The following is a 72,089-nucleotide window of genomic DNA, read 5'->3' as shown; positions in this document are numbered from 1 at the left end:
TAAATGCAGTATTAATATCATTATGCTGTCAAATATAATCATATAAACCCTTTTCTACAAGAAATGTCAAAGTTACAGTTTGTTTATAAACAGATTAGGTCTTTGCTTTGGTTGCTTTTTCAAATTTTATGCCTTTCCTCATCATCTGGAAAATACAACTGCACTTGTTACTACTCCAGGGGAATAAGATGATTGTCACTGGGTGTATCTCTGGGCCTTTGGACTTTAGAGCCAACTGTTCTGTCTTCAGTAGAAAGAAGTGGAGCCCAGTGTCAGGATTCGTTAGTAGTTACTTTGGCTTTTGGTTCATAGTTTGTATAATGTACTAGCAGTAACAGAGAGTGTGGTGGAGTCTAGGTACCATGTTAGTCAGCCCTTGGAACAGCTTGGACCTCTGCAGTTCTCAAGTAAACAAATGGATGCATGGGGGAAAGATTTGTCACCTGTTTGATTCTTAAATGTTCGCATTCATTGGAAAATTAGAATTCGCATCCTGGAAAATTACTTCCTACATGCTAAAGCTTGACCTTAGCAGCTGCTGCTCTGGATTCTTTCAAGATCATCAGCTAATGATCAGGAGCTGATATGCTGGGATTGAGCAGAGATGAGGGACAATATCAGAATTCCATTAGACATCCCAAATCCTCGAAAAGATCCATTAAGTTCTACCTAGGCCTTCCTTAGTAGGCCCTTCTACACCAGAATTCTGCTTACTTTCTTAAGAAAGCTTTCTTTTGAGACATCCTCAGTATTTCTCATTTGCAATAAAGGCTGTGGAGCTCTTATCATGCAAACTTATCCAAATAAAAGAACATTAAAGACTCTTTTCCATATAGTGAAGCTTCATATTACACTAATCAAAGGCATCTGCTGTCATTATCTAGGTTCCAAAGTGAATGGTTTAACCCCAGTGGAAAACACCCAAAGAAACCGAAACACTTTGAAGTTAACATTTGTGTTCAATAATTCATACCTTAATTCTTCCTTACATTCAATCATTTCTTGAAGGATATCTTATATACCTACCATACTATGAACACCAGACATTTCTCTATAGATTTTAATTTCTCCAGAAAATTCTAACAAGGAAGGGTTAAGAGGAGCTGAGCCAGGTTAGAGTTATGACCATAAGGTTGGCTCAAAAGCACAGGCAGAATGTTCTGTCTGTTATGTACAACAGAGTCCTTTCTTTTATGGGAGGATGGGAAGAAAAATTTGTCGGACTATACCAGAATATTCTACCAATGAGAAAGTCTATATTGTCACTAACATGGTAAGAAAAAGAGTAATTACCTCCTTGACATTGGATTTAATGAGAAAGACTGCATAGCAAATCTACTTTGGTTCTGACTTTGCTCAAAAGCTGTACAGAAATAGACATTCTGGAAAATCCTTTTCGCCTCATTGTTGAGATTCAGGCAAGTCCTTTTCCCCTCATTGTTGAGAAAAGAAAAGATCTTATAGAAAGATCACATGAGGAGACAAAATAAGGTAATTCACACACTAGAGTATACATAAAAAGCATCTAAAGAACATATTGAAAATGCAGACCCCAGACTAGTGACTCTGTTGGAGTCACCCAGGTGTCCGTCTGTTTAGCAAGCCCCCTATAAGATGCTGATGGTGTGTTCTTCCTACCAGTGATATGGAGCCTGCTAACAAACAGAACCATCTTGTTTTCCTGTAGTGTATAAATAAAAGCTCCTCCTTGACTGTGATACAAACTCAAAGGCCCTCTGGTCATTTCTTGAGTAAAAAAAAAAAAGAAAGAAAGAAAAAGAAAAACATTTAAGAAAAATGTAAGTTTCAAGGCAGAGTCACAGCAGAGTCACCCTAGATCAGTGGCTCTAAGCCTGTGCACCACAACCCCTTTGTGGGTCAAATGACCCCTTCACAGGGGCCGAATATTAGATATTCTGCATATCAGATATTTATCTTACAATTCACAACAGCAGCAATACAGTTATGAAGCAACAACAAAAGTAATTTTATGGTTGGGGTCACCACAACATGAGGAATTATATTAAAGCGTCGAAGCATGTAGGAGGTTGAGCATGAGTGTTCTAGATGAAGGGAGAAGTAATTGGGATAAAAAAGCTCAGGTGGCAACTTGGGGGTCTCACAATAGGGAAGCATCCAAGCCAGAAGGACAAATTTGAGTTGGAGTACAGAAAAACACCTGCTGTCTACATGAGTGCATTCTTTGTTATGAACATGCTGGAGAAGAAGGCTTTGTCCAAATGCTCTCTTGGAAGTCTGATGTGATAATCCTCCTCTTCTCCAATGTAAGCCCTTCAAGTCAGGAAAATACACTACCATTGCTCTTGTGGGTGAATGGTTATTTCCACATCTTCAATTTTCACATCTTTATCAGAAATGGAATGCTTTTCAAGTTTAGGAAATGCAAGGTGTTGGAAGCTCACTTAGAACCACGCAGTTGTGCCTCTGTGAAGCTGAGTTTGGGTGTATCAGAGCTAGTGCTCTGACTAGACAGAAAGTAGACTTGATTTTTAGTATGCATTTTCCCTATTTGTATCAGCACATGGTAACAGAATTCAATGTCATAAGTCATTGGATAGTGCTTTCTTATTTATTCATCTTATTCTTTCACTCTAGAAGTATTGGATTTACTGCATTTTTATTTATATTCCTTAAAAGAAGAGCCTAAGTCAAATAATTTTGTAGAATTAATGTCAATGGAATGCCATCACAAAGAGAAGCAAAGGCATGGAAAAAGAAAAGAAGTAAAATGAGTTTATATAAAAGCCTGCTTCTAGGAGGATATCTCCTTAAACACGGGAGGGGCTTACTCCTCATGGAACTCTTATAGAGTTCATCAACCTGTCCCCTGCAGTCAGCTCTCTAAATGGTGGAAGGAAAGGGCAAGCTCTGAGAACTCCTCTGAGCCTTGCAGAAAGAAAGCCTTGTTAACTCCTGTTTCTAACCAGCCCACCCCATTCCCCGACATGCATTCAGGTTAAGGAAACTACCCCTGCATCCTACCCCAAACCTGATTCCCCCCACAGCTCACCCCCTCCCCAAATCCGGTCTCTGAAACAATGCTCTTTCCAGAGATTTAATTTACACAAGGAACTTGGGGTAGAAAGCAAGGGAAAATAAGCTGAAGTTAGTTTAAACCTGCACCCTATGGAAGGTTTAAGAGGGGTGGAACAAAAAATGTTAGTTATGACATGATGACATGTATATGTCTACCATTCATTCGGCTTCTGCTGAGCTACAAAAATGAATAAATCATGTTCTTTGGGGCTGTCTACAAGTTGCGTTTTTAGGGTAGGAAACACAACAGAGATAGCACCAGTGTGAAATCTGCCACAGAAACAAGACAGAGGAGAGGAAAACTTTAGTGGGAAGACTGATTTGGAGAAATGAAAGGAATCCTGGAGAAAGGGGAATTGAAACAGATTTACACAAATGTAAGCTGAACCTTGGAAGAAGACTCTTAGACACTAGCAAGGGAAAAATAAATGTGTGTTCCTTCAGAAGTAAGGTACATTCTAGAAGTGATATTGAGATAGCTTTATGAGCCTCACATTTTATGTAAAAGAAGTAGATGGAATGAAGCTGCAAAGCTTCGTTCTGAAAGCAGGACAGGTTTGAGCAAGGGAGTAATTCAAGGGAGTTATTTCTACTCTCAGCATACCTTTAGACAAGATCACAAAACAAATTCTCAGAGATTTGTTCAACCAACAAACATTTACAAAGAACACATTGTGTACAGGGACTAAGCCAGGTGCCGAGCACATGCTGGTGAGGTGGTCCTTGTCACTGAGGTCGGTGTTCGGTAGGAGAGACGGCCTGGTAGTACAGGACAGCTGGTGCTTCTCTACCTCTGCGCGCAGGTGTGCACAGCGAGGCCCCTTATCCATCTTTCTGGGCTCCTTGAAGGCTTCCTGGGTACTTGGAAGTGTTCCTATTCATGTTACTTGCTAAAATAATAAAATAATAAACAAAATAGCAAAGACTTGTGGCCCAGCAGGCCAGGTTCCAGGGGCTGTGATCTGGATGGCTGTCTCAATTGTTTCACATTTGTCCATGGAAAGAAAGATCCATCTGCCTAGGGATTGCACCTATTTTCAAGAAGCAAATCATAGTTTTAGCAGTCCATATAGCAAACCCTCTGCATCTATTCACTCAGTCAATACACTTTGTTCTAAGCAGCTTTACAATTTGCCTTCTCCTCTTTAATGGTGCCTTTGGCTTTCCAGGGTGCAGCCTCCAAGAGAAGAGTTCACTGGTATATTGATCAGCACACCACCACCAAGGCATGGTCCTTACCTGAACTGAAATGGTCTGGTACTGGGCATCAATTTAATGCTTTTTGCCATCATTTGGCTGTTACAGCTAGGGACAGCGTCAAACCGTTTTCAAATTTGTTTCTTTATTTTTAAGCAGAGCCAGGCTGCACTCTTGCTTTCTTCACCTCAAGCTGACATTTTATTTTGTACTTACATAATGGAGTTATTAAAGATTTTCCAAACTTCAGAAAAACTTCAGTACCAATTCTCCTTTGAAGTGAAAGTTGGTCAATAGCTATGACAGGAGTACATTATATTTCCAACTTTTCCATCTGAAGAGCTAACAAAAATCCTCTCTTCTTTACAATAATAACCACAATGACTAAAGCCTATTGAACCAGTGTCACATGCCAGGCACTGCTAAGCCCTTTTTGCTTATTATTTTGTTGTTTAAGCGAGAAGAATGAAGCTTAAAGATGTCAAATTCTTTATTCACCATCACAGCAAGTAGCTGTTCTGGAGTGTATGCCTTCACCAGTAAGGACAGTATACAAGAACCTCCTTCTACCATTTAATAATTAAATTACTTCAGTGACATGGAGTCTCAGGTGAAGAAAAATACCATTGTCTCTTTATCAAGAAAGAACAGCAAGCAGGTTTTTGTTGTTGTTGTTGTTTTGTTTTGCATTTACAGATTTCTGGCATGAGAGCCTAAATCTTTGGTATCACATCCTCTTATTTTATTGACATTTTTGATGAGTATTGGTCATCTGCTTTCTAAATGTTTCAATCAGTGGTGGTGAGGCATACCAACCACAATCTTTTTAAATTTTGCAGTCATGTTTTATCCTAAACCTAGATTGAAACTGAAGAACTAGTGGAAGGGCAGCATGTGGGAGAGCCTCAGACTTAGGGATTGAGGACCACTTTTTTTACTTTTAGTTCACTTTTGAGACCCCTTGTACTAATTTTTTGTTCAGAACTACTTCTTATAAATACTAAGGGAATACATTTTTCATATCTACTGATAATAATAATAATCAGTTTAAACAAAAATATATTAAGAAACACTTCAAGTACAAACCAAAATCTTTGTTAAAGACTATTAAGCCAGCCTCAGTGACAAACACACAATTTCCTCAGTCAATCATTCAAACAAGCTCATGAACAAACCTAACAGAAATCTCTGATCAAACAGATTCTTCAGAACGTAGTTATAGAAATCATGCCCTTTCACTAAGAAAATAACTATAGGCAAAATTTATAACGATAACCCATTCAATTTCTTTCATTGAAACATTGGGAGGATTTATAATAAGTCAATATTATACTGAAAATATTAAACAGACTAATAAGAAAAAAAACAAGGGAATTGGAGGAATAAAGTAAAAACTAAAGCTAAAAGAGACATTATGAGCAGAAATCATCCATACAGAAACTTGAAGATCAACTGTCAATCATCATAACTAGTACAGGTTTGCAACACTGTTAGGCATGTGTCCTGGTATGCAATGGTAACAGTCTCAATACCTACCAGCAATGATTAAGAAATGTAATGGAAAATGTATAACCGCAAATCTATAATGCACTTAATAATATCTAGGGCTATGTGCATACCTAAAGAACAAGGCTGGAGTTTAGTGCCTAGCACTACCAAAAATAAATCAAGGACCACATTCAAAAACCAGTAGACCTTTAAAAAACTTTTTGTATTTTTTAATTGTTGAAGAATTTCATACTTTTATACAATATCTTTTAATCAAATCCAACTCCCATTCCCTCCTCTTTCAACTCCTCTTTCTAACTTTGCCTGTCAGTTTCATGTGTTCTCTATTTTTTTATTTTAATTTTTATTAATTACACTTTATTCACTTTGTATCCCCCCCCATAAACTCCTCCTTCCTTCTAATCCTAGTCTATCAGATCTCATCAGGAGTGGCTGCATTGTCTTCCTCTGTGTCCTGGTAAGGCTGCTTCCCCCCTCAGGGGGAGGTGATCAAAGAGCAGGCCAATCAGTTCATGTCAGTTCATGGAATCTTAAGAAAGAAGTGGGAAATAGTAAGATCTGGAGGGGACAGGAGCTCCACAAGGAGAGCAACAGAACCAAAAAAGGGTCTTTCCTGAGACTCATACTCCAAACAAGTACCAGGCATGGAGATAACCATGCCTGCACAGATGTAGCCCATGGCAGTTCAGTGTCCAAGTGGGTTCCATAGTAACGGGAACAGGGACTGCCTCTGACATGAACTGATTGTGCTCTCTACTTTTTTAAAGCCACTGAATCCACTTAGTATTACCAGTGTTTGTGTTAAGTGTAGGGCCATTTACTAGAGTGGGCTGATTCCTGTTTAAAGAAACCCGACTTTCCCCAGCATCTATCAGTTGCTAAGAGCTCCTCCGCTAGGGTTGAGACTTTAGGACCACCTTCCTTCTCCATGCTGGGATTTTTTTTTCTTTTTTTCTTTTTCTTTCTCTTTCTTTTGTTCTTTCTTTTCTTCCTCCCTCCTCTCCTTCCTCCTCCTTTTCTTTTTGCTTAAGCTTGAGCAAGTTTGTGCATTCTGTCACAACTGTTGTGACTTCATGTATTTCTAACAAGCAACGTTTTCATGCTCTTAGAATCTTTTTGCCCTTTATTATGCAATGGTTCTTGACACTTTGGGGGAAGGAACATGATACAGATATTCATTTAGGGCTGAGCACCGCACAGTTTCTTATTCTCTTTACATTGATCAATTATTGGTCTCTGTGTTAATTGTCATCCATTGCGAAAACATAAACTGTTCTGGTGAGAACTGAGGAATGCATATATTTTATATGATGTATAAGATAAGTACTTAGGGGAAAATGTCTACTATGAAAATTTGGCAGAATAATAGGGGGTAGGTTCTCCCTTAGGGCTAATGACCTATCCAAAATTGGGTTATTGGCCCGCTTCACAGTACTAGGCATGAGTTCTAGTTTGTGTGGTTACTGTATCCCACAAAGGTCACAGCTTGGTAAGAAGGTTGATTGCTTTCCAACCCCTGAAGTGTGCGCAGCAACTTCTAGGACTGGGAAAGCTTAAAGAGAAACGATATCTAGTCAGTGGTTGATTCTGCTTTTAGGCACACTGAAAAAAAAAAAAAAAAAACTTTATACATCTAGTCTTAAAATGTACAAAGTGTTAACTACAATATTGATTATTATAAAAGAAAAAGTTTAAAACTGATAATTAACCTCTGTCCTTAAGTACAGTGGTAATTTGTAGTTTAAAAACTATAGTACTGTGAAGCATTTAGAATGGAACAACTATAATAAAATATAGTCTCACTGAATGCTCAAAACAATTGTGAAAAACAAAGCTAATGTGATAGCTAATAAAGTATAAACACTCCTATATGCCATACATACGTGCATGTAAGCATTATTTATAGCTAAATAGTAACAACCATAGACCGGAAGATAACCAAAATCAGAACAGTAATTACAGGAAAATATATATCAAATTATATGTGTGTGTGTATAATAGAAAAACATACATAATAAACATAGACTTGTAGAATACTTATCAAATTCAAGGTAGGAGTGGAGAAATTAGGACCACAAGGAATAAAAAAAAAAAAAAACAGTAGATATTTTAACAGTATTTCTTAGTACTCAGGAGACTTTAGCAGGAGAATCAGCAGTTCAGTGCCATTCTGGAGTAATAGCAAGATACTGTCTCAACAAATAAATTTAATTTAGAAGTAAAAGAATATATCTGAGACAAAAATAAGAAAAAAAAGTTGATATTTGCTAGTTTTGGTAGTAGAATCATGTGAACTGGTTAAGCTAGGTTCCAATTTTTTTGACATGCTTTAAGCCTTTGAAAAAGTTCTAAACATTCTGCCTTTTAAAATATAGTGATTCATTATATATTAAAAACTAAAAGGCTACACAATTAAATGTCTGTGTGTTTTATGTCCCTTTCTCCCATGGCTGAGTACAACAACTCTTTTAGGACAGCCTGAAGTCATGCTGCCTCTGGAGACTTACAAATGTATTTCCATGTATTTTGTCATCTCTTGATTCTCCCCTGAAAAAGAAAATCTAGCTTGTGATGTGGGCAAGCCACCCGTGGGCCACTGCCTCACAAACCATTACTTCCAAGACCCGTTACTAACTCTAGCTTGTTTTTCACTAAGCCTGGGTCTTACAGTGCAGTGCAAATGTACTTGCTAATTTTAGAAATCCTGGAGCATCTCATATTTTTAAGCTCGTACTTAGTTCATGAGCATAAAAATATCAGCGTCTCTGACACCCTGCAAAGCAACTATCTCCAAGGAGCCCTATTCTCTTAGCGTTTTCTCCCTGATTTCATTTTTAGAGGATTCTTTTTAGAAAAGTCAATGTGAGGTTGATGAAATTGGGAGATACATTTTCTCACTAAGAGTAACAGTGCTTGGGTCCAAGAAGAACTTCATTAACATCTTGATAAACACCGTCAAATCTTGGATCTTATACTTCATTTATTTGTCAAATTACTTTTGTCTCCTTTAACCTGGAATATTTCTAAATATGTTTCTGTTTATGACCTTAATCTCATCATAAAATTTGAGAAGAATATAGAAGAATTATTTGGTAAAATGTTGAATGTGTCTTCTATTTCCTTGTGATACATCGACATTGTATATCTCTGATAGGTAGGAACCTCAGTGTCTTGCCCTGAGTTTCCCACTGATTATTTCTTCTGTTTTCCTTCTTTGTTCCTCTTTCGAGTATTTAGGGTCACTTTGGTTTGGATATGTACATTTTATCAAGTATATACTTCCAACTTGCTCTCTCCTCTCAACTGAACATAATTTTTCTTGTAATAAATGACTAAGTAGCCACACATACTAACATGGCAGAAGTTGGATATCAGCTGACATTTTATGTTACGAATGCTTGCTATCACATTATGTGGGTGTTCTATTAGCACTTGCTAATAGACTTGCTCATTTTCAAGTGCAATCACAGATGTTTTCTTTTCTTTTTCTTCTTTTTCTTATCATCTTGGTATTTCAGGGATAGCTAGGCTACATATGAAATTAATGGGTTGTTACAATCTTACCTTGACTTCTGAAACTGCTGCCTCCCTGCTGCTTTTGGGGGTCACCCTTCTGTTGGTGGACACTTGGAAGTTTTCTGATTTTTGAAATGAAAAAGCTTAAACTGAGATAAACCTCAGACTTAGTTATTCTGTGTCAACTTTCCAAAGTGGCTGTGGGTTTCCAATATATAGAGGCAACTTATCTTTCACTTCTGTGAGATTGCCAAAAATTATTTCAAATATTTGTTCTCTTTCATTGTTTTCTGTTTCTCCTTTGGAAACCAGCAATTCAAATGTTGGCTCTTTGCCTCTTCTCCATTTCAAGCACTTTCTTCTGATACTTTTTTACAATTTCTTTTTTTACTGCATTTCTCTTCTTTTGGCTGTTTCTCTGCTCTTCTTTGACCTATTTAAGCTTTTAGTTTCATCTTCCTTTAGTCATTTATAGTTTAGTCTCCTATATTTCTTTCCTTAATGGAATAAGCAAATACATATTTCATTTCTTCCCTTTATTTTTTTAATTAAAAATGGATTCTTTTTTTCATAGAATATAGTCTGAAATATAGTTTCCTTTCTCTCACTCCTCCAAATTCCTTCTCACATTCCTTCCCCTCCAGATCCACTCCCTTTCTGTGTCTCATTAGAAAAGAACAGGTTTCTGAGAATAACTAAAAATGACGAAACAAAACACAGTAAGATGAAGCAACAAAAACCTTTCATATCAAGGTTGAACATTACAACCCAACAAGAGTAAGATTCCCAAGAACAGGAAACAGAGGCAGAGACCCACTTGTTCTCATAATCGGGAGTCCCATAAAAATACTAAGATAGAAGCTATAATCTGTACTCAGAGGACCTGGTGGAGACCCATGTAGGCCTGTGCATGCTGCTTCAGTCTCACCTCTTGTGCACCTTGATTTGCTGATTCAGAGGGCCTTGTTATCCTGGTGTCCTCCATGACCTCTGGCTCTTATACTCTTTCTGTCTCATCTTCTATAGGATCCCCTGAGCTCTAAAAAGAGGGATTTGACGGAGACCTACAATTTAGATTCTCAGTTCACGCAATGTCTGGCTGTGGACCTCTGCGTCTGTTCCTACCTGCTGTCAGAGGAAGCCTCTCTGATGATGACTGGATGAGGCTCTGATCTACGAGCAGAGCAGAATATCACTAGAAATCATTTTGTTGATTCTTTTTAGACCCATCGTGTTTAGTTTTACCCTAGGTTTCTGGGCTGTCTTGTCTCTGGTTCTTGGTTGTCCAAGTCAAAACATTGGTTGGCTGGTCCCACAAGTCCTGTGCCACCGTTGCCCTAGCATATTTTTCGGGCAGAACTGATTGTGGGTCAGAGCTTTTGTGGCTGGGTTGGGGGATCCACATTTAGATTTCTCTTCCGGGAGCTTTTAGAGTACCTTTCTACACAAAAGAGGCTGTAACAATACGCTCTTCCCTTTACTGATACACACTACTATCACCAAAGTTACTCATATTATCTTTTTCTTGTTGTGAAATATTTATTTGAATAGCTCCAATTTACTTTGTAGACTTACACGGTTTCAGTTGTGTTGGAAATAATTTTTATCGTGTGTAATGTTTCCATAAAATTCTCTTTCTTTTTAGTATAAATGATGTCTGCTTCCACATTTGCATTTAGTACTGAAGGATTGCAGTGTCCTCCCTCATTGTCCTCTTTCAATCAAAGATGAATGGCTTTTTAGTATTGGGACAAATAGGGAAAGTTTTTTTTTTTTTTTTTTTGAGATAGGTTTCTCTGTGTAGCCTTGGCTCTCCTATAACTTGCTTTGTAGACCAGGCCCACCTCCAACTAGGGGATCCACCTGCATCTGCCTTCTGAGTGCTGGGATTAAAGGTGTGCACCACCACACACAGTGGGAATGATTTTTGTTTATTACTACTATTATTTTGTTTATTACCACTACTATTTTGTTTATTACTACTATTATTATGTACCTTAGGTTATTCCAAAATTTGCTTTCATTTTACTCTCACCTCTCCATCAATGTGCCCCTGAAATTCTTTCTCTTCTCTTTTCTGCAATTTTTGTACTTTGTTCCCTAGAAAGGATGAGTTAAAAAAAAAAACCAATTCCACTTAAAATTTATATTTATTGTTCTGCTTACAGAATTTTGAATTATAGGCTGTATTTTCGCTGCAGTTGTGCAAAGTATAGTATTTGTATGGTTTGAACTAGGATTTTTGTTGATTAGTTTAGCTTTTAAAAGATGTATTAGGGCCTTAAGACTTAAATGGATCCTATTCATTGGTTATCTCTTTATAGTCATGATTCCTTTAAATCTTTACATGGGCAAGAAAAATAAGGTTTTAAAATACAACTCTGGCAAATGTTTTTAATTATTTATATCATATTTTGTAGGATTTTAATATTATACTGTTAACTCCAATTCAGGTCCACAAAATCTAAGCTGGTAATAATATCCCAGTTTTTTGTTTGTTTGTTTGTTTTTGTTTGGTTGGTTGCTTTTTTTCTTTTTTATGAGGGCATCTCTGAGATATACAATGATCGCTCCTCACTCCCAGTAGATATCCTTGTGGGCTCCATCAATGGCCGGTCTTGACTGTTAACCTAATGGACTGAGGAGGCCTCAGGATATCAGTAAAGAATATTCTAGGAATGCCTATGAGGAATAGTAGAGGAAAAGCAGATGAAGGGGAAAGACATCTCTGAATGTGAGTTGACCACCTCTGTCCCCTCAATGAGGGTCAAAATGGAATAAATGTGGAAAAGAGAAAGCCTGAAAAGGCAGGATTTTTTTTCTGCTTCCCACCATCACTATCTCCACTTTCCTGGGCACACAAGGTGAGCAATTCTGTCTTCCATACCCTCCTTACTGTGATGGGCAGGAAAAAACCTATCTCAATCATGAGCCAAAATATGTCTTTCCTTCTGAAGTTGTTTAAAAAAATTATTCACACCTAAAACTTTGTCTCAAAATCTGCTTTAGGAGCAACCTAACCCTAACACAAACTTCCATGAATCCATAAAAGTTTATTCCACAATTCCTCTCTTGTGGTACAGTGAGTCATTTTACCATCTAAAAAATCAGGTTTTGTGAGGAAGATCCCTATTTATGCTGTATATATCTGATAATTTAGCTCTAAGGACTTAAATGATTAAATCTTTGAAGCCATAAAGATAGTGTTGAAATAAACCTGATTCTTGAAGCTGAGTTAAACCTCTAGGCCTTAGTGAGCTAATGTAGACCATGAATAAGGTACTCAGGAAATTCTCTTCTGAACTCTGATGGACAATGGGTGGCCTTTGAAGAGCTGTTTCACCTCTCTAAGTTCAGTTTCCCCAATTAGCAAAATGAGAAGTAGAAATAGATGCTCTCGAAACAGCTCTCCATCTGTAAGGCTACTTGGTTCTATGGTTGTAAAGCAGGTCTATGGGATCTGTAATGCACCCCATATTTCTTCCATAGGTCTTTCTTGGAAGTTAAACTCACAAGCACTGGTCTTATCTAGCCCTGTATATAAATTCAGTTAGTTCTGATTCATTTAGGCATGCCTGTTTTTTTTTTTTTCCTGCATGACTTCACTCTTCTAATCACTAAGCAGAGATTTTAAGTACTCTTTTCACCTAGCCACCCAGAAACATTGTGCATTTATTACATTACTAGAATCAGACACTTGGATTACTCTAAGCATATAATGCTGAGCCCTCCTATGTTATATATAAATTCTCACATAGGAGACATTTTCAATGACAATTAAACTTCTCTGGTACAAACTGAAAAAGTGTGTTTTGAAACAAATTTCTCTTGGGTAGAACATATTGATGCAATGATGCAAGGAAGAATCTGACATAGAACTAAGGCAAAGAAATCAAAGCAAGCCAGAATAAATAAAATAAATTATGTTTTTGAATTTAGCAGAATATAAGCACATTAGATTTAGAGGAAAAAGAGAAGTAAATAGGAGTAGAAAAGGGGATACTGTGGAATGGTTAGCTGTCTTTTAATTACAGAATCTAGAAGAACCAACAACATGATGGAAATTAGGTTTAAAAAAGTTGAGATCTAGCATTAAATATTACCATATTTGTTTTGCTCACAATTTCCCACTAATTGGACCTTCATCTATAGACATGTATCAAAAACCAGAAAAGTCACATTGAAAGAAACTGGAAAGTCCTGTTGAGCTATTTCTACAGGAAGTCCTGAGGAAGAGCTTAGGGAGCCATTTGCAAAGTAAACCAAGAACAGTGAAATACAAGGAAATATGCACGAAAGCTAACTTGACTCTCCAATTCTGAAAACGGAGATATTAGAACCTTCTATTGCTTCTTTTGCTGGCCAGGTGAGTTTTAAGTAGAAAACAATATTTATGTTTTTTAAACTGTTTTACTTGATCTGTTAGTCAGTTTACTTTTTGCAAAAACAAACAAAAGTCCCAAGAAATATCAGCAGTATAAGGCAGATGTCCTGCTGACTTCCATGTAGCTGGCTTTAGATGAGAGAAGCTATTGGCTGGAAATTGATCCAAGGAGACAGTAAGTACAGGAGAGGGCTGCTCACTGTTGGAGAATGATATGAAAGTGCTTACATGGTGATACAAACCAAGACACAAACTAGAGCTTTTTGTTCATGTAGAAGACGAAACTATAGCTGAAGATGCCCTATACAACCTACTCTAACATAAGCTTCCTAGCAAGACAATCCATGCAGAAGCCAACCAGGAAGTTGCAGGTGAGTCACAGAAATACTACCTACACCAACACGCAACTTTGGACCACAACTACGAGGCATAGTGTAGTCACTGAATGTGAAATAATGAAAAACATTCCTTTGTATTTGGAGAGGACAGAGGATATAACGCATGTCACTGGAGGGTCTTAACCAGAATTTCAAGGTTGCATTGACTGAAACTCCTGCCTGCAATGGCATTGTGTGCAAGAATACATTTTTTGCAACGTCTCCTCTCTAGAATGTTGGCCTTATGAGTTCAGCCTCTCAGTAACCCTAGAACTTAGTCTACATTGGTTAGTTCAGATGTTCTTTCTGCCTCACACCTTCCCGCTTTCCTGTTCTTTGTGTCCTTCAACATGGCTGGATTTTTCCAGTCTGGCACTGTAGGGGGAAAAGAAAATGATGGAGAAAAGAGGGAAGGAGGAAGAAACAGAGGGAGGAAAAAAAGGAAGGAAGGAAGGAAGGAAGGAAGGAAGGAAGGAAGGAAGGAAGGAAGGAGGGAAGGAAGGAAGGAAGGAAGGAGGGAAGGAAGGAAGGAAGGAAGGAGGGAAGGAAGGAAGGAAGGAGAAACAACAGAATTCAGTAACTGTAGAAAAGAAAACATGAATGTCAGATGCCCTTTTAGAAGCTCACGCTTCCTCTTGAATGTACACTACTATCCTTAAACTCCCCTTTGAATGTTTCAGCCTTTCATCTTAAATACACATCAGTACCTTTCCTTCGGGCTAGAGAGATGGCTCAGTGGCTCACATCCATATGTAAATCCAGTTCCAAGGGATCTGATACCCTCTGTTAGCCACCATGGTGCACCGAGCTCGAATGCTGTACATTTACAAACAGACAAACAATCCTAAAAATAAAGTATTTTCAAAAATACCCCTTTTCTTAGTAAGCCTCAAATTTGTTTCAAAAAAAGAAAAAAGAAAGAAAGAAAGAAACAGAAGGAAAAGCAAAACAAAGAAAAGAAAATTAGAAGGAAACAAAGGTGATACTCACTCTTCATGTGGAAAGCACCAATGGTTTTAGCCCACTGCCCAGGTTGCTATTCGCGTCCTTGCTTCCTCCTAGAGCTGGATCAACCAATTCAACACAGTGAGTTAACAATTGCTGTTACTGTTTGAAAAGCATAAATTGAGTATAACTGTTCTTCATATTAAGAATTTGACATTAAAAGTAACACTAAGACGAGAGGGGGGTCCAACAGTGACAGTGAGCAGATCTCAGCTTGCAATGACTGTCCATCAATACAGTCCATGACTCTCAGAGCTGCTGGGCTACAGAGAGCCAGTGCAGCAGACACGACTGCCTCAGTGATGCTTACAACTTAATGCAGTGTCTTGCTGGTTAATTAGACCAGCTATGTGCAAAGACACGACCAACATCTGCACATGCAGAAAAAGAAAAGGAAAACTAATATGAGTATTCAGGACTTAGGTGAAAAATAGTGTTCCAATTTGTCAGAAAATGTGCTCGGTTTCATTTCATTTGTTTATATAAAACATGGCTGACACAGTATCAACAAATTTATTGCTAAGAAGACTCATCCTGGTCTAGTAGATGAATAAGTTTTAAAACAAATCAAATATATCTAGCTTCTAAATTGGGCTCAATCACTTAGTTGTGTGAAGCTTAGACAAATGATTTAAGCTACCTGATCCTCAATTTCCTTTCCATGTAAAAAGAAGTAAAAATACCATATTTGCAAATTTAAATGTAGGGATAACTTTGGTGTGGGGAGCTCAGTGTGTAAAGTTCTGGCTGGGCAAGCAAGAGGATCTAAGGTTAGTCTCTAGAACTCACATAAAGTCCTGATCTCAGGCAGAGGCACCCCGAACTCTCTGAGTTCAAGGCCAACCTGGTCTACAGAGTGAGTTCCAGAACAGCTAGTGTTGTTACACAGAAACACCGTGTCTTGAAAAACAAAACGAAACAAAAAACCAAAAAGCTAACAAACAAAAAAAGCTAGACTTGGGGGCATACTATAGTAATCTCAGTGCTGGGGATGAGCAGACCAGGGGACACCAGCGGATCACTGACCAGATGGCCTTGTTGAATCAGAAAGACACACACACACACACACACAAACATGGCTTCTGATATATATATATGTGTGTGTGTGTGTATTAATGATATTGATATTTAGTAGCATAATATTAATAAATGTGTAATATTTATAATCATTTTGAGTTCTCTCATTATGAGGATGCCATTAGTCATTGCGTAGGCTGGAAGGGTGTCCTAATGTTTTCATTTGATTTCTTTCCTGGCTCTACTTTAGCAAGGAGAGGAAAAGAATGAAAGTATATGAGATCAAGTATTGCATGAATTTTCTAGAACCGTTATCTAGTTGACTTAGTTTCCAGGTTCTTATTTTAACCACCCAAGACTATTTATTAACTCATATTTAGTCTTCATCGTAAAAAGGATGAAAGGCAGTAAGAAAGTATTTTGATGTTTACTAACGATCCCAATGGAATGTATGAGCTGAGGTAAGAAACACAGTGTGGTTTGACCTTAATAAACCCAACTCCAGATCCTAACTACTGTGAAGTGACATTAGGGAACAACATCAAGTTCTTCTTATGCTAGTGCTGGCTTCCAGAGTAAAGTAAACATGGCATCAGGTAGCTGGTGCTTTCTAAAAGGGAAGCTACTCTAAGCATTGTAGGTTTAAGAAAAGACTGCCCAGCAGGGTATTGAAGCAGATGCTGAGACTCATAGCCAAACTTTGGGCAGAGTGCACGGGATCTTATGAAAGAAAGGGTAGAGGAAAGACCTGGAAGGTACAGGAGCTCCACAAAGAAGGCAATAGAATCAAAAAACCTGGGCCCAGTGGTCTTTTCTGAGACTGATACTCCAACCAAGGATCTAGAACCCCTGGACAGATGTAGCCTATGACAGCTCAGTGTCCAAGTGGGTACCCTAGTAAGGGGAACAGGAGCTGTCTGACATGAAATCAGTGGCTGGCTCTTTGATCCCCTCCCCCTGGGGGGGGGGGGAAGAGGAAGACAATGCAGATAGTCCTGATGAGACCTGATAGGCTGGGGTCAGATGGAAGGAGAGGAGGACCTCCCCTATCAGAGGACTTGAAGAGGGGCATGGAAAGAGATGAGGGAGGGGGGTGGAATTGGGAGGGGATGAGAAAGAGGGCTACATCTGGGGTACAAAGTGAATAAATTGTAATTAATATTCTTCTGGACAAAGTAAGGCTGCAGTCTGATGGGAGGGGAGAGCTTATATTGGAGCCAAATACTGTAAAAACATGATGAAAGTTTTTTTAATCAAAGTTCCAAGGTGTACCAAAGTAGAACTGAAAATAAAATAAAAACACTGATGCAAAACATAAATATAGCCAAACTTTGGACAGAGTACAGGGAATCTTATGAAAGAAGGGAAAGATAGTAACACCTGGAGAGGACAGGAGCTCCACAAGGACAGCAACAGATCCAAAAAGTCTGGGAACAGAGGTCTTTTCTGAGACTGTTAGTCCAGCCAAGGACCCCTCATGGAGATGGCCTGGAACCCCATGCACAGAAGTAGCCTACGGCAGTTCAATATCCAAGTGGGTTCCATAGTAATGGGGACAGGGACTGTCTCTGACAGGAACTGATTGGCCTGCTCTTTAATCACCTCCCCCTGAGTGGGGAGCAGCCTTACCAGGCCACAGAAGATGACAATGCAGCCACTTCTGAGGAGACCTGATAGACTACAATCAGAGGGAAGGGGAGGAGAACCTCTCTTATCATTGGACTGGGAGAGGGACACAGATGGGGAAGAGGGAGGGTGGGATTGAGAGGGGAGGAGAGAGGGAGGTACAGGGGGGATAAAAAGTGAATAAACTATAATTAATAAAAATAAAAATAATTAAATAAAATTAATTATTTAATTATTTAAAAATAAATAAAAAGCACTTAGATAAGCAAAAAAGAATCTACTGTCATAATACTTGTCATTCACATATAACTAGGCTTAAAGCAGAGGAAAACATAGTTTCTTTAAAAAATCACTTTAAAGTATAATTACTTAAATTAAAAAAAAAAAAACAAGAATGGGCAGAATATGTGCAGCAATAGCAGTTGACAATAGGATGAAATTTTAAAAAGGGATTGTGTTATATCAAGTCCCTTCTCAGGAAAACAGAAAATAAATGAAGAGTTCTAAATGGGATGGGTGAGTCATGGTGACCCTCTCACTGGCAATGGGAACAAAAGGAGCATCCTGTGAGGGTCAGACTGCCCAAGGGAATGTGTCTCACAGTAAAAGGAGAACAGGAACCAGCCCAGGGTTTAGGACCGGAAACAAATGCAATGAACCTGGCAAGCAAGTCTTGTGCTTGGAGAGAGCTCCGTGATGAACTGGAAAACTGGAGCCAGCCGTGTGATGTGTGGCTGGACCAGAATCAATTCCAGGACATACGGGAGTGTTGCCCAGAGAGCTGTGAAAGGAGTGTGGGAGCAGGAAAACCACAGTGCACAAAGGTGCCTTGTTCCTTATTCCAAAAGAAAGGAGGACCGACTGCACAGCGAGCTCAGGACGCAACATAGACGGATGAGATGAGGCTAGGCCAGGACAGTCTCAGGCTGAGCTAAGAATGGCCTACTTGTGCATCCAGGAACATCTTAGACTTTTAGGTCCCATTGTTCTGTAATGGTGAGGACAAAGAAACATTTCACTTCACCGGGTAATCACATACTGAAACTCAAAACATTAGGCCGCATAGTTTATGTTAACTTGTGCATCTCTTTGGATGCAATTCAGCTATTCAGAATGGAAAAGAACATTTCAAACCCACAAAGCGTAATGAAGCATGACTTGATGCCTTCTAAACACTGAACAAGAAAACCATCATAACACCAGCCAATGCTGCCTAAGTGATGCTTCCAACACACTGCAGTGCATGCCCTTACCAGCGTTGAGTCAGTAGAAAGCAATTTGGAAGTTCAAACTGGAAAGAAATTTCTTCTTAATTAAAAAAAGAAAAATACAAAGTGAATAATAAAATTAAATTAATTAAAAAAAAACACAATACTTCAGCTCTACTTTCAAGTAAAAAGCGAACTTTAATTTGCATGGTTGAATTTTTGAAAAACATGTAAGATTTTTTTTTAATTTAAATGATTTTTTTATCATCTCAAAAGCAGTAAGTTTGGGACATGATGTGCTAATCAACAGTTCTTCCTAGATTTTCGATCATGTCTTCTCCATTCGGAAGCCTTCTCTGAGAACCCATGTCATCTACAACCTGGGGAAGTACAGCCCTGTTCGCTGTGTGGTCTTTCATTGGTCACTTGCTCTAAAGACCTTAAATGAAAAAAATCTGCTGGGAATTAAATTAAGAACAAATCTATACATACACTTCATTTCAGTCTGCTTACCGGGAAACCCAGAGTGTGGCATGGAAGTGAGAAGTATTTTTTTAACTGATTGTAATTGATAAGATGTATTAATGTTGACAACAACAACAACAAATACAAAACAAAAACAAAACTAGGCATTTAAACGGTGGATTTTATTTAGAGTTTCACCAATAATTCCACAACTGGGTGTTGTTGAATATTAATATTTACTATTGATTTATCTTTTAGTTAAGCAGCGGTTAGTCCTAAACCAGCTGTATGCCCAAATCACCACACAGAGACTAGGATTTATTTACTTAACTTAGAGCACAGTGCTGGGCAATAGTTATTCCATCCTAAACCTCCAAGCTCGCATAGTTTCCTACCATTCAGATTTCACACATACTTTCTTTTAGTCCTATCTTGGGTCTGGTTCATCTTTCCTCCCAGTTCCAAGTCCTGTCCTGCTGCTCTCTGCTCTCCTCTTCCTCCCACTCTCTTCCTTCTCCTCCCCTCTGGACCAGCATGCCCCACCCTATTCTCTCCATTGCACAGCAATGGCTGGTCCTGGTTGTTTAATTGAAAATACAGGGAACAAATGGTGGCATGTTTACACAAACTTGAGACAGGTGATGCTTATAATAAACATCACAATGCAAAGTCTGGCTTGAAACCAGATAGTGGGGGAGAGAAATCAGCATTTGAATGAACAAGGGTAAATTGTATACATTCCAAAAGAATATTATGCCAACAGCTGTACTAATTTTCCTATGATTGAACAATTAGATAGCAAAGAATAGTTTAATTTTAAAGAAAAATATATTTATTAAAACTTTTATATCTTAAAAATCATATAAAATTTGCAATATATTAGTGCATTCTTATTTACTATAAAATTACATAATATTTTAACTTTACTAATTTAAACTTATTAACTTTAGTCCAATATCTTCAAGTAAGGTGAAAGCAATCAAGTCCACAGAAAAATTTTTCCCGTGCTTTTGTATTAAATATTGCCACAAGTACCACCCAGAAAAGGTGCTTGTGGAGGAAATGTGGGTGAGGGAGATGTAGGAAGAAAGCAGAAAATGAAATGAGGATTGTGAACCAGGCTATCCAGTTAAATTACAGCTCCATCTTGTAAGACTGGCCACAGAGCCACCATAGCCTGCTGTGTTCTATAGGTGAGCTGTTAACTCAAAGTTCAAGGGAAAGAATGTCACCTGTGCTTTGTTACAAGTGTCTGTTAGCCAGAGGCAGAAGAAAATGGACAAGGTGCCATTGATTTCAGTGAGATCTTGCATTAACAATCAAAAGCTCAAAGCTCACTGTCTGTATCAAGCCACATCAAAGTGGCCTCACTCTTCTATTCATTCCAAGGAGACTATGGGACTAAAAGAAACTGAGATAAGACCCGCAGTGCACAAAGGGGAAGGTCATGTTAAGAGAAAAGAAAAGCAAAAGCAATACCTCTTCTGTGCCTGCATTTTGTATCAGAGGATGCTGCAGAGAAACTGACAAATCCCTAGAACTGTTCCTCGAATTATGTCATTTTAGATATTATCTGCCCATCAAGAAAAATCTCATTTGATAAGGTAATTGAATAATAGTTTAAGTAGCATTTCTGCTTGCTAGTGCTAATCTCTTCTGTAATGCTTTTGAGAATATTGGAGCTCCCAGCATTTCCCTCATAGCCCTTAAGCTGGACTCAGAGTACAAATACCTCAATACAACTTACAATGGTAAAACAGTGGAAATGATGGTAGCATACTTTGAAAAAGCAAAGAGGTAAGTAAAAAATTCAAGACTCCTAGGGATCCTATAAACCATAACTAATTGATTTTTTTTCACAGTATGAATTCTCATGTGTAACTTTATACTTCATGTGAATACTAATAAATTTGGGTTATTTTCATTGATCAGGCTATCATGTTTGACAGAAAATGTTAGTTGCGGAGACCTACTTGACAGCTGTATGACACTTGGCTGGATTTATCACCAACGAGTCTGTCAGGCAGAGAAAGAAAAGACTCCCTCTGAAGTCACAGCTCTACTTATCATTTTCCCGGCCTCATTGGAATGTCTATGAAGGATATATTAATTTATAAACCTCACACCAAAGGAATCATTATTATTATTATTATTATTATTATTAACAATCCAACACTTCTAATATGCTGTTTCTGACTACATGACTACATACTTGCAGACTTTATAACTACAACGCTAAATGTTACACTTGTGTGTGAGGAGAGCAGGCTTTTCACCTGTTTGGTTTTCAATTAAAAAGCAGAAGAAAAGACCCATCTAGTTATTCAAGAGGTTTTTAAAAGTACCCTTGCAGACACCATAAAAATAAAAAGCTTCTGTACAGAAACGAAAACAATCAATTGTATGAAGAAGCCCACAGAGTCAGAGTCAGGTAGAATCTTTGCCAGGTACAGATCTGATAAAGACTCAATATCCAGAATATATAAAGAACTTAAAGAACAAAGAGTCTAGGGAACAAACGATTATACAAAAAACAGTTAACATGGGGGAAGGGGGACGGGGAGGCTATGGACCTGGAGAGTTCTCAAACGAAGAAATAAAATTGGCTAAGAAATATCTCAAAAAGTGCTCAACATTCTTAGCAACTTGGGAATTGAAAATTAAAACTCCTTTGAGATTTCAACTTACCACATGAGAATTGCTAAGATCAAGAAAACAATGGACAACAAATTCTGGAAGCTATCTGGGGAAAGAAGACCCCTCGTTACTCCTTTTGGGATTGCAAATTAGCTACTCTTTAAATAAAGAATTCTCAAACATCTAAAAAGCCAAAATAAAGCTACTGCGTGACCCAGTTATGCCCCTCCGTGGCGTATACCCACAGGACTCAACACCCTACTCCACAGATACTCGCTCAGCCTGTTTATTGCTGAAGCCAGTCTAAATGTCTCTCAACCGACAAACAGATACTGAAAGTATAACACAAATACACAACAGAATTCTATTCATCTGTAAGGAAAAAAACAAAATCATGCAATTTTCATTTTATACAGAGAGGTAACCCAGGCCTGGAAAGATGAATGGCGCATGTTGTCTCTTATCTGAGTTTCTAGCTACTGGTTTTTAAATGTGAGTGTATAACTTGCAGTAACCACAGAAATCAGGCAAGTTCAAAAGGGCTGCGGCAGGAAGGGGCACACAGGTATTTTCAAGGAAGAAATGGGAAAAGAAAAAGAAAGAAATGGAAAAAAAATAGAAGGAGAATTCGACTGGGGTGGGAGGGGCAAGTCCGGTACATACAGGGCAAGAAGTAAGAGGGATAAATAAAAATAAATAAAATTTACTAAAAAATAAATGTTTCTTTGCCAAAGCAACCAAATGTAATCAGTGATCCTAGATTGAGTGTGGCATATTTAATATACTATAGTTTTATGGGTGTTTAAGAAAATTTGTATAATGACTGTGTGTTAGAAATGACTATACACATTCTAAACTCCTGGAGTATGAAAATGCTATGATAGAAATACAGGAAAATATTCTCATGTAACATACCCTTCGTTGTTGAGAGTTCATTACATGGTAATGTCATATACAGTTTACAGTCAAACAGTTCAGCTTATGATTTATTTTGAAATATAGGTATCTCTCAACAATTGATCCTTTAAAAGAAATTGAAGTCTAAGGCCAATAGTAACAGAACATGAGCCCAGAAATTTGAGCAAAATGTGTTAACTAAACTTTAAAGAACAGGAGCCTCTCTGATAATAGTTTGGGCTTTCTGACAGAGTTATCCAGGTGAAGGCGAAGAGATCCACGGGGAGTTGTAACAGAGTCTGTAAGATGATTTAGCTTTGTCCTGAACTTTGATCATGAATAATCTAATTGACACACCTGGGCAAGAAGAAGGGGCAAAGTTTAGCGACCTTTATGTTTCATGGAAAATGAGGAGACATTAAAGGTTCCTAAGAACTTATGGAGAATGACAAGAAAGTGTGCTCAAGTGAAGGCTTAGGAAGTATAGCAAATTTTTGCCAACTGGAGAGAGAGAGGAGGAGGGAAACAAGGGGGGGAGATTATATATATCTATACATACACATATATGTGTGTGTCTTCATACATACATATGTATATTTATACATATATAGAGAGACCCACATGTATATGTGTCTATATACATATATATACATATATATACATATATATATATATATATATAGAGAGAGAGAGAGAGAGAGTTCCTGCCTTCCTGCCTTTCTTCTTATTACAATGAACTCTGGCTCTAAATACCTGAGGTTCTTTCATTCATAAACATGAAATTTTACCTTCAGGTTTTACCAGCATATCCCAGGAGAAATATAACTACTTTCAGACACACTGAAGTGTGTTACATTCCACCTCAGACTTGCCTGCCAAGTGCTCAGAGCCTCTCTTAGAAAAGCCTCTAGGAAGTAGAAGGGGCTCTGGTCTCAATCCCGGCAGCTGATATTTTGTCCTTGGAGGACACAGAACGCTAGGAGAGCTGATGTCTTAGTAAGGATGCCCTTTTCCAGGCTTGTTTGCCCTCATCTGCTTCTATTAATCATCTCCACATAATCATATCTGGTATGCTTTTCTGCTCTTCCAACAAAGGAGAGTTAATCGATGCTAATTATAATTCTCTAATTAGTTTCTTAATGATATTTTAATAGAACTACATCAGACCCTGGGCATACTTTCCAATAGTTAGAAGTATTTTTTCCAAATAAATTAAAAATGCCTTGCTTGGCCTCATCTGCCCCTGCAGGAGATTTCTGCTATTAATTGAGTCATCAAATCAAATTAATTCACATTTTCATTCTTTTTAAATTTCATTCATGTGTTGACTTTTTTGAGCATTCATTTCTTCGGCACACCCATGTGCCTGACTAGGTTCAAACACTTATCTTTGAATAGTTAACGCAATCTCTGTCACTGCAGCATTTTTTTTTTTATTAGTATTACTGACCTACCCATGCATGGCCACTGGGTTGATCAGTTCATGGTCAGATTCCTGGAGTTAATTGCGTTAGGTATGTCTGGGAGATTCTCAGTCCCTACAGTTTCCTTTGGAAGAGAGCCTCATCAGTGGTACCAGCTGATGTAGGACCCTTTCCTTGTTTGTATCTGCTTGGAACAGAGGCAGGGTATTGATTTCACAAGCAATCAGTTGGGCAGGTGAAGATCAAGGGAAGATCTGACAGTGACTGTGGTCAAGAGTCCAGTGTCCAGCAAGTCTGATGGTAGTAAATGCTATTTACCAACCAGTAGGAGAGAACTGGCCAAGGCAAGGCAACCTTTCATAGCACCAGCCACTTGTCAGGGAAGAATGGCAGATAAAGCTCCATGGGGAGAAGGAAAGGGCTAATAGATCTCAAAGCATGCATGGAAATTAGTGTTTCTCTTTCTGTTTGAAGGCATGCTCCCAGCTGTGCTTCCAAGCAGCTGGCTTCCTTTATCCATCCTGAGAAGGAGTTTGGTTCTCATGGCATTTCCAGTATCTAACCCCCCTGTCTTGTTCCCAATTACCTTATATTATGATCAACATGCTGCTTGCTGAGATTTCCCATCAAGGGCAACACTGATGCTGTGTTTGATTTCTAGCTCCTAGGATGGAGCTCCACCCTCCTGCCCAGACATTCTATCAGCAGACAGAAGAAAGGATGGCATAAGCAACTAAGATAAATGCCCTGTATCCGGTTCCTTTTCTTGTTGTTGTGACAAATTACTTGACAAAAGCTACTTAAAAAAGGAAGGGTTAATTTTGGCTCTGAGTATGTGAGTTCAATCCATCATGGCCAGGAGTATAAAGCAGCTGACTATGTCGCACCCCCAATTGGTAAATAAAGAAATAAGCAGTGGTGTTCCACTAGCTTTCACATCTTTTTTTCAGGTTAAGCCTAGCTTGTGGAACAGTGCCATCCATATTCAGGGCGGTTCTCTCCTCTTCAGTTTACTCTCACTGGAAATGCCCCCATAGACATGGCCAGGGGTCTGCCCCCTGCGGGATTCTAATTCCCACCAAATTGACAATGGAAGTTAACCAGTCCATGATAATCACTATGGAACTGTAAGTTTGGGGCTGCGGAGAAGTCAACTTCTATGATGTGTGTGTGTGTGTGTGTGTGTGTGTGTGTGTGTGTGTGTGTGTGACAGTAATGCAAAAAGAAAGAGTCATACACTCACTGTATCACCTCCAATCGTACATCAGATGGCAGAAATTTGAGAGGAAACAGTAGGAGTTAGAGAACTCTCTTGGTGTATAGATATAGATTTAATAAGCAGGATTTGGAAGCATAAGTCCATTGCACTGCTTTGCTCTGTGAGAGACCAAGGAGCCAGACCTGTTTCTGTCAATGTTCTTCATGCTAAAGTATATCCTGTTCCCCAGCTACAAAACTCTGCAGGTTTCAGCACCAATGCTTAGTTTTCCCAGAGGTGATTTTGACTACCTCTTAGGGTTTTATTGCAATTTTACCCAGCTAGGTTGCGGTCAGTTATTTATGGCACATTCATATCTATGTAAGTTGCCCTAATCATCTAGTCAGTTAAAGCAATTTGTACCTCAGACTTTTCATGGTTTGTCTTTTTTTTATTATTATTAACATCAAGTTTTCGCATGAAATGATGCCTGCAGTGTCTGGCTCCAGCTCACACTCATCAATTTCCTGTATTGTATTCAATCGTTCAGACTATATTGTGTCCACAGAAAGAGGCTTCATTCAGTGTTTGGCAAAAAGAAAAGATGTATCTAGATGATCCCTCTGCTCTGCTCTCTCTTTCACCCTCTCTCTCTCTCTCACACACACACACACACACACCCCATCACTGCCACCACCATCATCACTTCAGAAACATCCAGTGTTTTCACTGTGCTTCCTCGCTGTGTTGGTGTCCCAGCTGCACTGAGTAGTACTGGTCCCCAATGTTTCTGAGTGATGGTTTAAGCTTGTCTTATGGTAATCATGAAATTCACTCCAGTTTGAACCCTTCATTTGTGTTTACTGTGAAAGTCTGACCCACAATAGTACCCAGGCTGTTCCACAGCCACCACACACAAGTCAGGACAAGTGACTTCTCACCTGTCCATCCCACCTTTTCTGTTTGCATTTGTTTTCCTTATTATTTAAGTTTATTTAACTGGTAAACAAAACAATATAAATCATACCTAAATTGGGGTACCAAATGATGTTGGCGTATAAATACATTATATAATGTTTGAATTAGGTCCATCACATATGTCTTTCTTAACGCTTATGGTAAAAAAGATGAAAACATTAAAAAACCTTTCTTCTAGGTTTTTGAAATTCACAGTGTATTATCATTACCCCTGATCTCACCCACTATAGGGCAACAACACACCAGAACCTTTTCCTCCTGCCTGACTATAACTTAGTAACAACTGAGCAATATTTCTCCATCACTCTACCCTGCCACCCACTATTGCGCCAGCCTCTCCTAACACTTCCGTGAAATAACACCTGTAGATTCCACATACACATGAAATAATGCAGTACTTGGTCTTCATGTATCTGGTTTACTTTATTTAGCATGAAGATCTCTAGTGAAGATGACACATTGTCATTTGATGCTTTTGTATGGTTGAGTAATGTTCTACATATTACCAAAATGTGGTAGAATTATGATTACTGTGTTTCCTTCAACCATGCATAAGTTAACAGCTTCTTCTCATTTCATGACTACAGTAAATAGTGCTGAGCATGGGAGTGTAGTTGTCTCTTTGATACATGGATTTTATTTCCTTTAGACCCTTCAAGGCAATTTAGAGCAATCTGACTCAGCTCTCCCATCTTCAGAGGGGAGTTTTGCAGCTACTGAACTCCAAAGGCAGTTTCAGTTGCCTCAGACAACATGACCTCACAGCATCCTCACTTTATGAGATGGAAGAATTAAGCTTCCATATCACAAAGCTTATTGTAACTGAAAGACCAAATTAATTCCAATTAGTTCAGATGTAAACAGGATCTCAAATATAAAAGACTGCCTCAAGCACTAGAGAAAAGGGTTCTAAAATGAAAATACACTGAGTTACAAACAGGATTTTAATGTGTTACCACTACAATCTTATTTAACAACTTCATTAGGGGGTTATCAACAAGAATAAAACCTAAATTATGAAACTTGTAGAAAATAAGGTAAATGTTAAGTTACTGTTTGTTTTTTTTTAAAGTAAGCATACTGAGAGAAATTCCAGGAAGGAAAGATGGAAAAGCTAGATATAAAGCTAGATTGAACAGGGTATTATATAAACAACTGACTGGATAGAATGCAAACTCTCACTCTAATCATAATCAGAATCAAAGATAATTTTGCAAAACAAAACAACAACAACAAAAAATGCAGAGTAGGTCTTTCATCCACTAATCTTCAGAGTCCTGAAGAGGAAGGGGTTCATTCTTTACAATTTTAGTAAAAGAGCTATTTGTGAGAATGTGAGACCTCCATCCTTTCTGGATGTATCTATACTTTCCTCTCTTTTTATGTGTGGTAAGCCAGCTAGCGTCAGCCACCATTCTCAGATTTGGAGAACAAGTCCCCAAGGATTAGCTTACCCAACCTCAGGAGAAGTCAGGAGCATCTCTGACTATGAACTTGGAATGTATGAGTTTAGGCTCTTGTGCTTTCTTTGTGCCTGGCCCTATGGATATGTTTTACTTGCTTTGAGTATCCTGTTATTATGACTGAAATTTTGAAAAAAGTTGGAGGAAAATTTTGACAATGTTTCTCAGTGTTAAAGGGAATGTTTGACACGTAAGAGGTCCTTGGCCCACTCTTCAACAATGGAGATAGAGTGGAAGTGGAGAAGATAGGAGGAAGAAGAGGATGAAGAGGAGAAGGAGAAGGAGAAAGAGAAGGATATAATAATTGAGACTACAGTGTTTCATTCCAAAGAAAAACAGTTTAAATAGTGGAATTTCAGATGTTGTGATAGATTCATAGGAATAGTAATTAACGTGGGAAAATAAGAGTAATTGTTTCTGCTAGAAATTTCCCAAAAGCAATTACTTGCTTTGCCTGCATGTGCTCAACTTGAAGTAACTCACAGTTGAAAGATAAAGGTTTGAGTCTTAAGATTCACAGCCAAACTTTGGGCAGGGAGTCATAGGAAAGAGTGGGGGGATAGAAGGACCCAGAGCAGACAGGAGCTCCATAATAAGACCAACAGAAAACAAATCTTGGCCCATGGGATCCTATAGAGACTGATGCATCAACCAAGGACCATGCATGAAGGGGACTTAGACCATTTGAGTTCCCTAGTAAGGGGAGCAGGAACTGTCTCTCACATGGACTCTGTTGCTCACTCTTTGATCATTCCCCCTTGGTGGGGTAGGGGCTTTACCAGGCTACAGAGGAAGAGGATGCAGGCAGGCCTAATGAGACTTGATAGGCTGAGGTCAGATGCTAGGAAAGGAGGCCTCCCCATTTCTGAGGACTAGGGGAGGCGAATAGGGGTGAGGAAGGAAAGAGGGTGGCACCAGGAGGAGACAAGAAGAGAGGGGCCTACAATCAGAATGTAGAGTGAATAAATTATTAAAAAAATTTAAATTTAAAAAAAGTAAGATAAAGCTTTGTTCCATTAGTCTCTGTTGGCTTCTTAGTATTTAGACAACAGTAGTGATGACTGCCCATATTCCATGCAGAGCTTGGAGTCCAAATATAATGGAAGTTTTGTTTGTATTATATGGATATCTTTTGTTATAGTCCCATGTATGAGATGTGAGAATATTTTGTCCATAGCTGATAATAGCCTCGTAAAAGGTGCATGATCCTTATTCACTGATAGCAACCTTGTGAGAGGGCTCGTGATCCTTGTCAACAGGAAACTGTCTTCGGTTGGGGGGTTGGGGGCAAGACTTTGGAGAGCTGAAAAACAACCTTGTGTGTACTTCAAGACGGTATAAATAACCCACAGAGAGAGATCACTTTGCATCACTCCCAGAGAAAAGCTCCAGAGAACTCTTCATGCTGCTTCTGTTGAATAGTACCATTTCTGCTGATTCCTGTTTCTGCTTTTACTGTTGCTGGATTGTTGCTTTACTGTTTGACTGGACTGCTGGTATTCTGATGATGAAGAGTGGAATTAATCACCCAAGGAGCTACTTCTAAAATGGTCCACATCCCCGGTCCCTTCTAACCTGTTTTCTCTCCTACCTCATTTTGGGGATTTGGAAGGGATTGGGGTGGAGAAGGAGAAAGAGACATAAGGAACTCCGAATAAAATAGGTTTAAAAGAAGGCAAAGCCTACATCTAAAATTATCACCTGACCCTGTATGCAACTGGCCACTAGCTTTTCAATGAGAATAATGAAGGTCTACAATATGAAAAAAGGATGCGACATAAAATGTTTGAACCAGAGCCCTGTTCTTTCAAAGGGACTTCACTGGGGAACTGGGGAACTCTGGAGGCATCAAAAAGAAAGCCTTTCTCCAGAGTAACCACCTCCAGGAGGACAGGGATGTAGTAAAAGGAGTTAAGAAGCTGCTGTTGGTGCAATCTCCCCTAGAGCTCTGTGTTTGGGAACTACCACCCTAGAACACTAATGTTGCCCTGGCTTAACACGGGCCAACCTTGTCTTCTATTTATTCTCAATTGCAGAATATACACATATAAAGAGCTAAGGAAGTTTATTTCATATGGCACATATGTCTAGGCTACCTAAGTTGACCACATTATCTGAAAATGCCTTTCTTAGTCACTATTCTGTTCTATAACACCAAACAATCTAATTGTAACTTCTTAAAAATGTCCTCACCCTCCTCCAAGTATATACATACTACCCAGCGACCTCCCATTTCTTGACTAGCTTTAATGATGCTTATTTTCAACGCATTCCTCTTTACCTCAAAGGAAAATTAATTCCAAGGTTGTGTAGATTTAGCACATTAATAGTAAACTCCAAGTCGCCAATAATTCATCTGTTACATTAAAGAAAGAATCCAGACACTCTCCCATAGTGTCATTTACCCAAGAGCAAACCCAGATTTTAACTCTTTACTTCACACTTTCTGTGTCTTCTATCCTCTGTCGGTTGTATGAGTCTGTGCCAGCCTAGAGGCAAAATTGTGAATCTATCCCTGAGTCTGTGTTTCTCTGTGTGTCTGGCCCTAACAAAGAGCTATGCTCTCTCTTTTATTGAACAACACAGAAATCATCGCTTTGGAAAGGAACAAGTAATACTTTACAGCAATCTTTAACAGCATTTTAAGTCACTGGTTCGACTGAATCAGAGAATAAACAGTACTGCAAACTTTTGTTTATCATGCAGCATTAAAATATTGTGTTCAGCATTTCTAGTGGATATTCACAATATACTACTGCCTTCAGCTGCTATTTTTGTTGTTTCCAACAAATATCAGAATACACATGCGTTGCTCAGGGTGAGGGCGATGGATGAACGCATAACTTACAAGCACAGCTATGCTTTAGCTTAGGTTATAAAAGTTGTTGTTGCATGGGACATCCAAGGCAAGTAAGATTGGTTGTTTCATTGCTCAATTAAAGGCAAGTTAAACAAAAGGGCTGAATACACAGTAGGATGACAGTCTTGACTCAGTGGTGTGTGATTAACTCAGCTGTGAGGCTCAGCAAACGTTCCAGTCTCCTAGAGATTGAGAGAAAACACGCATCACCACACCTGATCACTTAGGTGAACTGAATGTCACCCTACAGTGGTTCGCCTGTGTCCTTTTTGTGGCAGACATGAGCAGTCTATGAGATCTACCGAGGCTGGAGATAAACACAACACCTGCCTTCTATTTGGAATTTCTATTTCACCTTCCTGTTCATTACTCTGCTTCTGGTAGTAATCCAACTCTTCTTCGTCTCTGGCTTACTCTACCAACTGGTCATCTGTTAACCGTCAACAAGAAACACAGCCTCGTGATTGCCAACATCTTTCTAATCTCCTTATTGAGTCCCTGAACAGAGACTAGGATGTAGTTCTGTTGGTAGAGTGCTTGCCTGGTATGAATTTTCCTAGGAAGATGTTAACAAATTATCTATCCAGCCCAGAAAGGACACTGTGACAGAGAAAAGAAACAATTCCATCCAATTCCATCTTGATGAACCAATGGGTTTATTGGGGTTACATACAGAAATAGGAATGAGGCATTACATATAGGAGCCTGAGTAATTCAAATACGCCTACATCAGAAACAGAAGTACCACCCTAGTAAGCAAAGATAATGACTCTCAAAGGCTCTACCAGTTAATTTCCACCCTAGTGTACCATAGCACCCTCAAGGTCTTTTGTAGCTTTGGGAAAGAATCTGGCAAAAAGAAGGAAATAGCTGAAATCTGAGGTAAGATTAATTACCCTCTCTACTTTCATTTTTATAGGGGATGCTAACAGTCTGGTATCATCACCGTAGACCTAACTATTGCTGTATTCTCTTGTTACTCATCTATTTATTTTTACTTTTTTTGGCTTTTTTTTCATGAAATATTTTTATTATTTCTTGACACTTTCACAATTTAAATAGTGAATTTTAGCCACTTTTATTCCTAACTCCCTCTCTCATCCCCTTCCATATATCACACCAAAAACCTTTCACCCCTCCCCCCCCAAAGTTCACATCGTAATTTTACTTGTTTCATTGCCACGGCTACAGGACTAAGGCATTCTGTGGGTCACAACAGCAACTGGCTCCAATGGTGCTGATGGTCACTGTATTAGTTGTTGTTTTTATTTTTTATTTTTATTTTTTGTCACTATGATAAAACACCATGACTAAAAATGGCTTGTAAAAGGAAGAGTGTATTTTGTCTTTTGATTTCAGCGGGAGAGTCTATGATGAAATAAGAGCATGGGGGTAGGGCAGGATGCTGAGAAATCACTTCTTCATTCACATCTAGGAAGCAGAGAAAGCAGACAAGAGAGTGTTAATGCCATAAACTGTCAAAGCCTGCTCCTAGTATCATAGTTTCTTCAGCAAGGCTGTACCTGTTAAAAGTTCTACAATTTTCCAAACAGCACCACCAACTTGGGACCCAGTGCTCAAACACGTGACTTATATGGGAAATTCCACATTCAATTCACCACAGTCATGTTATGACTAAAGTAAATAATTTCACTACAACATTTCACCCCTTTCCCTAGATCTTAAGTTTTGTTTGCCTTTTCTTCTGCACTATGTTTCCTTCTCCTTAAAGGAGGTGATATATGAATAATTCTTATCTGAAAATTTAGCCACAATAATAGTCACTTATTTTTGATAGATTTACCAGTGATCAATGTCCACACCCTAAAAATAGAAGTTTCTGTGCACAAAGGAAGACAATAGTGTAACATGCAGACATGAACACAGTTGTTTAGGATGCATAGCCCATCTACTTAATAAAACAATTGAAGTAGGTTCCCCCAGGGTCTATCACTTCCTAGCCAAGTTTTCTGCCATAGATTTCAGTGTGAATATGACTTCCGTACTCTGTAGTGAGTCTTTAATACAGTTGGAAATTAGTTGGCTTGACCCAAAGTTTGGCTGTGAATCTTAAGACTCAAACCTTTGTCTTTCAACTGTGAGTTACTCAAGTTGAGCACAGGCAGGCAAAGCAAGTAATAGTTTTTGGGAAATTTCTAGGGGAAACAATTACTCTTACTTTGCCACGTTAACCACTATTCCTATGAACCTATCACAACATTCATGCCACTGTTACATGATTGAAGTCCCAAGAGCATAGCAATGGCCTCACAAAAGCTTAAACTCTGTTGTCCATCATTCTATTTGCTATATTCTCTAGCACATCCCAAAAATCACATGCAGTTGTGGTTGGAATCTCAGGTAATGGTCTAGTGACCCTTCTCTGTTTGCTTCTATGAGAGAATATTAATAGTGCTCTTAGCATTACCATCAACCTAGGTATTCTAGTGTGATTTCACTTATTCCATTGCCATGATTATTAGAACAAGGTATTTTATAGGTCACCATGGCAATCTCTGCAGTCATGTTAGGGCTATAGGAAATAATTTCATTATTGCACCCGTTCAAAGTGTCAGACACTATATGCTGTGCTAGAAGATCCAGAAATGTATAAACATAATATCTAATTTAAAATTACTTGTTTTTGGGGGGACAAGATGGTAGCACCAGGAGAACACTGTGTCTGAGGAGCAGGACAACATTTTTCATACAGCGACCAAGAGACTGAACTCTGGGCCAAAAAACAACAGCGATCATGTTTCCCAGGTGAGAGGAAACACCCACAGCATGGGAATCAGTCGGATCCATGCTCAGGTCACCCAGTCAGAACCCAGGAAGAGATCCTGGGTCCCGCAGGCACTAGGTCACCAGACCAGCGCCACACGCCTGCGTGTCCGCTCACCTTCCCAGGCTGATTGGTGGGCACAAAAAACACCAGAGACTGGGAGTCCCAGTCTCGAGAAAACCCTACAGGGAAGGAAGGAAACGGTACTGACTTGGGTGACCCAGTCTTTCCCTGGAAAAAGTCTTGCAGACTGATGGGTATGAGCCGCCATCACTGAACTGGGCTCCAGCTGCAAGCACAGAAAGTTGCTGTGTGCCCAACTCTCTGGCACAGACAGAGCTGTGCGCCCCAGGACACCAGAGACTGGGAGTCACTGGAGAAATCCTCACAGGGAACAAAGCAAAGGGGACTGACTTAGTCCACCCAGTATATCTCTGGAAAGGGTCCTGCAGACCAGTCCAACCCAGGGACCTGCTGTGCGCCAGATAGCCTGCTGCTACCAGGAGAGCGGTACCCATCCGCCACAGATTACCACTTGGGTTCTGGGGCACAGAGCCACAACCTCAGACCTACGGAAGCACGGAATCCCTGAGATCAACCCCCAGATACTGCTCCAGGGGGGACCAGTTATCCCTAACAAAACTGACCAAACCAAGGGACACACAGGTTATAGCAGCAGATCACTAAATTAACAGCAAGAAACTCAGAGGCAGGACAGCTGTCTTCAGGACTTTTCTGGGTGAGAGGAGAGCCCTCTCAACTAACATGGACCACAGTTACCGCTCAGGTTTCTATGCCTGAGGTGAGCAGTGGCAACTCCTGAAAAACACCGGCCATCCAGTGACTATACCCAAGCAGCTGAGAAGGCTTCCTTCAGGAAAAACCTTCTTCCTGCCAAGGAGATTCTCTCCACCACAGGATTCCAGGAACCACCAGAAACCAACCCCAAACACCTAAGATAGCCCAATGAGTAGAGGCCAGCATAAAAGATCAACCAACAAAAGACAGAGCAATATGGCATCTCCAGAATCCAGTTATCCAGGGGCAAGTAGCCCTGGACACCCCAGCATAATTGAAATTCAAGAAGATGACCTAACATCTATGCTCTTGAAGAGGATAACAGAAGAAACAAATAAAATTTGTAAAGACCTGGAGGAAGATAAACTCAAATAGATTATGGCCATCTATAAAGAAATACAGGAAGTTGCAGCCAAACAGTTTGTGGCCTTTAGAGAGGAAATGCTTAAATCACTGAAAGAAATAAAAGAAACAGAGGATTGTTCAAACTAACAGCTGAAGGAATTGAGGGAAAAGCATGAAAATACAGTCAGACAGGTGATGGAAACCAACAAATCAGCTCAAGATCTGAGGGTAGAATTGGAAAACAAAACCCAGCAATCTGTTGCATACAAGAAACACACCTAAGGCACAAAGATAGACATTGCCTGAGGGTAAAGGGTTGGAAGAGGGCTTTCCAAGCAAATGGACCCAAGAAGCAAGCAGGAGTACCCATTCTAATATCTGATAAAATATTCAACCAAAATTAAATAAAAAGAGATGGGGAAGGACACTTCATACTTATCAAGGGAAAATTCCACCAGGAAGACATCACAATCCTGAACATCTATGCCCCAAATACAAGGGCACCCACATTTGTAAAAGAAACATTGATAAAACTTAAACCACACATAGATCCCCATACATTAATAGTGGGAGACTTCAACACCCCACTCTCAACAAAGGACAGATCAACAAGACAGAAATTAAACAAAGAAACAATGATTCTAACAGAGGTCATGAATCAAATGGACCTAACAGACATTTACAGAACCTTACACCCAAACACAAAAGAATTTACCTTCTTCTCAGCACCTCATGAAACCTTCTCCAAAATAGACCAGAGAGTTGGTCACAAAGCGAGCCTCAACAGATACAAGAAAATTGAAATAATCCTTGTATACTGTCTGATCACCATGGAATAAAGCTGGACCTCAACAACAACAGAAATAGCAAAAAGCCTACACACATATGGAAACTGAACAACTTGCTACTAAATGACAGCTGGGTCAGGGAAGAAATAAAGAAAGAAATTAAAGTCTTCCTAGAACTCAATGAAAATGAAGACACAACATACCCAAACTTGTGGGACACAATGAAAGCAGTGCTAAGAGGAAAGTTCATAGCACTAAGTGCCTTCAAGAAGAAATTCAAGACAGCGCATTCAAGCAACTTAATGGCTCACTTAAAAACCCTACAAAAAGAAAAAGCAGACACACCAAAAAGGAGTAGACAGCTGGAAATAATCAAACTCAGGGCTGAAATCAATCAATTAGAAACAAATAAAACAATTCAAAGAATCAATGAAACCAAGAGCTGGTTCTTTGATAAAATCAACAAGATGGACAAACCCTTAGCCAAGCTAATTAAAAGGCAGAGAGACACCATCCAAATCAACAAAATCAGAAACAAAAAGGGGGACATAACTACATGTCTAAACGTAGACACATACAAATAGATCCATACTTATAACCCTGCACAAAACTAAAGTCCAAGTGCATGAAAGACCTCAACATAAAACCACACATTAAGTCAGTTAGAAGAAAAAGTAGGGGAAACCCTAGAACTCATTGGTACAAGAGACAACCTCCTGAACAGAACACCAACAGCACAGGGTCTAAGAGCAACAATCAATAAATGGGACCTCATGAAACTGAAAAACTTCTGTAAAGCAAAAAACACTGTCATCAAAACAAAACAACTCCCTACAGATTGGGAAAAAAAATCTTCACCAACCCTTTATCTGACAGAGGGCTAATATCCAGTATATATAAAGAACTAAAGAAGCTGAAAAGCAGCAAACCAAGTAATCCAATTAAAAAATGGGAACAGAGCTAAACAGAGAACTCTCTGTTGAGGAATATCGAATGGCAGAGTAACACTTAAAGAAATGCTCAACGTCATTAGCCATCAGGGAAATGCAAATCAAAATGACCCTGAGATTTCACCTTACACCTATTAGAATGGACAAGATGAAAAAAACTTCAAGTGACAACACATGCTGGAGAGGTTGTGGAGAAAGGAGAACCCTCCTCCACTGCTGGTGGGAATGTAAACTTGTACAACCACTCTGGAAATCAATCTGGCACTTTCTCAGACAACTAAGAATAGCGCTTCCTCAAGATCCAGCCATACCACTGCTAGGCATATATCCAAAAGAGGCTCAAGTCCACAATAAGGACATTTGCTCAACCATGTTCATAGCAGCTTTATTTGTAATAACCAGAAGCTGGAAACAGCCCAGATGCCCCGCAACTGAAGAATGGATGCAGAAACTGTGGTATATCTACATAATGGAGTATTACTCAGCAATGAAAAATAAGGAAATCATGAAATTTGCAGGTAAATGGTGGGACCTAGAAAGGATCATCCTGAGTGAGCCATCCCAGAAACAGAAAGACACACATGGTATATACTCACTCATATAGACATATAACATAGGATAAACCTACTAAAATATGTACATCTAAAGAAACTAATCAAGAGAGAGGACCCTGATTAAAATGCTCAAATCCCCATCCCGAAAGGGAAAGAGGATGGACATTAGAAGAAGAAGAAATCAGGAAACAAGTTAGGAACCTGCCACAGAGGGCCTCTGAAAGGCTTTGCCCTGCAGACTATCAAAGCAGATGCTGAGACTGTTGAGCAGAGTGCATGGAATCTTATGTAAGAAGTGGAACATAGTAAGATCTGGAGAGGACAGGAACCCCACAAGGAGAGCAACAGAACCAGAAAATGTGAACACAGAGGTCTTCCTAGAGACTCATACTCCAACCAAGTACCATGCATGGAGATAATCTAGAACCCCTGCACAGATGTAGCCCATGGCAGTTTAGTGTCCAACTGGGTTACATAGTAATGGGAAGAGAGACTGCCTCTGACATAATCTGATTGGCCTGTTCTTTGATCACCTCCCCCTGAGGGGGGAGCAGCCTTACCAGGCCACAAAAGATGACAATGCAGCCACTTCTGATGTGATCTGATAGACCAAGATCAGAAGGAAGGAGAGGAGGACCTCCCTTATCAGTGGACTTGGGGAGGGGTATGTGAGGAGAAGAAAGAGGGAGGGTGGGACTAGGAGGGGAGGAGGGAGGGGCTTATGGGGGGATACAAAGTGGACAAAGTGTAGTTAATAAAATAAAATAAAATTATTTGTTTTCTGTTAGAAAAATAATGGAAAGAAAAACTTAGTCTTCTGCCAAGGTAGAGAAAGAGCGCTTTTGCAGTATTCAAATTTTAGCTTCATATTTCAGTGAAAGTGAAATGTATAGAAATAAATGTAAAAAAAAAAAATTGTAACTCAAAATCTGTTGGAGGGAAGTCAACAGAAGTGAGGAGGGTCAAAAATGCCCAGCCTGAAAGTATTAGAAATACTGCAGTTAGACCACAGGTAGGAGTATGTTCTAAGGCACCTAGAAAAAAAAATCAAATATTTTAAATGGTTTTAGCATGTACTTTCCTTTCAAAACACAAACAACCCCAAATTCTTAGTCAGGGAGAAGACAGTGACACAAGGAAACAATTACAGGGATTCAGAGCACCGCATTTGTTTGAGGCAGACAAACGACGTTGCAAATGTTCTAGTGTTTAGCTGGGGCAGTGTGAACTCAGAGATGAAAAAGAAAAGAGCTAAATGCCCCGACGCTGCCGAGATAAGGTGACACTACTTTGCTCTGGTACACGCAATTTCTCACCCCTAGTCCTACCTGAGGTACTTATTGCCAAAATAGCCACAAATTTCTCCTTCTGTCATTTGTACCTTTTATCTTCCCTATCCTGCCATATCCTTTTTTTTTTTTTTCCACAGTGTAACCTTGGTCAAAAACACTCTCTGAAAATTTTGATGGAGTTTTGCTAAGTCTTCTGCTCTTAGGGTCATCTCCATTCCCATTGCAACGGACACAACACAGACTTTTTAAATTTTTTTATTTTATTTTTATTAATTACAGTTTATTCACTTTGTATCCCAGCTGTAGACCCCTACCCCAACCCCTCCCAATCCCATCCTCCCTCTCTGTTCTTCTCCTATGCCCTTCCCCCAGTCCACTGATAAGGGAGGTCTTCCCCTTCCATCTGACCCTAGTCTATCAGGTCTCATCAGGAATGGCTGTATTGCCTTCCTCTGTGGACTAGTAAGGCTGCTTCCCCCTCAGGTGGAGGTGATCAAAGAGTCAGCCCATGAGTTCATGTCAGAGACGATCCCTGCTCCTATTACTGAGGAACCCTCTTGGACAGTGAGCTGCCTTGGGCTACTTCTGTGCAGGGGTTCTAAGTTATCTCCATGCATGATCCTTGGTTGGAGTATCAGTCTCAGAAAAGACCCTTGAGCCAGATTTTTTTGGTTCTGTTGCTCTTTTTCTCCTGTTCCCTCCAGGTCTCTCTATCTCTCCCTTCTTTCATAAGATTCCCTGCACTCTGCCCAGAGTTTGGCTATGAATTTCAGCATATGTTTTGCTACCCTGCTGGATAGAGTCTTTCAGAGGCCCTCTGTGATAGGCTCATATTCTGTTCCCTGTTTTCTCCCTCTTCCAATGTCTATCTCATTTGCCTTTCTGAATGAAGATTGAGCATCTTGCCCAGGGTCCTCCTTCTTGATTACCTCCTTAGGTATACAGATTTTAGAATGATTATCCTATATTATATGTCTAATACCCACTTATAAGTGAGCATATATCATGTGTGTCTTTCTTCTTCTGGGATACCTCACTCAGGATGATCTTTTTTAGATCCCACCATTTGCCTACAGATTTCATGATGTCCTTGTTGTTAATTGCTGAGTAGTATTCAATTGTGTAAATGTACCACAATTTCTGTATCCATTCCTCAGCTGAGGGGCATCTAAGTTGTTTCCAGCTTCTGGCTATTACAAATAAAGCTGCTATGAACATGGTTGAGCAAATGCCCTTGTTGTATACTTGAGCCTCTTTTGGATATATGCCTAGGAGTGGTATAGCTCGATCTTGAGGAAACAATATTCCTAATTTGTCTGAGAAAGCACCAGATTGACTTCCAAAGTAGTTGTACAAGTTTACATTCCCACCAGCAATGGAGTAGGGTTCCTCTTTCTCCACATCCTCTCCAGCATGTGTTGTCACTTGAGTTTTTGATCTTAGCTCTTCTGGTGGGTATAAGGTGAAATTTCAGGGTCATTTTTGATTTGCATTTCCCTGATGACTATGGCCATTGAGCATTTATTTAAGCAACACATATAACTGGTCCAATGGGCTATACTCACTGAGGAGAGAAGAAACTCATCCTTAGGTACCAGATGACTGTGTCTCCCTACCAGGAGCAGTGCAGCCAGAGCCACCGGCATAGCTCCATGTTGCTTCCTGCAGCAACCTGAGTAGTTCTTGCAGACTGCACAGGTGATGGTCAGGATTCTTGCCTGCAGTATAAGAAAGAATTTTAGGGTGAGTCACTATGAAGCAAATCTTGAGTTTATTAAGAAACTCTTTTAAAGAAGAATTAAGAAAAGCATTAGCAGTAAGACACTCTATTCTATTAGAAATTATAGTAGAAAGGATTGGACATACCCAAGTATGATTCTGGGCTTCTAAAGAGAGCCAGGCCAAGTGTGTTGACAATGCATTGCATGAGGTTTGTTGGCTTCAGAAGTCACATCCCAGCGGACCACTGAGGTGATTTGTTTTCTTTTGTAGATTTGTTTTTTCTTTTTGATAAATGTGATCTGCTTCCATAGGTTAAAAGAATCAAAGGCATCTAGGGCTACAGGAGACAAAGACTTAACGTTTTTATTGTAAACAAAGTTTTTAGTCTTATATATGTGATTCCCAGAAAATGTCAGGTTCATGGGTGAAAAGGAGGAAGGCCATATACATGTAGGCCTTAGGGACTATTAATGGCTATTTTAACATTTGTGTTTGAAAGAGATGTATATAAGAAGAACCTTGTTTCTATGCAGGCTATCTTTATAGGGAAAATGTATTAATTATGTTGGAATTCTTGATTCTTCATTGAGACTTCAAACAGACTTTGGAGTGAGGGTTTTCCCATCCTTGCATTCCCTGAATTTTCCCTGTCTTACTCTGCCTCACCAAGAACCTTAACACCCATCCCCAAGACTTCACCTCTGCTCATTTCAGTTATTTACTCTGCGTCTCCCTGTAACACACCACATTTCTATCTCAAAGCAGCCTTTGAGTTTACTGTTGTAAACACCTCAGCTATGCCCAGCTGATGCAGTCTTTCTGCAAACTATCTCTTCTTCTGTGACTCAGTTTCTTCACCTGGAAAGGAAGGCTCCTTTTTGAATGACAGATTTGGCAGTATTCCTAAATCTTTTAACATCTACAATAAAAAAAAAACATGAACAAAATTAATGTTTCTATTTTTTTGTCTTTGTTTTGGTTTCCTCTCCTTTTAAAAAATTTTATTTGAGAATTCCATTACACAAGTAGATCATATTGCATCATTTTGAACCTTCCTCTCCTCTTCCAGCTCTTCTCAAATTCACGATTTCTTCTGTAACTATTGTTCTCATGCTTTTCTCTTCTTAATCAATATATTTTCATTCTAAATAATATAGAATGTTTCCAGGTTAACTAGATACACGTGCTAATGTGGATTTTGGGAGAGATATCCCTTTGTACGGATGGCTACTTGTAGAGAGGGGAGAGCAAATAAAAGGTTCAACAGCAAACCACAGAACAAAGAAACACCCTTACATTTATAAACATGAGGTGTCTGGGCTTAAAGGAGAGGGAAGTCAGATGGTAGAGGGGAGGGGCCTCTGGGTTTAGTCTCAGTGAAGAATCAAGAATTCCGGCATAACTAACACATTTTTTTTTTCCTGTGAAGATAGCCTGCATAGAAACAAGATTCATCTCATGCAGATCTCTTTCAAACACAAATATTAAAATAGTCATTAATAGTCTCTAAGGCCTAAGTGCCCAGTGCTCTCTGCAGGGGCACATCTGTGAACCATTGTAAGTTGAGGTCTCAAATTTCAAGACAGCTCAAAATCACCTTGATTGTTTAGCGACATAGATCTCTGAACCCAAGGTTCTTATAGAGCAGTTCTCAAGCACAGCCCAAGCACCTGCAATTGTGATGAATTTTTAGAAGCTGATGATTTTTAGAAGCTATTCCAGAAACAACACTCTAAGAAATATAACGCTAAAAGGTAAGGAGAGCCTCTCCAAACCCCGCCTTACATTAAATCTTAATATGACAATGAACAATGAGTCCAGGCATTTCCAGCTCCTTCTAAGTCTCAAAAAAAAAAAAAAAAAAAAAAATTCAGCTGACTGAAACTTTCAATCTTCACTTAAAAATTGCAAAACCCAATATAATCAACTCTGGTACCCAGTCATAAAGTCTGAACCAAGAAACTAGGACCACAGAATTAAGTATCAGATTAATCATGTATGCTAATTTAAAAAACTCTTGCCAAAATAATTACAAAAGAGACCAAAGTTTAATTTAAAATCCTCTGAATTCTCTTGCTATTAGACAGATGAGTTATGTAATGGGGAGATAGCCTTCAAATTATGTTCATTGCCTATTCATTTTTCAATTACTTAAATTTTGGTTTTTTGTTTTGTTTTGTTTTTTATTGTTTTTCAAGACAGGATTTCTATGTATAGCTCCGGCTGTCCCAGAATTCACTCTTTAAATACCTACTTTGTGTCCAGTACTATGATATATGATGTTAGCCAAAAGGCTGAGGAATGATCATGCCAAGTTTTAGGATAGACCCTGGGGAAGCTCAGAACCTCTATCTCCAGAACACTTTAGACTAACATAAAAGGAAAACCACAAAAACAGGTAGAGTGAACAGCTAACATCGGTTTAAATACTAAGTTATATAAATTGCTTTAGTTTTAAGTCTGTTGATGTTCCCTGGATACCAGTAGCAGCTTATTCTTACTATTGATAAAGTTAGGAATCTGTAGCCCTGAAACAATAATTGTCTCAGCCATTGTCGCTTATCTGGTGAGTACTTGACACAGTCCAGGGGCCCTAAGATGCGAGAGCACATGTTCTTGGCCCAGCTCTGTTCTTGGCTCAGTTCTCACACTGCCTGTAGTGTATAAAGGTGCCACAGAACTGAAAATAGGAAGGGTTCCTGTCCAGGAGTCTGTGAGCCTGAAGAAGAAATCAAAGTTAGTGACTTTGGGACATGGTAGAAAGCTGCCTTAGTCAGACAGCAAAGGACAAAGATGAAAGGTTCCTCTCCAAAGTGCCTCCAACCCTATTTCTTGATGAAATATATATGAAGTCATTTCTTACAAGTTCCCAATTGTTAGCTCGAAAATTCATGCAGCTACTTTACTACATTTCTAACGTGTTTCAGTTTTATTATTTTCACCGTAATGGGCAGAGAGGACACACTTTAAATCTACACAACCGCAGGAGGATTCTGGAAAGGGGTTGTGCCCCTGTGCAAGATAATGTGGATTTAATGGCATATGCTTTATCTTTCCTAGGCTTCTTGTTCTTTTTCTGTGGGAAGAAAAGTTAATTCACCTGGTTTCCCCTTGAGGAATACACTATCTCATCCCCTGAAGAAGAAAACAAATGTTGGTCTTAGGTGATTCCACACTAAGCCATGCTTTACCGAAGGGTGAGGTCTCCCTGAAATTCCTGTGAATAATGAGCTGGATTGTTTCTTATGCACCAAAAACAATCTAAAATGAATGTCCTTTCCATTGCCAAGGACTCTATAAGGTTAGAAAGAAATAGAGACAAAGGCCACTCTGCTGGTTTCATGCCGTTTGAGTATGTGTAAATATTTGCTACCATAACACAGGAGTTCTGTTCAAAGAACTGTGATCTTGGAGCCAGGCCTTTTAAACCAGTGTGGTAAATCAACCTTACCCAAACAAGTCGCAGTTCTTCCTTTGAATGTAAAAGTAATATGATATCACAATATTAGGCTTCAATGTTTGAGAGACAGAAAATAATAATAGAGAAAAAAACCAAAACCAAAATACTCTTGTTACCTCATTTTATAGGTACGTAAAAACCATCGGAGGATATCAAATTAAACGTTCAAATAATTGAGTTTGGATTTGTGTGTAGACGGGAAAAGCTTTAGCTAAAGTGGAAGAAGAGGAAGCAGAGCATGCAGGGAGAGGGGGCTAAGAAAACACCTGGATCATTCTGTGTTGTCCTGGCACGACAAGGGTTGCTGGGAGCACCTCTGACCCTCTACAGAGGGCAAGCAGTCTGTTTTCCATGTTGAAGGTGCTTGCTCAGTAGCTTTGGCCTTGGCTAGTTTGAAAGCATCCCTGAAAAGAACGGGCATATCCCATTTTCCAAAACAAAAGCCAAAACCCCAGCATTACCATCACCCCTAACTGACAGCAACCAGCATAGCACTGTAACTAGGAGTCAGGAGCTGCTGCAGGATGACCTTGGACTCCACAGACTTGGGGAAGCTGCTGCTGCACAGGACTGGCTGCTCTGCTGGGGCTTCTGTCTCTGAAGCTAGATTTGCAGCCCCAGGGGGCCCTTCTGAGCCGCCTCCCTCTTTTCTTTTACTGAAACCTCTTGGAGGTGGCTGTTTTATTTGTGAGGAGACATGCGGGATGATTATCAAGCTTTTCTTTTTCTTGGCTGTAGTTTTGTTTCTACCTACAGCAACACTGTGAAGTTAGACATTATATTTCATAACCTTTTGTGTTAGGACAATGTTCTCAAGCTGTGGGTCACCTAAGACCATCGAAGAAGACAAATATTTAAATTCAAAGCAGTAGCAAAATTACAATTATGAAGTAGCAGCAAAATAATTTTATGGTTTGGTGGGAGGCACCATCACAGGAGGAACTGTAGTAAAGGGTCTCAGTGTTCGGAAGGTTGAGAACCACTGGCTTAGGAAGCTGCCTGTGGCTTTTTAGGCTGGGCCTGGGGTTGCAAATGAAGGACTTTTTTTAAATGGATTTTTGTTTGTTTGTTTGTCAGTTGATTTGGGTGGTCAGGTATTTAGTTTTAGGGTCATACAAGCTCTATCTCAAAGCAAAATCCAAATGTTAACAATAGTAGCCTGATGCACACAACCAAAGGCAATTTCTTTCCTGCAGAAACATTCCTTAAACTTGTGTGTTAGGTATAATTACCCAGCACCTGCATTAGTCTAACCCCAGTAATTCCAAAGTTTAGATATGGAATTTGGTATATTTCTCGGATAATAAAGGGAAAATTCCATTTAACTCCCTGTCCATTCCAGCGTAATGCTCTTAAACTCCTTGCATGAAAATAATCTCACTATCCTGTTCTTGGTAGCATTTGGTATGTTTTGGGTGTGTCTGTATGTATTAGCATAACAGTTTTGACTGCCTAGGTATTCCTAAATAAAAATGAAAATGTTCTGAGTGTGTCGTGATACAGTCTAATCTCCATCAGTGTCCACTAGGTATGGAGTCGCTGATGACTGCCCAGCTGGGGTCAGCTTTTAAATAAACAGTAATCGTGATTTTTCTGGAGACATTTATTTCTTCAGTTGTTAAATATCTGAATTCCCTAGCGTCTGTTGTTGCTTCCTCTTCTGTTTCTTCTTCTTCTTCTTCTTCTTCTTCTTCTTCTTCTTCTTCTTCTTCTTCTTCTTCTTCTTCTTCTTCTTCTTCTTCTTCTTCTTTAATTAATATTGATTCAGGGATGTTTTTCCATTACTCTCAAGGGATGAACAAACACAAGAGGAACTGGCCTGTTGGCTCTTCATAATGTTTATTTTGTGTACCTTAAAATGTGAATTTAGTTCCTTATAGAAATTTAACATATGGTATAAACAGTTCTTTTCAGAATTACCTAGAGCTTTAAAAGAGGCTGATGCAATTCCATTGTATTGTATTGCCTGTCCTCTTACATTTCTCCCTAGGGTGAGTTATCAGCCCTCTAACTTGGGAGTTCCTGCTGAAGTCATTTACTCTGCCTGTCTTTAACTCCTCGGTGACTACTCTGCCTCACAAAGCACATTAACACTTATGCCAGTCAAGCAGCAGTACTTAGTCCGTGAATTTCAAAGTACTATGCTGAGTGGATCTAACCTGGCTCTCTCGTGAGCCTGCAGTCAGATGGCAGCTATGCCTAGGATTTTCCAAGATTCCTTTAGTTACATGATTGGGTTGAGGTGGGAAGAGTTGAACAAGATCTGGCAGAAATGGACATCTAAGGTTTCCCCTGGTCTCTCCAAGGGAGCAGCTGTTGCAGTAGGACAGCTAGGATTCCCACATGGTTGCTCAGGAATTTAGAGATTTGTCTCCTGGAGGAGAATCAAGCAAAACGCAGAAGCCAGGCAGTGAAATTTCTATATTTTGTTATATATATATATATATATATATATATATATATATATATATATATGGAGAGAGAGAGAGCTGCTCCACAGTGAGACATTGAGGGAGAAGAAACTAGAAACCCAACTTCTCAGTTAGAAAGTATTAGTGTCACATTGAAAGAAGGGTGAGTTTTTTCTGTCTTCAGAAAACACAAACAATGATTCTTGCAAAGTCTGCAATGTTTGTCGCATAGTGAATTTAATGGGTCTTCATTTATAACTGTAGTGCCCTCTGTTTCTGATACAGGGCTTTATCGGAATATTTGCTTGGCAAGTATTTATGGTTTGGGTTCTAAAAGGAACTAAGTCACAGCTGGATCTTTTTATTATTATTATTATTATTATTATTATTATTATTATTATTATTAATTACAGCTTATTCACTCTGTATCCCAGCTGTAGGCCCCTCCCCCATCCCTTCCCAATCCCGCCCTCCTCCTCTCTCCCTCCCTCTTCTTCTCCTATGCTACTCCCCCCAGTCCAATGATAGGGGAAGTCTTCCTCCCCTTCCATCTGTCCACAGTCTATCACGTCTCATCAGGACTGGCTTCTTTGTCTTCCTCTGTGGACTGGTAAGGCTGCTCCCCCCTCAGGGGGAGGTGATCCAAGAGCCAGCCCATGAGTTCATTTCAGAGATGGTCCCTGGTCCTATTATTGGATACTGAGGTGCCTTGGGCTACTTCTGTGAAGACGTTCTAAGTGATTTCCACGTATGTCCTTGTTTGGAGTATCCGTCTCAGAAAAGCCCCCTGTGTCCAGATATTTTGGTTCACAGCTGGCTCTTAGTCTTCTTCCAATATGCCATGTTACGTGAATACATGGTTTTGACCTGTCCGTGCTTTTCTTAATAAAACGAAGGCCATACCATCTTCTCTCACCGTATCACATATTTGATTACTTCATGCATTTATGAGCCACACAAGTTAAAAGACGAAGCCCAACATGATAGTGGAAGTGCATTTCCTCTGCTGCTGCTCCACTTGTAGAGTTCCAGGAATTCCCTCTCTAGTCAAATGACTCCTGTCAAGGCTGGACGTTTCTTATAGGGTATGCTATTCCCTCTCTGCAGCTCCTGAATGTGATTGTAGGAGGATGCTACTTTGTTCAAGTAGAGAAACCACTAGCATCACTGTTAATGTGTTTTAAAAGGAAAGCAATGTGGCCTTGGGTTCCCTAGAATTTTCTGGGGCTGAGATGAAGAGAAACTGGGCTCGCAAACGCCATCCTTCTTTCAAAGTCACTTTAAGTTCATCAGCCTATCCTGAAATCAAGATTCTCATACTTTGGGAAGAACTTCCTTTCAATAACATCTTTACATTCCCATGTCAGTTGAAACTCTATAGCAGTGCCTCATGGCTTCCCCAGGTATGGTCAGAATCTCTCAATCTGAAGATAAGCTTCATCTTTAAGCCAATGCCTCATGATCAAGCTTGGCTAGCTAGAGTGACTCTATTGTCAGGATAAGAGAGAGTTTTGGTCAGTTAACACTGTTGTCTTCCAAAAGTGCAATGGGAAGGATTGGTAACAAGAAATGTTGGAGGAAAGTGTTAGCCAAGGATGCAATTTAGTGTAAAATAGTACAGCACAAACAGTGTTAATAAAATATGTGAACTAAGCTAAACTTCAACACAAAAATATAGCCGCGCTGTTTCTTGTTGGGCTCTGGAGCACTGAGGAATTTATTCCTGTGTCAGGAGAACTATTTTCTGCATTTTTCAAATACCCATGGAAACATCTGAAACAATGATTCACCAGTTAACCAAAGGCCTTTATTTATTTATTTGTTTGTTTATCTATCTATCTACTCATTCATTTATTCATTCAGCTATTTATTTTAGTGTGTGTGTTTGTGGAGCATGTGAATGTATGTGTGTATGGTGTATGGGCATGTATTTGCGGTATATGTACAGGTGTGTATAACTTAGTGTGTTCCAAATTTGTGCACACGTTGAGACCAAAGGAAAACACGAAGTGCCTTGCTTTATCATTCTCTGCCTTATTTCCTTGAGAGAGGGTCTCTCACCGAAACCAGAACTCATGTTGTTATGGGTGTAAATACAAATGTCTAAAAGGCAATTTGTCAGGCACATCATATCTGTTTAACAAAATATCTTCCCTTTTGGGGCCTATGACATCCTCAGCCATGGGTCTTTGCCTTCGCTTACAGTATACAACCTGAGTTGCCTTCTATGCAGAGGGTCTTAAATCCAATTTCATAGCAGTTGATAGAATACACAACAGTCTTCCATCCCGTCATTTCAGCAATGGGCACATCTTACCTGGATTGTTGGTGTGTAATATGCAGGTCCATAGATGAGGCCTGCAGTGACAATTCTCCCTAAGGCCTATGTGCCTGCTGGCACTATAAAAGAGCCAGATGGCTGAGGGCTGCTCATCTCAATCCAAGCCTGGTTTCTTCATGTCCCACAGTCAAATCATGTGTTATCTCTACCAGCATAGGACAATCATTTAGTTCTGAATTCAACCAGTAGTTGTAATGGTTTTATGCTTTGTGATGTGTTGGGGAACTAGAGTTTTCATTTGATAATTTATGACTTCTTAGAGTACTTTTTCCCACACAGAGTACACCTTCCTTCAAACTTCTTAACTGCTATTTTTATTGTTGTTTGTGATGCTTTTTCAAAATCTCTAAGACTTTCAATTGTTAGCATTATATAATTAAACCTTTTTTACAGAGGGTAAGCAGGATCACTGAAGAATCACCTATTTCTGTATGCTACAGGCAAGTGCCAATGGTCTTAGAATCTAAAACATAATTGATAGTCTTTCTCCATTAACATCCCAGCCAGCTCATCATTGGCTGTTACTATCGCCTTGGGTTATTCTATATGTTCTCACTCTTGACATTATTTATGCTACCTGGCTCATCTCAAACCCAGGGAAAATAATGCCAAAGGTCTAGCTTGTTTGGTCTGCCACAGGAGTCAGCATTCCAGTTCTGACAGGCTATGGTTTAGTACAGTGGCTCTTGACTTCTATCAGACACACTGGCTACTCAAAGAGCCTTAGGCTGGGCAAACAATCAACATTCCCAGTATATTTTCAGGGAAGAAGGGTACAGCTTACTCTAGGGGGACAACTGCCCACCTCTATGACAAGCACAATTGCTTTCACATGCACTAACTTATCATTTCTGTTTTCTGTGAACTGTTGCTCAGATGCCAAGGTCTTCCTGAAACTCACTAACAGAGTATTAAAATTTCTAACAAAAATCAACCCTAGGAATCCTAGCTCAACACAGAGCTGACCACATTTGCCTTTGAGTGGCCCAGAAAGACCCCTTTGTCTACTTTGCCCTTCCATTGACTCCTGATCGCTCTAAGCTTTCGAGTCTGATTCACATGCTAATCCAAGTCTTTCAACTTTTTTTTAAGAAAAAAAGTTTTTTAAGAGAGCCTCTTCTACCTCATAAATATTACATCCCAGAATGAACTTCAGCAAAGACAACCTAGTCTCATCCCAGGGCCATAGTCTCTGATTTGTTTCTCAGTTCTTCTAGGAACATAGTTCTACCCAGTTGGTGCATTTGGGCATCAAACACTACTCACATTCCGAGTAATATCTGTCCTGTTGTCCTGCAGTCCTTGATATTCATGGGACCTCAGACTGTAGGAACCAAGTGGCCTGGATGCCTCTCACCACTTTATTCATCCAAAGACTAGTTTTCCTTGTACTGCTTCAGATTGGGTGCCTTTTCTCTCAGGCAAAGATGAGCAGTTAGCTTTATTACATAGTTCCTCTGTTCCCAAGGCACTCAGACTGATCTTATCCATCTCCATGCCCATACATATGCAAGCTAAGATACAAGGGAAACGTTCATTTCTTCCCTAAGTCTTTCCCAATTCAAGCAGCTCAAAGGCAGAGTATCCTTGGCTATCAAAATTTCTGTGCTGGATCATTATTAAGGTTCCTGTCTGCATATTAATTACTCATTTCCCTTCCTCTGTATTAAAAAACAGACATGAGGGGTACTTCCTGTAATTTCTGCCTTATTTTATCCATCTTTATTTTCTAGTTCTTCACATGGCTCCCAGATTTTGTATTCTCTTCATGTTCATCCTGTCAGCTATAAGGAACAACAAATCAACTCTTCCCTCTCATTTTCCCTCAACTTTTCCCATCAAATCAGAAACTAATGTCGAGAATAGCGTATATATGTATGCATTTTATATACATATACATTATAAATACATGTGTGTGTGCATGTCTGCATTTTCCCTTAAATTGGCCAGTTCTTTCTTTGCAGATAGCAGAGCCTCCACTGCATATCCTATCAGCCACAGCAAACGTTATACCACAACCTGCTTATAATCTTGTCCCATTCATACCACTGTAAAGACTTTGCTATGTTCTCTAATCTGACAGCCATTCCTAGGTCATTCTTCTAGTTATGAAGTGAACCATATTTATCAAGTAGGAACATCACAGCCACGTATGTGCTGAGATTTCAGGAAAGTGTCTGCAAACTTAGAGTTGTTTGTCTCTTAGTATCAAGAAATGAAAGCGAGGCTGGACATGGTAGCACATACCTTAAATCCTAGCTCTCAAAAGGGAGAGACAGATGAATCTCTGTGAGTTCAAGTTCCAGGATAGTAAGGGATACATAAAGAGATTATGTCAAGACAGAGAGAGAGAAAATCAGAGAAAGACACAGAGAAAAACACACAGAGAGACATAGTGAGTTATCATGTTCTTAATATTGGTTAATATTTATATTGGTTATATCTTTATATTAGTTAATTTTAAATTGATTTTCCCTCTAAAGACACATACAACTACAAACAATAATTTAAGAGAATGTACAAAGGAGTTGATACCAGTTTTGTATAAAGAGCAATACCTGCAGCTTAGAAAAGGAAAAACTGAAACAAAAATGAGAACTTTCAGGAAGGAGAGTAGAGTGGGCTGTTTCTATATATATGAAAGCAATCAGAATCATTTTAAATAAGTTAGTGTTCTTAAAGGATATGTGTACTGCATGCATTTGTGTATGTTTACATAACGTATAATATGGGTATAAAACCTATGAGTGTGTTAGCTCATTTAATACTCCTGTAATAAAATGAGGTAGTGATTACTATTGGATATAATAGTAAAATCGTTTACTATTCAATTTTAGTGACAAGAAAATTAAAGCATATTAGAATTAAATGATTTGCCCAAAATTTGCAACTAGAAAACTCCACTTTTGAGATCTATGGCTATTTAGGTCTAGAATATGCTCTCAATCTCTCTACACCTCTCTTTCACTTCTTCTTTCTTAACAAAGACAGTTACATAGTTCTGCCCCTATTCTGCCACATGTCTAGAACAATGCTGAGTTAAGCCTTGCAAAAACTTTTTGCACTTGGTTCCCATGTGTAAATAACCAAAACCATATTTACTTATCATGAGAATTAAAAAAAAAACAAAAACAAAAAACAAAAAAACTCTAGATGGCAAGCTGAAAACATACATTTGAGAAAACCTGAACTTTTCAGAGACCTTTAAATCTTTGTAAACAATAAGATGCTAATTTTAACAAAGAGATTGAAAGACATAAAATTTTCCTTTAAAATATACCCTGAAGAGACCAGCTTTCGGCTTAGAGATCTTTCTGACTACTCTCCATCTGCCTGGCTCACCTGGGTCACAGAAACCAAGCACAGCAGAGACAGCAAACTCAGTGGAGGTGAGTTGGGCATGGAACCCAAGCCCCATTGTCCTCCATTTTGGGCAGGCCTCTTTGGAGCTAGACCCGCTTTTAATTTGGAATTTTTTCCTCTTGCTAACACCAGAGTCAACTAAGTGGCTAGAGGCCAGTGTAAGAACATAAGCAACAGAACTCAGGGCCATATGCAGCCACCAGAAACCAGCAGTCCTACCCTGGACATCAAGCCCTGGACATACTATCACATCCGATGTGCAAGAAAAAGATTTTAAATCTGAGGTTACAAAACAGATAGAGGCTTTATATGAGGAAAATAAAGCTCTAAAATAGCACAGGAAAGTGGAATCAGAAAGGTAAAAGAATTGAACAAATCCCTTAAATAAATTTTTAAAATACAGGAAACTACAATCAAATAGAAGAAGGAAATGAAAAAAAAATGGAACTAAAGAAACTAACAGATGTCACGAATCAAACGGACCTAACATATATCAACAGAACTTTTCACCCAATCACAAGAGAATATCCCTTCTTCTCAGCACCTCACAAAACCTTCTCCAAAACTGACCATATACTCGATCACAAAGCAAGCCTCAAGAGATATAAGAAGATTGAAATAAACCCCTGCATCTTCTCAGACCACCATGGATTAAAGCTGGAAATTAACAATAACATAAACAACAGAAAGCCTACAAACCATGGAAAATGGACAACTCCCTACTCAACAATCACTGGGTCAGGGAATAAATAAATAAAGAAATTAAAGGCTTTCTAGTATTCAATGAAAATGAACACACCACATACCCAAACTTATGGGATACATTAAAAACAGTGCAAAGAAGAGCACTAAGAACCTTCATAAAGAAATTGGAGAGATCCCATACTAGTAACTTAGCAGTACAACTGAAAGTTCTAGAATAGAAGGAAGAAGATATACCAAAGAGAAATAGATGACAGGAAATAATCAAACTCAGGGCTAAAATAAATAAATTGGAAACAAGAGAACCATGCAAAGAATCAATAAACCTAAGAGCAGGTTCTTTGAGAAAAATCAACAAGACAGATAAACCCTTAGCCAAACTAACTAACAGGCAGAAGGAAAGTATCCAAATTAACAAAGTCAGAAATGAAAAGGGGGACATAAGAACAGACACTGAGGAAATTTAAAAAAATCATTAGGTCTTACTTCAAAAACCTGTATTCCACAGGAATGCACAGGAAATGGATGATTTTCTGGGTAGATTTCACATATCAAAGTTAAATCAAGGTCAGATAAACAGTTTAAATAGTCCTATAACCCCTAAGGAAATACATGCAGTCATCAAAAGTCTCCCAACCATAAATGCCCAGGTCCAGATGGTTTTATCACATTTCTACCAGATATTCAAAGCTAATACCAATACTCTTCAAACTATTCCACAAAATAAAAATGGAAGGAACATTGCCAAACTCATTCTACAAAGCCACAGTCACCCTGATACCTAAGTCACACAAACACTCAACAAACAAAGATAATTTCAGACTGATTTCAGTCATGAACATTGAATAAAAAATACTCAATAAAATACTTGCAAACCAAATCTAAGAACACATCAGTACATCATCCAACATGATTAAATAGGCTTCATCTCAGAGATGCATGGATGGTTCAACATATGAAAATACATCAATATAATCTACCATATAAACAAACTCAAAGAAAAAATCACATGATCATCTCATTAGATGCCTTTGACAAAATCCAACATACCTTCATGATGAAAGTTTTGGAAAGATCAGGGATACAAGGCTCATACCTAAACAATAAAGGTTATATATAGCAAGCTGATCCCAACATCAAATTAAATGGAGAAAAACTCAAAGCAATTCCACTAAAATCAGAGACAAGACAACATTTCCCTCTTTCTCCATAACTCTTCAATATAGTACTTGAAATTCTAGCTAGAGCAATAAGACAACTAATGGAGGTCAAAGGGGATACAAATTGGGAAGACAGAAGTCAAAATATTATCATTTGTAGATGATATGTTAATGTATGTAAGTGACACCAAAAATTCCACCAAAGATAAACAGCTTTAGCAAAGTGGCTGGATACAAGATTAATTCAAAAAAGTCAGTAGCCCTCCTATACACAAATTAGGCATGCTACACCCTTCACAATAGCCAAAAATAATATAGTGTATCTTGGTGTAACTAACCAAGCAAGTGAAAGACCTGTATGACAAGAACTTCAAGTCTCTGAAGAAATTGAAGAAGATATCAGAAGACTGGAAAGATGTTCCATGCTTGTGGGTTGGTAGGATTAATATACTAAAAATGGCCATCTTACCAAGAGCAATCTACACAGTCAGTGCAATCTCCATCAAAATACCAACACAGTTCTTTATAGACCTTGAAAAAACAATTCTCAACTTCATATGGAAAAACAAAAAACTCAATAGCTAAAACAATCCTATACAATAAAAGAACTTCTGGAAGTATCTCCATCTCTAACTTCAAGCTATACTTCAGATCAATAGTAATAAAAACTGCATGGTACTGGCATAGAAATAGACTGGTAGATTAATGGAATCAGATTGAAATAAACCACATACCTATGGTCACCTGATCTTTGACAAAGGAGCCGAAGCAATACAATGATAAAAAGAGAATATCTTCAAGAACTGGTGCTGGTCTAACTGGATGTCTACATGTAGAAAACTGCAAATAGATCCATACTTATCTCCCTGCACAAACTCAAATCCAAGTGGATCAAAAACCTCACTATAACACCAGGTACACTAAATCTATGAGAAGAGAAAAGTGGGGAAGAGCCTGGAACTCATTGGCACAGCAAACAACTTCCTGAACAGAACACCAACAGCCAGGCTCTAAAATCAACAAATAACTGGGATCTCTTGAAATTGAAAAGTTTTTGTAAGGCAAAGGACACTGTCAATAGAACGAAACAGCAGTATATATATTGGGAAAAGATCTTAACCAATCTTACATCTGCCAATGGGCTAATATCCAAACTATATAATGAACTCAAGAAATCAAACACCAATAAACAAAATAACCCAATTAAAAAATGGGGCACACTTTCAGCAAAGTGCAGGGAATCATATGAAAGAAGGGGGAGTTAGTATGACTTGGAAAGGATAGGAGTTCCACAAGGACCAAATATATCTGGGCACAGGGGTCTTTTCTGAGACTGACACTCCAACAAGGACCATGGATGGATATAACCTAGAACCTCTGCTTGGATGTAGCTCTTGGTAGCTCAGTAACCAATTGGTTTCCCATAGTAAGGGGAACAGGGACAGGAACTGTTCTGACAAGAACTCAATGGCAGGCTCTTTGACCTCCCCACCCTCCAAGGGAGGAGCAGTCCTGCTAGGCCACAGAGGAGGACTTTGCAGCCAATCCTGAAGATACCTGATAAAACAGGGTCAGATGAAAGGAGAGAAGGTCCTCCTCAATCAGTGGACTTGGAAACGGGCAGGGAGGAGATGAGGGACGGAGGGGGGATTGGGAGGGAATGAGGGAGCAGGACACAGCTGGGATACAGAGTTAATAAAATGTAACTAATAATAAAAAGTTTTAAAAATATAAATAAATAAATGTGAATGCAAATACAAAAAAAAATGGGGCACAGAACTAATGAGAGTTCTCAACAGAGGAATATCGAGTGGCAGAGAACCACTTAAAGGAATGTTCAACTTCCTTAGTCATCAAATGCAAATCAAAACAACTCTGAGATTTCATCTCACACTGGTCAGAATGACTAAGATCAAAATCTCCAGGGACAGCACATGCTGGCAAGGATATGGAGAAAGGGGTACATTCCTCCATCGCTGGTGGGAATGTAAACTTGTACAACCACTTTGGAAATCAAGCTGTCACTTTCTCAGAAAATTAAGAATAGCTTTACCTCAAGACCCAGCTATACCTTTCCTGAGTGTATACCCAAAAGATGCTCCACCATAAAACAAGGACACTTGCTCAGCTATGTCCATAGCAGCTTTAGTCACAATACCCAGAATCTGGAAACAGCCTAGATGTCCCTCAACCAAATAATGGATAAAGAAAATGTTGTACATTTTCACAATGGAATATTACCCAGTTATTAGAAACAAAGTCATGAAGTTTGCAGGCAAATAAATGGAACTAGAAAAGATAATCCTGAGTGAGGTAAGACAGACCCAGAAAGACACACATGGTATGTAATCACTTATAAGTGGATTTTAGCCATATAGTATAGAATAAGCATACTATGAGGCAGAGACTCAAAGAAGATAAGTAACACAGAGGATCCAAGGAAGGATGCATAAATCTCACTTGGCAAGGGAGGTAAAATAGACAAGAAGTAGTCTAAGAGACAGCCACTGAATTCGTGTCAGAAACAGCCCCTGCTCCCCTTATTAAGGACACCACAAGGAAGCTGAGCAGCCTATGGGCTTTTTCTGAGCAGAAGGTCTAGGTCCTCTCCATGCGTGGTCCTTGCTGGCTCCCCAGTACCAGGATTTTTGGCTTTGTTGATCTCCTTGTAGAGTTTCTGTCCCCTCCAGGTCTTTCTATCTCCCTCTTCTTCTATAAGGTTTCTGGTACTCTGACCAAAATTTGGCTATGAGTCTCAGTATCTCCTTCGATACCCTGGTAGGTAGAGTCTTTCAGAGGTCCCCTGTTGAAGGCTCCTGTCCTGTTCCTTGTCTTCTACTTCTGATGTCTATTCTGTTTGCCCTCCTGAGTGAGGTTTCAGCCTCTTCCCTAGGGTCCTCCTTGATGTTTAGTGTTTTGAGGAGTATAGATTTTAGTATGTTTATCCTCTATTATATGGCCAATGTCCACTTATAAGTAAGTATATACCATATGTGTCTTTCTGCTTTGATCACCTCCTCCTGGAGGGTACAGCCTTGCCAGGTCATAGAGGAAGATGATGCAGCCAGCCCTGATGAGACCTGATAGGCGAAGGTCAGATAGAAAGGGAGGAAGTCCCCACCTATCATTGGGCTAGGGAAGGGGCATAGGGGGAGAAGAGGGAGAGTGGGTGTGACTTGGAGCAGATGAGATACAGCTGGGATACAAAGTGAATAAATTGGAAGGGAGGAAGGAAGGAAGGAAGGAAGGAAGGAAGGAAGGAAGGAAGGAAGGAAGGAAGAGATAGAAGTAGTGGCTGAAGAGAAGATCAAAGTAGAAGAAAGGGCACAGAGAGTTAAGAGGGTGGAAAACCGACCCAGGGAGAGCAAAGGTGAGAAGACAGAAAGACAATAAAGAACAGAGAAACTGAGAGTGGGAGTATCTCTGTGCCAAGCTGGAGACCTAGGTCGGGGTAGGCTCCTGGGAAGATAGAGGGGTATTCAAGCAGAGACTCCTAGTAGCACGGGCCATAGGGACGGAAGAGGACACCCACTACTTGACTAGTCTCCTAGCAGAGGGAGGGGAACACCAACCTACACACAAAAATTTTGACCTAAAATTTACCCTGCAACATATGCAATAATAAAGATAGAGCAGAGATTGAGGGAATGCCCAACCAATGCCTGGCCCAACCAAAAGCCCACCCTACTGAAGAGTGCTAACCCCTGACACTATGAAGGAAGCTCTGCTAAACTTGCAGACAGGAACCCAACAGAGTTGTCTTCTGAGAGGCACTACCCAGCAGTTCCGCAAAACAGATCCCAAGACTCACAGCCAAACATTGGGCGATGAATAGAGTCTTGCAGAAAAGTGGGAGGAAAGAGAAAAGGAACTGGAGGTGACAGGAGCTCCACAAGAAAACCAGCCACTAACCAGGGCCCAGAGAGGCTTGCTGAGAGTGAAGCATCAACCAAGGCTCATGCATGAACTGGACCTAGGCCCCCTACAAAGATTTAGCAGATGAGCAGCTTAGGCCTCATGTGGGTCCTCTAGTAAAGTAAGTGGGAACTGCATGGGACAGGGACTGGCTTGTCAGCTTTTTGATCACTTTCCTCTGGCAGGAATGCGTTGCCAGGCCACAGAGGAAGAGGACATTCTTAGTCTTGATTCAACTTGATGAGCTGGGATGCGTGGGAAAGTTGCTTAATGACGAATAATAAAATAAAACAAATACAGTTCCAGGTCATGTTGGCTGGTACGTTATGAGTTCAAAACCAGTCTACACAAACCTCTTTCAAGATATTTCAAGGTCAAACAGAGATGTAAGATAAAATAAAACATAATAAAATGCTAATAACCAAAACGCAATAAGCATGAAGAAAACTGAGCCTACTAAAATATTACAAGTATACACAAAACAATACGTGTACCCTGGAGAATATCTGTATAATTTACATTTTCAAACTAAAAGATAAAACTGAGTAAAAACAGCAGGAAGGCACTGAACATTAAGATAGTCTTGGTGAAAGGGGAGAGCCAGGCACCCTATAAAAGACCCAGCCACAGTCCTTTTAGCAGACTTCAGCCTTGGATTCCACCCCATCCATAGCGGAAAAGGCTGTTACTTTCCATTTCTCCTTGGCCACATCTTCTGTCTTTCCCTGATGTTAATTATTTTTTTTTTTTGTCAGTCCCAGGAAAGAAGCCCCACAGTTCCATTGAGGACTCAAAGCCCCATCACAGATAGAACATCACCACCCCATTACAGTCAGAACATCAAAACTCATTATAGACAGAACACCAACACCCCTTTCCAGAGAGAACTCTGAACCCCAATACAGATGGAATACCCTCACCCCATGACAGGGAGACCTCCAGCACTCCCATTACAGAGAAAATATCAGCACTCCCTTACAGACAGGACACCAACACCCTGTCACTGCTAGAACACTAACATCCTATTACAGATAGACCACCTATAATACTCCATCATAAATAGAATGCCGGCATCCCATCACAGACAGAACCCAGCACCCCATCACAGACAGAACACCAGCACCCAGTCACAGACAGAATACCTGTACCTCCAAAACAAGGCTTCATTAATAAGCAGGACTTTTGAGGAAACAAGCTTGATGACTACTTGGGTTAAAAATCAAAATCATACCTGAGCAATCATTTGTGTCTTCAACTCAATACTCTGTGCTTTCCTAAACTTGACTACCAAATGTAATATAGTATCATGTTTTCTCAATATATAACAGAATATTGAAATATTCATAATTATCAATCCTTTCACATTAACAAATACCTTCAAATTAATATTTTTATAGAAAGCATATAAAACATTCTGCATATCTTGTCTCATTTGAATGTCATATCCTTAGTGCCCCTAATAGGTCAATTTTGTTCTCATTTTATAACTGAGGAAACAAAGGCTCAAAAGTCTATTTGACTCACTCATAGCCACAGCTCTGGAAAAACCATTAATTTCAAATCTGGGCTTTTTTTTTTTTTTTTTTTTTTTTTTTTTTAGCTATGTAGCTCTGTCTGCTGACATATTTATCATTTTATCATTTAAAAAAGAAATTACTTATTGGATACTAATATGTGCCAGGAATTGTTCTAAATATTAGCATAGAACTGTTCAAGATAACAGGAAAAACATCTCATATGTTGTGATAATAAGCAGAAAGTTGGTATGGGGCAAAAATAAAAAGTTCATTTGGAGACATAAAAACTGTGAAAAATAAATCTAGGCTAGGAAAGAGGGTTACGAGCAATCCTATCTTGGATGCTCCGAGTCCTCCTGCTCTTGCTGATGAGGTTGGCATTGGAATAAAGAAGCAAATATGAAGGATTCCCTATGAAGATAAAGGGGGAGGATCTCTGTAAGGCTGGGGAAGTGGCTTCTGAAGGCTGACTACAACTCTCCTAGCAGAGCACCACTGGAGGCTTGCCTTCCAGGAACCAGGTAATTAACTTCCTGTAGAGAAATGCATTCTGCTTAAATAGCTAAGATCTACATGAAGGAAGTAAAGACATGCCCATTCACTGTAGAGAAGGGAAAAAAAATGAAAGCTGCTAGGATCACCACCTCTCACTGGCACAACTTTTTCTTTTCAATTATTTATTTAAAAATTTTAATAAAATTAATATATAATTACACCACTCCAACTGCTCCCTTTTCTTTCTCTAAACCTTCCCATATCCCCTCCTTTTAATCCCTCTAAAATCTCTCACTCCCTCTCAAATCAATGACCTTTTTTTTTCTTAGATTATTATTGGAACATATGTATGTGCACACACATAAATACAGAAATACAACCTGCTGAGTCTGTTCAGTGTAGCTTGGGTGCATATGATTTTAGAGTTGACCTCTTTAAATTTGATAACCAATTAAGGGGCTCATCCCCAAGACAGGCTAGTCTCTATCTATCTATCTATCTATCTATCTATCTATCTATCTATCTATCTCTTTCTCTCTCATCAGTTCTTTGTTGCCTCTAGCTTTTTAAAAATTATTTTAAAATTTATTATTTTTCATACACTATATTCTGATTATAGTTTCCTCCTTCTACTCTTCCCAATTCCTCCTCCCCTCCCATCCCATCCAGATCTACCTCTTTCTGTCTCTCTTTATAAGACAAAAGGGCATCTAAGAGATAATAATTAGATAAAATAAAAAAATACTAAGAAAAACAAAAACAAAAACAAAAATCAGCATAATTCAAAGAGGGTGAACAAAAGAAAAAGAGCTCAAGAAAAGGCACACAAAAATATGAATGAAGCTACACCCATTTGCACACTAAGGAATTCCTTAAAACACAAAATCAAAAGCCATAATATATACGTAAGAACCTGTAGGATTTTTTTTAAGATACATAAATAAAATCAAAATAAAATTTAAAAAAAGACCCTTACATGCATGACATTTAGAGACACGGAACTTGGAAAGAAGCCAATGAGTTTACTTTCTGTTCTACTGCTGGAAACGTGGTCTAGCCTTAAAGGTAGTTTGTTTTCCCACTATGACTCCCTTAGAGAAAACTAATTTTCATTTGTAAGTGGTTATCAACTGGAGATAGCTTCTGGGTTAAGGTGGGGCATATGTCTGATTCATGTCTGTCAGATCTAGAGCCACCTGTGGTGCAGAGCCATGTAGTCCCTGCACATGCTTTCTCAGCCTCTGTGAGTTCACATGGTCATTAGTCCTGCTTTGTTGTCTACAACCATACCACCGAGAATGCATCTGATCTCCCTTTCCTACAGCTTTTTATCTAGGGATGTAAACTCAAGAGATTTCCCCCTTTTACATTATTAGGTCTACTGATGTTGCCATTGTTCAAGTTGAGCAGTGATATCTTGGAGGTCTCATGGGTGTAGCTTACCTGTCATTCCTAGGAGACACAACCTCACAGAAGATGTCTCCAGTTCTTATAATCAATCTGCACCCTCCTCTACAATGATTTCTGGGCCTCATGTGCTGTTTCTTGTATTGAAGATGAATCCATGAGGGCTGGGCTCATGGTCCATTGATCACTACATTATGACTAATTATGGCTTTCAATAACAGCCTCTATTTGTGGGAAAGAGAAGCTTCTTTGATGAGTAGCTACACTTATCTGTGGGCATAAGGATACATTTTATATTGTAGTTAGGAATTATGCCAATCTATCAAAATGGTGGTAGCAGGTTTTCTTCTAAAGATCCATGACCTCACTGTCCCTGTACAGTCAGCTATATTTCTAAAAGCAGACATTATTTCTTCCTATCGAGTGGACCTTAAGTTCAACTAGACAGCTGTTGGTTACCGTCAAGAGATAAGTGCCAAAAATAAAAAATAAAAAATAAAAAAAATAAAAATAAAAAAAAGAGATAAGTGCCACTATTACACTTTTAGGAACAGCTTTTTAAGAGTCAAGAATTTTTGTGGACAGTATTGCAGAGTTTGTCTTTTTTATTTCCTTTTCCCCTATAAAATTATTCAAATTCTCCATAGAATTAAATGAAAGATAAACTGAATCTACATTGTGTAAGTTCATTTTAAAGGCATTTACTAAAAATGTGGAAAGGCTTTGGGAGAAAATCATTTTCCTCTGTTTTGTGAATTTTTACTAGTATGTTAAGAAAAAATTTAGAAACATTTTCTACCTGGTACCCTACCATTTGTTAACATCAGGCAATGTGTTGAAAGTGTATTGCCATCCACTTGGATGCTTAGAATGAAACACTGGAGATCTCAATGAGAGAAGAGTAATAAATTAACAAAGAGCTAGTGTATGGCTTCTCTCTTGATGTGGTTGAGTAGAAAGTGGAATGAAGATAGAGTGAAGAAAAAAAAGGCAAGAATAAGTAAAATCTAAAAATAAGTAAAAATCCAAAAATCAAAACAAACCCAAAAGAACCCATACAGTTTGCTTTCCATAAAAGGAATTGTGTTCTCCTAAATATGCTATGAAGTAGCTGTTTCTGTTTTGTTGAGATTGTTTTGGATATGTTTTAAAAATAAAAGTACTGATCTGTAATCACCACACTCTTGACTGGGTCAGTTCAAAGTGCAAGGCTGAGCACACAGTGAGAGGGGAATTGGGCACCTTTATAGGGAGAAAAAGGATGAAATTTGGTTAGGCATAAAATGCTGCAAAAATCATTTCCTTTGCTGTCCTTTGTGCTTCATGCTTCCAGTCCCAAGTAAATGGAACAAGTGATTTGCATATAGAGGTGATAGAGGTGTGGGATGTTGTCTCCTTTTCTTTCCAAAGTATCTCTTAATAAAAATGTAAGGAAGAATTCTACCTCAGAAAAATGAAGAAGGAGGAGGTAGATGAAGAAGTGAAGAAAGGAGATGATGAAGGAGGAGGAGGAGGAGGAAGAAAATTTAAAGCTCTACAATAAATTCACAGGAGGAGATCCCATTATCTGGGAGCTCATGGCGTGGGGCAAAGGAAGCATTTCCTATGGAGTTCTATGTATAGCCCTAATGATCAGTGTTGATGCTGCACACATTAGCATCATTAAAATCAGCAGGAGGGAGACTTTCTCAAGAGCCTCATGAGGAGGAGAGATTAGTAGCAAATATTTTACTTTCCACTGAAGTTGGTGTAAAAAGCAGAATTGGTCTATGCCAGAATACGATTTCCATTAAGAAGAGATAAACAAAATAAGCAACAGCTATAAGGTCAAGGCAGAGACCTCACAGCCAGAAAAGACAGCTATCTGTGAGGTACCTTTCCTGATGGAATTGATGCCTATAAAATGAAACTCTCCATTCTTTACCAAACAGGTATTAATGTTGGGATACATTGAAGCTCACACCATATTTTTAAGTTCAGCATTGCAAGGCCTCCTTAGCATTCCTTAGCATCCTCCTAGCAGGAAAGCACGCTATGCAAATGAACACTATGGGGTAGAGTGGAATAGGTTTCAGTGACTGTGAATATGTATGTGCATGCACGCACACACGCACGCACGCACGCACGCACACACACACACGCACGCACGCACGCACACACGCACGCACGCACGCACACACGCACACACGCACACACACCCAAATACACTTTTTTAAAGTAAGAAAACCCTCTTCTTTCCAAACAAAGTATACACGCAACACATCCCTTCCAATCTCTTTCTCAGTGTCTTACATATCATAAGGTTACTTGAAACCTGAAAGAGTACAAAGACGCGTAACCATTTGGAAGTGGAACATGGTCAGCTTCCTCTGTCACAAATGCTGCCTCTGCCCCTTCGCATGCTGCTGTGATATGTCTTAGTTCACTTACTCTTTTTTTAATTTTTAGGTTTTGAGATTATAATTTAATTGAAACATTTCTCCCTTTTCTCCCTCCACACCCTCCTATATTCTCCTAGGGATGATAGGATAAAAGGTGGATTATTGTGTCTCCTTTTAGATTAGAAAGCAGCAACAGGTCTCAAATGTTTTACATGAGTAATTGATTATTGTATGTTGATAGAAACTTAAGGTTATTTTGTTCACCTCTTCTTAATGTATTGTACATATGCATTGTACATATGAGTATTTGAAAATTTGATATAAAGTTCTAGTTCTTGAAAGCTACTGGTGTAAACTGTCTAGGACAATTAGAAATGCAAGCTAGTAGTTAGGCTCCTGTAAATAATGAAACTTGTAGTCATGTTAGGTACCAGTTTAGTTAATTACAGAAATAGGCTTTATTTAGTCTCTTGGATATGTTTTCAAAGTTAAGCAAATAATAAACAGCTAGAAACAAGCAATGTTTGTCTATTCAGATACACTATAGACAGATGGTCTTCAAACACTGCAGAGGTCTACAGAATATGGCATTTAAAATGTTTTAATAATAAAAAGCTTTTCTAACATGGAAAAACATCCCCAATCTACTTCAAAGAAGATGATGGGCACCAAAGAACCTCCACATGGAGTTTGCTTTAAACACGACAAAGTTGGCCACAAGTCAAAAAAGCGCCCTTACTTCTGCTGCTGACAGCACGCTGTCCAACCTTGTTGACAAGCAAGAAGGTGGAAAATGGACTGTCCAAGAGACACGGTATGCCAGAAACAAGGTAGGCCAGTCCTTCAAAATTCCTACTTCACAGAAAAGTCTGTCAGATATTCTGGGCCTGAAGGTCAAAGATTGGATGTCCCGATATTATAAAGGAATTTTAGCTGTCTGTCCAGGCACCCAGTAGTCTGTCATTTCTATGGTTTTCAAAGCTGCTTGCTCTGCACTTCCTGTTTACTCAGGTAATAGTCATCCTGCTCAGGTCTCTGATGGGGTTGAAGACTAGATAGTAATAGTCTTACACTTTTCCTTATAAAGATTGAATACATAAAAGCTAAGGGTCCTAGAAAATGTTTTAGGGTTGAAAACCATGTTTTTAATATTCCATTTGCAGATGTACCACAATTTCTGTATCCATTCTTCAGTTGAGGGGTATCTGGGTTGTTTCCAACTTCTGGCTATTACAAATAAAGCTGCTACAAACATGGGTGAGCAAATGACCTTATTGTGTACTTGAGCCTCTTTTAGATATATGCCTAGGAGTGGTATGGCTGGATCTTGAGGAAGCGTTATTCCTAGTTGTCTGAGAAAGTGCCAGATTGATTTTCAGAGTGGTTGTACAAGTTTACATTCCCATCAGCAGTGGAGGAGGGTTCCCCTTTTTCCACAACCTCTCCAGCATGTGTTGTCACTTGAGTTTTTTATCTTGGCCATTCTGATGGGTGTAAGGTGAAATCTCAGGGGTCTTTCCTGAGACTGATACTCCAACCAAGGACCATGCATGGAGCTAACCTAAGACTCCTGCACAGATATAGCCCATGGCAGTTCATGGTCCAAGTGGGTTCCATAGTAATAGGAACAGGGACTGTCTCTGACATGAACTGATTGGCCTGCTCTTTAATTACCTCCCCCTGAGGGGGAAGCAGCATTACTAGGCCACAGAAGAAGACAATGCAGTCACTCTGGATGAGACCTAATTGACTAGGATCAGAAGGAAGGAAAAGAAGACCTCCCTATCAGTGAACTTCGGGAGGGGCATGCGTGCAGAGGGGGGGAGGAAGGGAGGAATTGGGACTGGAGGAGGGAGGGAACCATAGGGGGAATACAAAGTGAATAAAGTGTAATTAATAAAGAATTAAAAAAAACAGAAAAAAGAAAACGATGTTTTTAGCTTGATAAATGCAAGTTATGATAAGAAAGTGATTTAGGTACAGAATTTTGGACTCACCTAGAGAGGCTAGATAGTGGAATATTTTCTTCAAGTTTGCCAAATACAATGGGTTGGACATTGTGAATATAATGTTTATTAATGTTAGATTAGTAATAGTTTATTATATTAATAATAACTCATAATAGTTTATTAGTGTTAGAGAAAAGCCATTTTTGGACTAAAAGGGGGAAGCATGGAGAATTTTGGTTTCTTAAAAAACCCAGTTATGTTATCTGAATATGTTTTTTTTTTTTTAATACCAGGTGTGGGATATGGAATTGCTTCAGATTGTCCAGGGCAGCTAATTCTAATGTGTCTTGTGCTCTGGCAGGGACATGATTTTTGACAGCTGCAGATGGTTTAATTCTGGGAACTCCTGAGAGGGTATAAATGGGAGAGCCCTGAAAGAGCCTGTGATAGCTTCTGCGCCTCTAGCTGCTGCAAATCCTGGCTGTTGTCAGCTCCTGCTGCTGTGTTTGCTCTTGCTGGATTGGCGGGTTGATGGATATTCTGACAAAGAAGATTGGACTTGCTCCTAGGAATCTGGTGACCCTGAATAGCAGTCAGCAGTTTAGAGAGGTCTATAACCCCTTTCCCCTCCAACATTCTTTCTTGCAATTTTTTCAATTGCTCAACCATTCTCTCAAGCTTTTTTGAAATGGAATACAGAAAGAAGATGAAGAAGAACTAGAAAATCTCCTTGGAGAAAAGAAGTAGCAGCAACAATAAACTTTTTATTGACATCCTAAAACAGAGTATCCATTCCTCCATATATACATATATATATATATACACATATGTATATGTTTATATACCTTTATATACACATCTATTTTATAGAAGTGAACACACTCAATAAGTATAATGCTGCCTGTATGTTTGTGCCCAGGGCTGCCCTTTTAGCACTGCATAGACTCTTAGCAAGCCTATGACTTAAGGACTCGTGGTTTTTCACTTTTTAAATTTGCCTCAATGAGACAGAACTTAATATCTGATCTGAATAACAGCAAACCTAGGCTGTTGGGTGGTAAATAAGGAATGGACAAAACAGGGCCTATAGTGCAAGAATAACAGTAAGAACAAGAAACCTGACCATTAAAAATACAGCATAGCATCCTAAGACACAAAGAACTTGCTAGTTAACTGTTATTGCTAAATTATTATCCCTAAGCCCTGTGATAAGGAATTGATAATGAGTCTTGAGAACCACCTTTCTGCGGTAGTTCTCACCACAAACACATATTCCAAAGCTCCCATTTTTTTGGTATCAGTGTTCATCAAATTTCTTGCTTATCTTTGGCCTACCTTATTTTTAAACTTTATTATTATTATTATCATTTATTACAATTTATTCAATTTGTATCCTAGCTGTGGCCCCCTCCCTTGTCTCCTCCCAAACCCACTTTCCCCTCTCTCCCCTCCCCTTCTGCCTTTCCCCTAGTCCACTGATAGGGGAGGTCCTCCTCCCCTTCTATGTGACCCCAGCCTATCAGGTCCTATCAGGACTGGTCACATTGCCTTTCTCTGTGGACTGGAAAGGCTGTACCCGCCCAGGGGGAGGTGATCAGAGAGCCTGCCACTATTTTAAGAGTTATTTAATTTCCTAAAGAAGCTGAACACCCTGAATTGCGATGTCATGGTAAACATTGCAGATGCTGATGAGAGTAGTAAAAGGGAGTGCATTAAATTTAATTTCATTTATAACATATGTAAATAAGAATCAGGGAGAGAATGACTGATTGCAAAGCAGCTGTGGTTCCTTTTCTTACAGCATTTCTGTTTTAGAGAAGACATAATCCTGAAAAAAGGCAGTAATTAAAACAGTATGAGAAAAGCTTCAGTAGGGATAGCCTGATGTAGAAGAGAGCTTTAGCAGGTAACTCTTCCCTGCCCCTTGGTTTTTCATTTAAAACTGTCTTCACATCACATATACACACATTTTGGGAGCTGCTTTCTTTTTTTTTTAAATTAATTACACTTTATTCACTTTGTATCCCCCCATAAGCCCTCAATCCTGCCCTCCCAAACCCGCCCTCCCTCCCCCTTCTTTACACATGCCCCTCCCCAAGTCCACTGATAGGGGAGGCCCTCATCTCCTTCCTTCTGATCTTAGTCTATCAGATCTCATCAGGAGTGGCTGCATTGTCACCTTCTGTGGCCTGCTAAGGCTGCTCCCCACTCAAGGAGATCAAAGAGCAGGCCAATCAGATTATGTCAGAGGCAGTCCCTCTTCCCATTACTATGTAACCCACTTGGACAGTAAACTGCCATGGACTACATCTGTGCAGGGTTTCTACGTTATCTCCATTCATGGTACTCTGTTGGAGTATGAGTATCTGGGAAGACCCCTGTGTTCAAATTTCTGGTTCTGTTGCTCTCCTTGTGGAGTTCCTGTCCTCTCCAGATCTTGCTATTTCCCACTTCTTACATAAGATTCCATGCACACTGCCCAACAGTTGGCCATGAGTCTTAGCATCTGCTTTGATAGTCTGCAGGGCAGAGCCTTTTAGAAGTCCTCTGTGGCAGGTTCCCAGCCTGTTTCCTGTTGTCTTCCTCCTCTGATGTCCTTCCTCTTTTCCTTTCAAGATGGGGATTGAGCATTTTAGTCAGGGTTCTCTCTCTTGATTAGTTTCTTTAGATGTATAGATTTCAGTAGGTTCATCCTATATTACATGTCTATATGAGTGAGTACATACCATGTGTGTCTTTCTGCTTCTGGGACAGCTCACTCAGGATAATCCTTTCCAGGTCCCACCATTTATCTGAAAATTTCATGATTTCCTTATTTTTCATTGCCGAGTAATATTCCATTGATGTACCACAATTTCTGCATCCATTCTTCAGTTGAGGGGCATCTGGGTTGTTTCCAGCTTCTGGCTATTACAAATAAAGCTGCTACAAACATGGTTGAGCAAATGTCCTTATTTTATACTTGAGTCTTTTTTGCATATATGCCTAGCAGTGGTATGGCTGGATCTTGAGGAAGTGCTATTCCTAGTTGTCTGAGAAAGTGCCAGATTGATTTCCAGAGTAGTTGTACAAGTTTACATTCCCACCAGCAGAGGAGGAGGGTTCCCCTTTCTCCACAACCTCTCCAGCATGTGTTGTCACTTGAGTTTTTGATCTTGGCCATTCTGATGGTTGTAAGGTAAAATCTCAGGGTTGTTTTGATTTGCATTTCCCTAATGGCTAATGACATTCAACATTTCTTTAAGTGTTTCTCTGCCATTCGATATTCCTCAACAGAGAGTTCTCTGTTTAGCTCTGTTCCCCATTTTTTAATTGGATTACTTGGTTTGCTGCTTTTCAGCTTCTTTAGTTCTTTATATATACTGGATATTAGCTCTCTGTCAGATAAAGGGTTGGTGAAGATTTTTTTTCCCAATCTGTAGGCAGTCATTTTGTTTTGAGGACAGCATCCTTTGCTTTACAGAAGCTTTTTTCAGTTTCATGAGGTCCCATTTATTGATTGTTGCTCTTAGAGCCTGTGCTGATGGTGTTCTGTTCAGGAAGTTGTCTTCTGTACCAATGAGATTTAGGGTCTTCCCCACTTTTTCTTCTAACTGATTTAATGTGTCAGGTTTTATGTTGAGGTCTTTGATCCACTTGGACTTTAGTTTTGTGCAGGGTGATAAGTATGGATCTATTTGCATTTTTCTGCATGTAGACATCCAGTTGGACCAGCACCATTTGTTGAAGATGCTATCTTTTTTTCCATTGTATGGTTTTGGCATCTTTGTCAAAGATCAGGTGTCCATAAGTGTGTGGGTTTATTTCTGGGTCTTCTGTTCGGTTCCATTGATCCACCATTCTGTTTCTATGCCAGTACCATGCAGTTTTTATTCTTGTTGCTCTATAGTACAGCTATAGATCAGGGATGGAGATACCTCCAGAAGATCTTTTATTGTAGAGGATTTTTTTTAGCCATTCTGTGTTTCTTGTTATTCCATATGAAGTTGAGAAATTTTCTGTAAAGAATTGTGTTGGTAATCTGATGAGAATTGCATTGAATTTGTAGATTGCTTTTGGTAAAATGGCCATTTTTACTATGTTAATCCTGCCAAGCCATGAGCATGGGAGATCTTTCCATCTTCTCATATCTTCTTCTAATTCTTTCTTCAGAGACTGGAAATTTTTTTCATATAAGTCTTTGACTTGCTTGGTTAAGGTTACACCAAGGTACTTTATGTCCTTTGTGGCTATTGTAAAGGGTATTGTTTCCCTAATTTCTTTCTCAGCCCTTTTGTCTTTTGCACATAGGAAGGTTACTGATTTTTTGGAGTTACTTTTGTATCAGGCCACTTTGCTGAAGGTGTTTATCAGCTGTAGGAGTTCCCTGGTAGAGTTTTTGGGGTCACTCACGTATACTATTATATCATTTGCAAATAGTGATAATTTGACTTCTTCCTTTCCAATTTGTATCCCCTTGATCTCCTTCAACTGTCTTATTGCTCTAGCAAGGACTTCCAGAACTATGTTGAAGAGATATGGAGAGAGTGGGTAGTCTTGCCTTGTCCCTGATTTCAGTGGGATTGCTTTAAGTTTCTCTCTGTTTAGTTTGATGTTGGCTATAGGCTTGCTGTATATTGACTTTACTATGTTCAGGTCTGTGCCTTGTATCCCTGATCTCTCCAACACTTTAAACATGAATGGATGTTGGATTTTGTCAAACACTTTTGCAGCCTCTAAGGAGATGATCATGTGGTTTTTTTCTTTCAGTTTGTTAATATGGTGGATCACATTGATGAATTTCCATATATTGAACCACCCCTGCATACCTGGGATGAAGCCTACTTGGTCACAGTGGATGATATCTTTGATGTGATCTTGGATTCGGTTTGCAAGTATTTTGTTGAGTATTTTTGCATCAATGTTTATTAGAGAGATTGTTTTAAAGTTCTCTTTTATTTGTTTTGTCTTTGTTTGGTTTAGGTATCAAGGGGACTGTGGCTTCATAGGATGAGTTTGGTAGTGTTCCTTCTGTTTCTATTTTGTGGAATAGTTTGAAGAGAACTGGAGTTAGCTCTTCTTTGAATGTCTGGTAGAATTCTGCGCTGAAACATCTGGTCCTGGGCTTTTTTTGGATGGGAGACTTTTGATGACCTCTTCTATTTCCTTGGGGGATATAGGACTATTTAATTGATTTATCTAGTCTTGATTCAGTTTTTGTAAGTGGAATCGATCAAGAAAATTGTACATTTCATTTAGATTTTTAAATTTTGTGGCATATAGACTTTGAAGTAAGTCCTAATGATTGTTTGGATTGCCTCAGTGTCTGTAGTTATGTCCCCCTTTTCATTTCTGATTTTGTTGATTTGGATAGTGTCTCGCTGCCTTTTAGTTAGCTTGGCTAAGGGAGCTTTTTTAACCATGCATATGCTCGGTTTACAAATAAAATGAAGTATGAGGTTAAGAAATCTTGGGCATCTTGAAAGATTCGAGTGATCCACTAAATGTGCCATGAAATTCAACTACTCACTTTATGAATGATCTTCAATATGAAATTAGTATTAAGGTAGTCAGAGCCACAATCCATAACTATGAGGAAATTAGTTGACAGATCAATGAGATATCAAAAGATTGATCGACAATAGAATGCAAGCATCTATAATTACAGCACTTGGGAAGTTAAAGCAGGAGAATCGTGAATTTGACACCAGCATTACAATAATGTTACGAAGTATGTTAGTATCAGTAATCTGCAAACTAACTGTGTTGAGTGAGTAGTTTGCAGATACTTCCCCCCAGTTTGAAGGATGTTGTTGTATTCCGTTGTGCTTTCCTTTGCTATAGAGAAGTTCCTCAGTTCCTGTGACTATAAAGCCATTTGTCTATTTTGAACGTTGTCTCCTGCTTACTTTGGTGTCTTATTAAAAACTTGCATCAATTTTTACATGTATTCCTTCTGTTTTCTTCTAGTAGTTTTATCAAATCAGAGCTTGAGAACAACACATATTTGAAAAGCAATAGGCTGAAGAAGAAATAAAAATGAAAAGTTTAAAACAAAAAACAACAAAAGTAAGTAAAAAGACATGCGAAAATCTTATAGAAAAGTAGGAAGAAAGAGAAAAGGACGTGGAAGTGACAAGAGCTCCACAAGAAGACAAACAGAGCCAACTTACCAGGGCCCAGAGGGGCTTGCTGAGGCTAAAGCATCAAGCAAGGACCATGCATGAACTGGCCTAGGCTCCTTACAAAGATGTAGCAGATAGTCAGCTTAGGCTTCCTGTGGGTTCTCTAGTAATCAAAGTGGGGACTGCATGGAACAGGGACTGACTTGTGAGCTTTTTGATCACTTCCTCCTGGCAGAACTGCCTTGTCAGGCCACAGGGGAAGAGAACATACTCAGTCCTGATGTAACTTGATGAGCTGTGGTGGGAGGGACAGGGAGCTCCCTTTTTCTTAGAAGGGGAGGGGAAAAAGGGAGGGAAGGCAGGTGGAACAGGCAGTTGGGGAGGGATGGGCCTACAACAAGGATGTAAAGTGAATTAAAAATATAAATAATTCAAGTTTTTTTCTTTTTTTAATAAGTTTTAATTTTTGTACATTAATTACATTTTATTTGATTTGTATCCCAGCTGTAGCCGACTCCCTCATTCCTTCCCAATCCCTCCCTCCCACCCTCATTTCCTCACATACCCCTCTCCAAATCGACTGATAGGGGAGGTCCTCTCCCCTTCCATAGTACCCTAGCTTATCAGGTCTCATCAGAACTGGCGGCAATGTCCTCCTTTGTGGCCTAGAAAGGCTGCTATTCCCTTAGAGTATGTGTGTGTGTGTGTGTGTGTGTGTGTGTGTGTGTGTGTGTGTGTAGGGAGTCAAAGAGCCAGCCACTGAGTTCATGTCAGAAACAGTCCCTGTTCCCCTTACAAAGGGTAATTACTTGGAGACTGAGCTGCCATGGGC

The 72,089-nt window shown here is 39.3% G+C and overlaps 1 long non-coding RNA gene across 1 annotated transcript; it reads right to left on the bottom strand.

The window, feature by feature from the left end:
- Positions 1-31,475: 31,475 nt before the first annotated feature.
- LOC132654536 (uncharacterized) lies at positions 31,476-40,383 on the bottom strand. Its single transcript, XR_009592163.1, has 3 exons — positions 40,197-40,383; positions 39,896-40,048; positions 31,476-32,249 (listed from the first exon to the last, which is right to left on the bottom strand). It is a non-coding gene; the product is annotated as an uncharacterized LOC132654536 (long non-coding RNA).
- Between the last annotated feature and the right edge of the window lie 31,706 nt (positions 40,384-72,089).

Source organism: Meriones unguiculatus, chromosome 6, assembly GCF_030254825.1.
Source record: "Meriones unguiculatus strain TT.TT164.6M chromosome 6, Bangor_MerUng_6.1, whole genome shotgun sequence".
In the NCBI taxonomy this organism is placed as follows: domain Eukaryota; kingdom Metazoa; phylum Chordata; class Mammalia; order Rodentia; family Muridae; genus Meriones; species Meriones unguiculatus.
This window is presented reverse-complemented; position numbering and strand designations above follow the sequence as displayed.